The following is a 72,089-nucleotide window of genomic DNA, read 5'->3' on the forward strand; positions in this document are numbered from 1 at the left end:
CTCGTTTCTCATCATTTTGGACCATGGGCTATAGCCCATATCGTACGGCATTCTATAGCGCGCCGTTTTTCAGCATTTTTAAAGATCTGAAAAAAATTACGAAATGACAAAAACGAAAGGTTATAGCCCATGTTTTTTTAAATTTTGAAAAAAAAAGTTAGCCTCGTTTCTCATCATTTTGGACCATGGGCTATAGCCCATATCGTACGGCATACTATAGCGCGCCGTTTTTCATCATTTTTGAAGATTTGAAAAAAATGACGAAATGACAAAAACGAAAGGTTATAGCCCATGTTTTTTTAAATTTTGAAAAAAAAAGTTAGCCTCGTTTCTCATCATTTTGGACCATGGGCTATAGCCCATATCGTACGGCATACTATAGCGCGCCGTTTTTCATCATTTTTGAAGATTTGAAAAAAATGACGAAATGACAAAAACGAAAGGTTATAGCCCATGTTTTTTGAAATTTTGAAAAAAAAAGTTAGCCTCGTTTCTCATCATTTTGGACCATGGGCTATAGCCCATATCGTACGGCATTCTATAGCGCGCCGTTTTTCAGCATTTTTAAAGATTTGAAAAAAATGACGAAATGACAAAAACGAAAGGTTATAGCCCATGTTTTTTTTAATTTTGAAAAAAAAAGTTAGCCTCGTTTCTCATCATTTTGGACCATGGGCTATAGCCCATATCGTACGGCATACTATAGCGCGCCGTTTTTCATCATTTTTGAAGATTTGAAAAAAATGACGAAATGACAAAAACGAAAGGTTATAGCCCATGTTTTTTTAAATTTTGAAAAAAAAAGTTAGCCTCGTTTCTCATCATTTTGGACCATGGGCTATAGCCCATATCGTACGGCATTCTATAGCGCGCCGTTTTTCATCATTTTTAAAGATTTGAAAAAAATGACGAAATGACAAAAACGAAAGGTTATAGCCCATGTTTTTTGAAATTTTGAAAAAAAAAGTTAGCCTCGTTTCTCATCATTTTGGACCATGGGCTATAGCCCATATCGTACGTCATACTATAGCGCGCCGTTTTTCATCATTTTTGAAGATTTGAAAAAAATGACGAAATGACAAAAACGAAAGGTTATAGCCCATGTTTTTTTTAATATTGAAAAAAAAAGTTAGCCTCGTTTCTCATCATTTTGGACCATGGGCTATAGCCCATATCGTACGGCATACTATAGCGCGCCGTTTTTCATCATTTTTGAAGATTTGAAAAAAATGACGAAATGACAAAAACGAAAGGTTATAGCCCATGTTTTTTGAAATTTTGAAAAAAAAAGTTAGCCTCGTTTCTCATCATTTTGGACCATGGGCTATAGCCCATATCGTACGGCATTCTATAGCGCGCCGTTTTTCAGCATTTTTAAAGATTTGAAAAAAATGACGAAATGACAAAAACGAAAGGTTATAGCCCATGTTTTTTGAAATTTTGAAAAAAAAAGTTAGCCTCGTTTCTCATCATTTTGGACCATGGGCTATAGCCCATATCGTACGGCATACTATAGCGCGCCGTTTTTCATCATTTTTGAAGATTTGAAAAAAATGACGAAATGACAAAAACGAAAGGTTATAGCCCATGTTTTTTGAAATTTTGAAAAAAAAAGTTAGCCTCGTTTCTCATCATTTTGGACCATGGGCTATAGCCCATATCGTACGGCATACTATAGCGCGCCGTTTTTCATCATTTTTGAAGATTTGAAAAAAATGACGAAATGACAAAAACGAAAGGTTATAGCCCATGTTTTTTTAAATTTTGAAAAAAAAAGTTAGCCTCGTTTCTCATCATTTTGGACCATGGGCTATAGCCCATATCGTACGGCATACTATAGCGCGCCGTTTTTCATCATTTTTGAAGATTTGAAAAAAATGACGAAATGACAAAAACGAAAGGTTATAGCCCATGTTTTTTGAAATTTTGAAAAAAAAAGTTAGCCTCGTTTCTCATCATTTTGGACCATGGGCTATAGCCCATATCGTACGGCATTCTATAGCGCGCCGTTTTTCATCATTTTTAAAGATTTGAAAAAAATGACGAAATGACAAAAACGAAAGGTTATAGCCCATGTTTTTTGAAATTTTGAAAAAAAAAGTTAGCCTCGTTTCTCATCATTTTGGACCATGGGCTATAGCCCATATCGTACGGCATACTATAGCGCGCCGTTTTTCATCATTTTTGAAGATTTGAAAAAAAATGACGAAATGACAAAAACGAAAGGTTATAGCCCATGTTTTTTTAAATTTTGAAAAAAAAAGTTAGCCTCGTTTCTCATCATTTTGGACCATGGGCTATAGCCCATATCGTACGGCATACTATAGCGCGCCGTTTTTCATCATTTTTGAAGATTTGAAAAAAATGACGAAATGACAAAAACGAAAGGTTATAGCCCATGTTTTTTGAAATTTTGAAAAAAAAAGTTAGCCTCGTTTCTCATCATTTTGGACCATGGGCTATAGCCCATATCGTACGGCATTCTATAGCGCGCCGTTTTTCAGCATTTTTAAAGATTTGAAAAAAATGACGAAATGACAAAAACGAAAGGTTATAGCCCATGTTTTTTGAAATTTTGAAAAAAAAAGTTAGCCTCGTTTCTCATCATTTTGGACCATGGGCTATAGCCCATATCGTACGGCATACTATAGCGCGCCGTTTTTCATCATTTTTGAAGATTTGAAAAAAATGACGAAATGACAAAAACGAAAGGTTATAGCCCATGTTTTTTGAAATTTTGAAAAAAAAAGTTAGCCTCGTTTCTCATCATTTTGGACCATGGGCTATAGCCCATATCGTACGGCATACTATAGCGCGCCGTTTTTCATCATTTTTGAAGATTTGAAAAAAATGACGAAATGACAAAAACGAAAGGTTATAGCCCATGTTTTTTTAAATTTTGAAAAAAAAAGTTAGCCTCGTTTCTCATCATTTTGGACCATGGGCTATAGCCCATATCGTACGGCATACTATAGCGCGCCGTTTTTCATCATTTTTGAAGATTTGAAAAAAATGACGAAATGACAAAAACGAAAGGTTATAGCCCATGTTTTTTGAAATTTTGAAAAAAAAAGTTAGCCTCGTTTCTCATCATTTTGGACCATGGGCTATAGCCCATATCGTACGGCATACTATAGCGCGCCGTTTTTCATCATTTTTGAAGATTTGAAAAAAATGACGAAATGACAAAAACGAAAGGTTATAGCCCATGTTTTTTTAAATTTTGAAAAAAAAAGTTAGCCTCGTTTCTTATCATTTTGGACCATGGGCTATAGCCCATATCGTACGGCATACTATAGCGCGCCGTTTTTCATCATTTATGAAGATTTGAAAAAAAATGACGAAATGACAAAAACGAAAGGTTATAGCCCATGTTTTTTGAAATTTTGAAAAAAAAAAGTTAGCCTCGTTTCTCATCATTTTGGACCATGGGCTATAGCCCATATCGTACGGCATTCTATAGCGCGCCGTTTTTCATCATTTTTAAAGATTTGAAAAAAATGACGAAATGACAAAAACGAAAGGTTATAGCCCATGTTTTTTGAAATTTTGAAAAAAAAAAGTTAGCCTCGTTTCTCATCATTTTGGACCATGGGCTATAGCCCATATCGTACGGCATACTATAGCGCGCCGTTTTTCATCATTTTTGAAGATTTGAAAAAAATGACGAAATGACAAAAACGAAAGGTTATAGCCCATGTTTTTTGAAATTTTGAAAAAAAAAGTTAGCCTCGTTTCTCATCATTTTGGACCATGGGCTATAGCCCATATCGTACGGCATACTATAGCGCGCCGTTTTTCATCATTTTTGAAGATTTGAAAAAAATGACGAAATGACAAAAACGAAAGATTATAGCCCATGTTTTTTGAAATTTTGAAAAAAAAAGTTAGCCTCGTTTCTCATCATTTTGGACCATGGGCTATAGCCCATATCGTACGGCATACTATAGCGCGCCGTTTTTCATCATTTTTGAAGATTTGAAAAAAATGACAAAATGACAAAAACGAAAGGTTATAGCCCATGTTTTTTGAAATTTTGAAAAAAAAAGTTAGCCTCGTTTCTCATCATTTTGGACCATGGGCTATAGCCCATATCGTACGGCATACTATAGCGCGCCGTTTTTCATCATTTTTGAAGATTTGAAAAAAATGACGAAATGACAAAAACGATGGGTTATAGCCCATGTTTTTTGAAATTTTGAAAAAAAAAGTTAGCCTCGTTTCTCATCATTTTGGACCATGGGCTATAGCCCATATCGTACGGCATACTATAGCGCGCCGTTTTTCATCATTTTTGAAGATTTGAAAAAAATGACGAAATGACAAAAACGAAAGATTATAGCCCATGTTTTTTGAAATTTTGAAAAAAAAAGTTAGCCTCGTTTCTCATCATTTTGGACCATGGGCTATAGCCCATATCGTACGGCATACTATAGCGCGCCGTTTTTCATCATTTTTGAAGATTTGAAAAAAATGACAAAATGACAAAAACGAAAGGTTATAGCCCATGTTTTTTGAAATTTTGAAAAAAAAAAGTTAGCCTCGTTTCTCATCATTTTGGACCATGGGCTATAGCCCATATCGTACGGCATTCTATAGCGCGCCGTTTTTCATCATTTTTAAAGATTTGAAAAAAATTACGAAATGACAAAAACGAAAGGTTATAGCCCATGTTTTTTGAAATTTTGAAAAAAAAAGTTAGCCTCGTTTCTCATCATTTTGGACCATGGGCTATAGCCCATATCGTACGGCATACTATAGCGCGCCGTTTTTCATCATTTTTGAAGATTTGAAAAAAATGACGAAATGACAAAAACGAAAGGTTAAAGCCCATGTTTTTTGAAATTTTGAAAAAAAAAGTTAGCCTCGTTTCTCATCATTTTGGACCATGGGCTATAGCCCATATCGTACGGCATTCTATAGCGCGCCGTTTTTCAGCATTTTTAAAGATTTGAAAAAAATGACGAAATGACAAAAACGAAAGGTTATAGCCCATGTTTTTTGAAATTTTGAAAAAAAAAGTTAGCCTCGTTTCTCATCATTTTGGACCATGGGCTATAGCCCATATCGTACGGCATACTATAGCGCGCCGTTTTTCATCATTTTTGAAGATTTGAAAAAAATGACGAAATGACAAAGACGAAAGGTTATAGCCCATGTTTTTTGAAATTTTGAAAAAAAAAGTTAGCCTCGTTTCTCATCATTTTGGACCATGGGCTATAGCCCATATCGTACGGCATACTATAGCGCGCCGTTTTTCATCATTTTTGAAGATTTGAAAAAAATGACGAAATGACAAAAACGAAAGGTTATAGCCCATGTTTTTTTAAATTTTGAAAAAAAAAGTTAGCCTCGTTTCTCATCATTTTGGACCATGGGCTATAGCCCATATCGTACGGCATACTATAGCGCGCCGTTTTTCATCATTTTTGAAGATTTGAAAAAAATGACGAAATGACAAAAACGATGGGTTATAGCCCATGTTTTTTGAAATTTTGAAAAAAAAAGTTAGCCTCGTTTCTCATCATTTTGGACCATGGGCTATAGCCCATATCGTACGGCATACTATAGCGCGCCGTTTTTCATCATTTTTGAAGATTTGAAAAAAATGACGAAATGACAAAAACGAAAGATTATAGCCCATGTTTTTTGAAATTTTGAAAAAAAAAGTTAGCCTCTTTTCTCATCATTTTGGACCATGGGCTATAGCCCATATCGTACGGCATACTATAGCGCGCCGTTTTTCATCATTTTTGAAGATTTGAAAAAAATGACAAAATGACAAAAACGAAAGGTTATAGCCCATGTTTTTTGAAATTTTGAAAAAAAAAAGTTAGCCTCGTTTCTCATCATTTTGGACCATGGGCTATAGCCCATATCGTACGGCATTCTATAGCGCGCCGTTTTTCATCATTTTTAAAGATTTGAAAAAAATGACGAAATGACAAAAACGAAAGGTTATAGCCCATGTTTTTTGAAATTTTGAAAAAAAAAGTTAGCCTCGTTTCTCATCATTTTGGACCATGGGCTATAGCCCATATCGTACGGCATACTATAGCGCGCCGTTTTTCATCATTTTTGAAGATTTGAAAAAAATGACGAAATGACAAAAACGAAAGGTTATAGCCCATGTTTTTTGAAATTTTGAAAAAAAAAGTTAGCCTCGTTTCTCATCATTTTGGACCATGGGCTATAGCCCATATCGTACGGCATACTATAGCGCGCCGTTTTTCATCATTTTTGAAGATTTGAAAAAAATGACGAAATGACAAAAACGAAAGGTTATAGCCCATGTTTTTTGAAATTTTGAAAAAAAAAGTTAGCCTCGTTTCTCATCATTTTGGACCATGGGCTATAGCCCATATCGTACGGCATACTATAGCGCGCCGTTTTTCATCATTTTTGAAGATTTGAAAAAAATGACAAAATGACAAAAACGAAAGGTTATAGCCCATGTTTTTTGAAATTTTGAAAAAAAAAGTTAGCCTCGTTTCTCATCATTTTGGACCATGGGCTATAGCCCATATCGTACGGCATACTATAGCGCGCCGTTTTTCATCATTTTTGAAGATTTGAAAAAAATGACGAAATGACAAAAACGATGGGTTATAGCCCATGTTTTTTGAAATTTTGAAAAAAAAAGTTAGCCTCGTTTCTCATCATTTTGGACCATGGGCTATAGCCCATATCGTACGGCATACTATAGCGCGCCGTTTTTCATCATTTTTGAAGATTTGAAAAAAATGACGAAATGACAAAAACGAAAGATTATAGCCCATGTTTTTTGAAATTTTGAAAAAAAAAGTTAGCCTCGTTTCTCATCATTTTGGACCATGGGCTATAGCCCATATCGTACGGCATACTATAGCGCGCCGTTTTTCATCATTTTTGAAGATTTGAAAAAAATGACAAAATGACAAAAACGAAAGGTTATAGCCCATGTTTTTTGAAATTTTGAAAAAAAAAGTTAGCCTCGTTTCTCATCATTTTGGACCATGGGCTATAGCCCATATCGTACGGCATTCTATAGCGCGCCGTTTTTCATCATTTTTAAAGATTTGAAAAAAATTACGAAATGACAAAAACGAAAGGTTATAGCCCATGTTTTTTGAAATTTTGAAAAAAAAAGTTAGCCTCGTTTCTCATCATTTTGGACCATGGGCTATAGCCCATATCGTACGGCATTCTATAGCGCGCCGTTTTTCATCATTTTTGAAGATTTGAAAAAATGACGAAATGACAAAAACGAAAGGTTATAGCCCATGTTTTTTGAAATTTTGAAAAAAAAAGTTAGCCTCGTTTCTCATCATTTTGGACCATGGGCTATAGCCCATATCGTACGGCATTCTATAGCGCGCCGTTTTCATCATTTTTAAAGATTTGAAAAAATTACGAAATGACAAAAACGAAAGGTTATAGCCCATGTTTTTTGAAATTTTGAAAAAAAAAGTTAGCCTCGTTTCTCATCATTTTGGACCATGGGCTATAGCCCATATCGTACGGCATACTATAGCGCGCCGTTTTTCATCATTTTTGAAGATTTGAAAAAAATGACGAAATGACAAAAACGAAAGGTTATAGCCCATGTTTTTTGAAATTTTGAAAAAAAAAGTTAGCCTCGTTTCTCATCATTTTGGACCATGGGCTATAGCCCATATCGTACGGCATACTATAGCGCGCCGTTTTTCATCATTTTTGAGGATTTGAAAAAAATGACGAAATGACAAAAACGAAAGGTTATAGCCCATGTTTTTTGAATTTTTGGAAAAAAAAGTTAGCCTCGTTTCTCATCATTTTGGACCATGGGCTATAGCCCATATCGTACGGCATACTATAGCGCGCAGTTTTTCATCATTTTTGAGGATTGCCGGTGGGCAGAAGAAGCGGTTCAAAGACCAAATTAAGACCACACTGAAGAGAGGCCAGATCAACCCCTCTTCACTAGAGGAACTCGCATCCTGTCGCGACCTCTGGCGCTCTCGCTCCGCACAGGGAGTGCAGCATATAGAAAGCCAGCGCACACAACACCGTGCAGCAAAGCGTGCAAAGAGGCATGCCCGCAAAGCCACCCCTGTTCCCCCCAGTACCGCTTCCAGTACCGCTTTCATATGCCTGGTCTGCAACCGTGACTGCGGATCCAGGATCGGACTATACAGCCACCAGAGGACTCACAAATAGGAGAAGATGGTCATCATCGGACACGATGGACAACCACAAGGCAAGACAAGCATGCATGCGTGGCTGCGTGCGTAGGGGGGGTTTGGGGGGTAACATTACATTCAAAATTCAATCAACTGAAGGCCATCCCCAGCAGGATGGGAGGGAGGACGGGGCTTGTGGGTGATGAGGAGAACCTCAACTGAAGTTTCCACTGGGCCTGCTGCTCTCCTAATGCAGCCTTGGATGTAATTGGGTCCCAGAAGGCTGTTCATTATCTGGGGTGAGCGAGGCAACAAAACAGAAAAGGGAGGGAACGAGGAAGAAAATGCCTCGTTCTTCGCTCTGTGCCTCCCGTCCCAGCAACCATTATGGGACAGGAGTTAATTAAAAGAGCGGTTGATGCCACTGTTTCTCTCATCAATCTCACTTGTGCTCTTATTAAATTTGTAATGACAGTGGAGCTTGTCCCCAGTCCACCACCAGACACTTGCATTGTGTGTGTGTGTGTGGGGGGGGGGGGGGGATTAATGGCAGAGACAGTACAACATCTAACAGTGGTCATCACTGGTCAACAACTAATATAAAATAAAATCCTATCAATAACGGAGAGACATAGTTAATGTAAGCGCTGCCGCTGTCTTCTCTTTTTTGGGGGGCATATGCTCATCTGAGAGGTCTTTGCACCCTAATCCTATGTCTCCTGTCTCTGTCGCCTCGGAGGCCATTTTAATTCCGTCCATCATTACAGGGCCCTTACCCTGGAAAGCTTTGGTAAAGGTGACTGCTGACGCCGTCATTCACAAGGACTATTTCAAAATGTCAGCCCATAGCTAAGATTTGTCTCATTATAGTTGGTGGAGTCCATTAGGTCTGTCCCTTAATCCCTTCTTCCGTCTGCCTGCCATCCTCAATCACGATAGCTTGGTGACTTGAGGGGTTCAAGCCTTGAACTTCAAGGGCACTACTCACAATCTCTATTAGTATGTGTCTTACATTGAGCCTGAGAAATGAGAATAACACTAACCAACCAACAAGAAAGGGTTTTTTATAGATGGATTCTTCCTCCATATACTAGTCAAGACAGTTCCCTCTTGAACGAATCAGTCAAACTGGCTTTCCTTTTGTCTTTCCTTCCAAATGTTTGCTAGCTATAGAAAGCGAGGCTTCAACATAAGACATAAGTGTGATGAAGCCAGCTATAGCACTACCATTCAGCCCTTTTTCTTTCTTTAACCACAGTCAGTCCGTGACCTGAAGATTTACATACAGCTTCAATGCTCAAGATCCACCCACACGCTTGTCTCTTATAACTAAAGTACATCAACAACTCACAGCTGTGAGAGGATTCAAATTACCTGCCGGTTCCTTCATGGAACAGTGTTGCATCAACAATTTAAGCATTTTGTTTCAGTGTGTGTCTGTGTGTGTTGGGGGGGGGGGGGGGGCTAGTGTGCGCTTTTGTTTCTCTCATTATTTCCATGGGCCTCAGCTCAGGACTGACAATCAAACCACATTGTGTACATTTCATTATGGCCACTCGTTATAAATCCTACCAAACCTACACATTTCAGTTTATTGGCCATACCTATTTGGAAATGCTGTAGAATAACTTTTCACCAATTGGCCAATACGAAAGGGAGTAAAGGGCTCTTTAGACCAACTACATAATGTGTTCCAGTCAGCTGACAGGAGCATTTACAGAAGAATGAAGGGTGCTGCTTTGCTTACTGGGTCATTTATCATAATTATGATTAGAATGTGTCACCTGACGCTTCTGATTAAATATTATTTGGCTGTGGCAGGTAATTTAATTGTAGGTGTACCGTATGTGTGCAAGAACTAGCAAGCTGCCAGCAAACCACAATGCACTATTAATGCACTAGATACAATATACAGTACTTATTTGTTCAGATCAGATGCGGGTCCAAATTGTACAGAAAAATTGATTAATTCGTCTCCGTAGGTTGTTTCCTTCAAAGGTTATGTTTGTTTCTATTGTTTTCATCTTGAGGTTTAGGGTCAGGATATGTGTAAGAAAAGGTTATAATATAAATAAGGGGTTTATTTATTGGACTTGTTTTTGCCCGTTACCGGACAGAATCTTCAAGGATTAAGGTGTCGTTAAGAAATCCACCGTATGTGCGTGAACCCCCATTCCATCTACTATTCAGAAGCGGTTTCAGGAGGGTTCAGATGGGGTCATACCCGACCATTAGGGTATGGTCAGGAATGATTGGGTCTACATCTCAAATGAGAACATGTGAATCCAGCATAAGCATAAAAATGAGGATTTACACCCAAAAAAAAAAATGTAAACAGTTATGTTGGAATCTAAATCAGAATGTTTTCAATCACATATACTGTATGACCATGTAATGGAACCGAAATGGCCCAATTGGTTCCATTTGAGGAGAATTGTCCATAAATTAAAGTAAAATACAAACTTTGCTTATCACATGTGAATGTGCCACAGACTTTGGCAGATACACAACATAGTTACAACAATCATTAAAAAAAAAAAGAGATTAAAAAATAGTCCAATTTATTCATCAGTTTACATCAGAAGCTAATTAAAAAAAAAGACTTTAGTTGCAAGTGACTGTCCAATAACTATTCAGAGCCATGTATGACAGGTACAGAACCCCCCAGACAGGCAGGCCAGGCCTCTTCATATCCAACCACACGGGTTTAAAGATGGAGTGAGTTGCCATTTCTGACACAAGGACCATGAAAATGAAACAATTGTCATGACTTTTATCTAGCAAAGTGATTCATATGCACGGTGCAAAGCTGTGGTATATTATTAAGATGTTTGGTGCAGGGTTAACTGTCTGGGAAAGCTCAATTAACTAAAAGCTAAGTGTCTCTATTTCATTATATATATAGGAGTCCCACAATAGAAATCTATTGTCTTTAGACAGTCATGCCAGTTCATAAACCGTTTGTCTGTGCCGATGGTAACCGAGGCCGTTTAGTGCCCTAGCATCCTATTCTAAGAGGGGAACATTAGCAGAAAATAGGCCATCTACAAAGCTTCCAACACGTTGTGAAGCGATGCGAGCTCGAAGATTTGCTATTTTCGGCAAAGCAATTCGGTGTAGAGTAGAGGAAAATTGAGCAGGCCAAGTAAAGACAAGTCAACTTTGCCATTTAAGTGGTCAACCCAAAAACTCAATAAGAAGTCGACCAGCCAAACACAATATGAAACACAATTCCCATAGTTTGAAACAATACCCACAAAATAACTAATATCTGGAACAACCACAAAGCCTGCAGAATTACCATTAAAAATACACGCCTGCCACCTCTACCACCAGTTTTTAGAGATTAAGTGCAATATTAATATATTACAGCATTGTTCTTTTATTTCTTATTAAACTATCAAAAAAACAAACAAAAACATGCAGCAATCTATCAGAGATACAGCTGGGCCTACTGTATGGTGCTGTAGGAGGATGCATTGTGATAAAGCTGAAGGAAGGATTATCTTGGAAGTCCTGTGTGCCTTATACAAGTTCTCCCTCTAGTGGTCTCTAGATGAATCACAGAAGGCATGATCGTGTTGGCAGGGGGACGTGAGTGCCTGTGGGTTGGTTGGTGGCCCGCCGCTGTATAACAGAAGGTTCTAGAGTCCAAAGCGGGCGGGGGTGTGCCTGGGAGTCTGGGGGGCCTCCTCTTTTCTTCCTGGGGTGCAGATTTTCACTGCCCTGAATTAGAGAAGAAAAGTTGCATAAACATTTTGTTAAGAGAGAGCAAGAGAGAGCGCACCGTTGGTTGGTTTGCTCTGTGAACGGGTGACGTAGACGTAGGTGACGTAGAGGTACCACCAGAACAGCGCGAGGGCCTTTAAGGCTCATACATAGTCTGGATTTCCGGTGGTGAGGTGACCACCGAACTACAACATGACGTCACTGAGGTGACCACCGAACTACAACATGACGTCACTGAGCCGCGGTGAAGAGCAAACCACCGCCACCGCTCCAGCCCTTCTCTCTGTTTTTACTCACCACCGCTCAACGTTATTTCAGCTCCGGTGGTCAGCTCACCACCGGAGCGGTGGTCACCTCACCACCTAAAATCCAGACTATGAATAGGCCGAAAGGCTCATTCATAGTCTGGATTTCCGGTGGTGAGGTGACCACCGAACTACAACATGACGTCACGAGCCGCGGTGAAGAGCAAAGCACCACCACCGCTCCAGCCCTTCTCTGTTTTTACTCACCACCGCTCAACGTTATTTCAGCTCCGGTGGTCACCTCACCACCGGAGCGGTGGTCACCTCACCACCGAAAAAATGTAAATTGCTTATCATTGCTGTCCGGCAGAAACCACCTACTGGGTAACTAAATTTTTCAGGTTCCATAAATCGATGCTATTACATCTGTGTGTTGGTTATTAAAAAAAATTTGAACCAATGAAAAGTATTAAAATGTGCTTCGGACAAAACCACTCAACTCCATTGGACCCGCAAACTGTCTGCTAAAGCAGCTAACTCCACAACCTCTCCCCCCTCTCATGCAAGTCATTGACAAAATATATCAACAAAAATTCTCCCCAACAGCAGAGTATTACTAATTGTTTATACTCTTTTACATTTGTGGTGCCCCCTGTGGTTGGGGTCCGCCAAATCTTTGTATGATAGGATGTTTTTGGGTTTTTATTTATTTAAGTCATGTGACTTTCATTGTCACATGACCCCAGGGGGGCAGTCAGACAGACATTTTGTGAAGCTACTAAGGAAATCGGGATTTCCTGAAAGTTCATATAATGGCCTGTTGTGGCGCTGTCATTGGGCCCAAAAAAACCCATAGCCCCATAGAAGTCCATGTATTTGGGCCCAACTTCACCTAGATTGTATTACCTTAATAAACATAGTCATGAATACTTTCTTCTTCCAGTCACTAGTTTAAAGTCTCATTTCTAATGTCATAATATTCTTTTAGGAAAATTATGGTCCCATTTATTAAAAAAATTACCATAACGTCGCGTATGTTCTGAGGGGCGTGGCTACCGTTACAGTCTATGATCGGGATTCCCCACCCACTCGAGTCAAAATAAAAACCAACGAAGAAGAAGGGGGGAAGTCCCGCCTCGTTGTCTGGGCCAGCCAATGGGCCAGCTGGGCCCAAACGGATCTAGAAAGATGGCGACTTACAATACAAGGACTGACAGGCTTCATTTTACGTTCATGTTAGACCCGGAGAACGCTTTGTCCATATTTTTTACAGTCTATGCATGACCCCCAAGATCACGTGTAATTTGAAGGAGATTGGTCCAAAGATAATTGGTCAAAAAATTTATATAATTATTTATTTAGTTGCTGCAACAAACAGTTCAACCCATAGGGGGCCCCCACAAATGCAAAGGGTTTAAGTGAAAGCCTTTTTATCGATTTGACATATCTATGGAGTATGTGCCACGATCACTCTGGGGAGTATTGAGGCAAACATTTTGCGGATATAAATAAAAGCCATACAATGATAGGAGCAATACCTATACTGTGGTTGCCTTTGAAGCAACCGTACGAATACTGGTAGTTTACAGCATAGTAAGTACTGCCAGAGACACACCCACACCCACAACACCAGAGGGAGTGCAACAATCCATGTACAACCCAGATTCGGCACAAACAAAGGACTAAATTATTTTCGCTCCTATGCCACCAAAATGTGGAACGCCCTACCAACAGTCATTAAGACATGTGAATCCCTTGACTCCTTCAAAACCGCTCTCAAAGGGCACCTATACGGACTGGCCCCCGTAAAATCTGAATCCCCCCCCTTTTTCCCCTCACTGTATATGTTTATTTTCCCTTTTTACCTCCTTTATGATGAAATCCTGTTCTGTTCTTTGACTATATAGAAGTGTCTATTTGTACGTCTCTAAATGTTTTGATGAATTCAACATGGTGGACCCTCTTGTAAGCAAGTGTAATGCTTAATTGGGTCGTCCACTCACAGTTAACAGTCTTTGTATTGAGTTTGTGCTTGAAATGTACTGTAATTCTGCAAACTGTTAATAACTATCTAAATCAATCAATCAATCAATAACTATACTGTGGTTGCCTTTGAAGCAACCGTACTAATACTAATACCGGTAGTTTACAGCATAGTAAGTAATGCCAGAGACATGCTGTTGTCACTTGCTAGTGCGGTTTATAGTGAGGTAGACAGAGAATGGACATTTGGCTAGAGGAGGAGGGGGAGAACACGGTTTGGCCTCTCTGTAGAGACTCTCTGTAGAGACAGAGAATGGACATTTGGCTAGAGGAGGAGGGGGAGAACACGGTTTGGCCTCTCTGTAGAGACTGGAGGACCGTTGCAGAGCCTGACGCCACTGACAGCACAATCTATCATCTTTAATTACAGCAGCGTGACACCCTGACACTGCCTAGTGTCCCCTCATCTCTCTCCTCCATCCATCTCTACAACACAGGCAACAATTACAGCCATCAGGCCATAACCCCTCTCTGTCATTGTGTCCTCTTTCTGTCCCCTCCTGTCCCCCCCCCGTCCCCATTTTGTCCTGTCCCCACAGGCAGAGACAAGGACACCAGTATAGTCTGGCATGGATATGGATGGAGGGCTGGAGAAGGAGATTAGTGGTTAAAACGGGACTGGAGCACTGATTGTTGGAGATCACGATAAATGTTCTGTATATACGTATACAGTGGTCTCTCTCTCATAGAGAAAACACAGGAATATTAAGTCCCATAACAATGACTAGGCCCCACTTTGTGTTTTCAAAGTGCTGCTTCGTGCTGCCGCCGCTGGGCTGAAGGAGGTGTGAGAGAGGCAGCAGGTGCAGTCCTGCATCCCGGACAGTGTGTTCACCGTGTGGGGGTCTCGTTCCCCGGCAGGGACACAAAGGCAGCAGCGGAGAGCAGACCACCCTCATTATAACACTTTTAACTTCCTCTGCTTAATCTAATTCTTAATCCTACCGCTCTAATGTGATTATTTTCAACATATCTGTCACACAAGCTCGAATAGATAAACCGTCTGATTAATTAACAACAAAAGTGTGCCCCCCCCCCCTCTCTCTTCTCTTTCTTTATAACCTTATTTCTTTCCTGTGAAGCTCGAGGATGGGGTGTGAAATTAACTTTTTGGTCTAATTTGAAAAGGAACGTTCTTCTCTCCTCCTTTTTCTCTGCTCTGCTGTGGCACCATTTAAATTGCTGCAGTAATGGGGGTCAGCGCGGAGTCAATATTATTTCTTTTTGTCTCGTCTGGAGGGACCAGAGGTGAGAAAAGCTCATCATGAGGAGCGAGAGAGGTGCAGTAGAGAGGGAGGGAGAGAGAGAGAGGGGGGAGGGGGATGGGGGGGGAGAAAAAGGGGTTGGTGCTGAATTAAATGGTTTCTACTCTGACTGGATGGAGAATGAGGCGCACGAGGGAACCATTGCAATATGAGGGCGTTGCATCATGGCGGCCTCCTCCTCTGCCTCACCTGACGCTGTTGGCGTTGCTCTTCTTCTCCTGCTCCTCGCGACGCGACCGCAGCTGCTCCTCGGCCATGGACATCTCCTCCTCCATGTTGGTGATCTCCTCCTTGGCCCGCCGACGGTTTTCCTGGAGAAATCAACGACGATACTTTCAGTTTTTTTTGGTTTTCTGAACTAAAATAAGGATGGTGGCGAGTCCAATCCAGCAGTGTGTCGTCTGCTTCAAGTGACTTTGACATTGTACAACCAACTTTATTCAAATCGTCAACCAAGTAGGTGTCGAGTAGAGTAGGGAGACCAACATATGCACGGTGTGGCTCTAAAAGCCTAGTCTGGAGTACCTGCACGTATTTTTATATTTAGCATATCCTTATAAAATCAAGTATGGCCTTGTATCATGAGTAGAGTGTGGCACTAAATGCAAATTTATACTTCACCGTTAAGTGTTGCTGTTCACCACAATGGGCTCCATGCACACAGAATAATTCTTCTGGGCCCCTTCTCTACTTCCTGGTGTTACCGATGATACAAATTAAGGCTCTGTTCCATTTATAGGGTACAGTTCGGTTCTTACGTTTTAATTTCAAGGAGCCCCAGAACTCTGAGAGTGTACTGGTCCATTTGGTTCCGTTTGTAAACTGTACAGGGCCATTTAGAACCCACTCAAGGACACTTTGAGACCCACTGGTGAAGCAGAGTGTTTCCTAGTGAGGCAACATGCTCTGCTCTGTTTGACCAGAATGGAACAGTCTTCATTAGTATCATCAGTAATGGCGTGTACGCATAGAGCCCATTGCATTGTGTTTTTGAGGGCCGCTATACAGGTTTGTTTTTAGTTCAATGTTCGTTTAAAAAAACGCCATTGACAATGAAGGGAACATTTACGTCGTCTTGTCCCCAACACAAACATTAACCCATTTTGACCTGAGATCAGATTCTAAAAATGTCTTCTACATCCTGACAGTTTTCTGAAAAAGCTATGATTCTATGTCAGTCGTTCTTTCGATTAAAAAATAATAGCAGACCTACAAGCTCGTAGCTTGTAGATCTGCTATTTTTCAATAGCTAAAGCATAACATAATGCTAACACCAAAAGGGGTTTCCGCCCAAAATGGGTTAAAAAACGCCATTGACAATGAAGGGAATATTTACGTCCTCTTGTCCCCAACACAAACATTAAATGCCATTAACAATAAAGAGAAATTAATGTCTGTTTTGACACCGTTTGTTTTAGATCACCATTACATCCCTTAATCAACATGAGTTAGACTTTAATATATTAGCGCCCCTCACTTCACACGGGTGTGATTTTTTGCTTGTAGATCTGTTCTATTTGGTAACCGACACGGTCATACTATGCAGTATAAATTAGCTAAAGCCGCGCGTCAAAACAGCCGCCTCCGTTATTTTCAATTAACCTATCCCACACCGGCGGCATCAGACGCGTGCGTTCACGCCTCGCCTGAGCCTGACGCTCCGATGCGCCGCCGTTCTATTTTCCAGGCGTTGCCGCACGGCCTCCATCCGGGTAATCCGTGGGCGTGGCCTGCCTGGCCAGCCGCACGGTAGAGCGCCGCGTCCTGTGGGTGTTGCTGTGCGGCGGCTGTGCCGCGTGGCTTCACAGACGGTGTGTGTTGGGCTTAAGCAGGGGCAGCATACTGAACGTCACATTGTGAAAACAGAAAACGGTAGTAATGATGTTGTCCTACATTTCTGCTCTTCCCCGCGTGTTTAATGCTGTAGAACATCGGCCCCAGCTCCGCCAGCCACTCTCCGTCCACCGCTGTCACACACTGCATGTACTCCTACAGTAAGAAAACATACTGTAAACATACTGTACACAACACACTGCATGTACTCCTACAGTAAGAAACACTGGTGAAACACACTGTACACAACATGTACTCCTGCACACACAACACATTGCATTTATTGATTAAATATATACTGGATGTACTGATGAAACATAAATATAACACTGCATGTGGTGATTAAACATAATTCTACAACAGGTCGTTTCGAGGAAGCAATCTGATTGGTTGAAACGGCTTCTAGCCGTGAATCAAACCAGCACCATTCACCACCTAATCAAAACAAAGAATTCAGCTGCTCTGTTTTCCCAGAGCGCTAGCAAACTCGGTGGCTAGGGCTAGCTAGTTTCTTGGGACATTTGTGGTCGTAGTGACTACATCCGTCATTAAAAAAAAAAATCAGCGATTTTCTTAGTTTACTTCACTTCAGTGATACTTGCGGAACTCGACTTCGTCTCGTTCCTTACCGCATCACTGTCGTGGCAATAATCACGTTAAACCACACCCTCTCGTGTAATATTGCTTAAATACAACATACTGCATGTACTCCTACAAGAACAAACGGTAATGAAAAATGCAGTTACACACCGAAACACTGCCATGGTCTCATAAGAACAAGTACTGGCGAGAACATATTTATCACAACATGCACATAGCGGAAGGTTACCTTGGTGGTCATGACCAGCTCATGGTAGGTGATGTAGTCTGGCGTGTAGCCCATGCCAAACAGGGAGCTGGTGGGGTGGAGGTGGCACGGCATGCCTGTTCTGACGTTCACATACTCGCCAATGCCCTGCACGCACACGCACACACACACGCACACACACACACACACACACACACACACACGCGTAAATAAACTATGTCAATGTGAGCATGGGTTTCCCCAGTACTAGGCAAACGTTTCTCTGCACCTTTCCTAAGGCAGTTGCCTGAGGAAGGTTGAAAGACCGAAATGTTGCACTTTGACATTAAATAAAAAGCTCTTGAAGCAGCAAGTGGCAGCGTACGGGTCTCCCTCCTTCTAATAACAACCTAAAACATGAACCTTGGTTGAAAAAAACCCCCCAAAGTTGTCCTGTAAGCTCTCTGTTATTCGCTATGTCAAGTTAAGTCACCTTTATTTATATAGCACATTTAAAAACAACAGACGTTGACCCAAAGTGCTTTCCATTTAAAAATGACGTAAAAAGAAAAAGACCTAATAAAAACAGAAAAACTAAAAAGAGAGTTTGGGCTGCCCCACACAGAAGGTTGCGAATATTTTAATTGTCTCCTCCAGGCTGAAGGCCGGAAGGAGACTATGTTTTCTCCCCGGTCCGTCAGTAACTAATCTTTTTTTAAACCCTGATTTGGATGATAGTTCTGCAGCATCTAGACTGGGACAACTCCTTATGCAGTTTCCTGATCCAGTCTAGAAAAGAATGATGCGGACGTGAGGTTAATAATAATAATACATGTTATTTATAAGACGCCTTTCAGGGCACTCAAGGTCGCCATTACAACAGGTTAAAACTGTTTATGCAAACATAGTTAAAAGCAAAACATAAGGTACAGCTTGCAGCAGAGGTCAGCCATATGCCTGCCTAAACAGGTGGGTCTTGAGGTAAGTTTGGAAAATGGTGATAGAGTCTATGTTTCTAATATCAGGGGATATATCAGGTTAGCCACATCACAGACGTCAACCAATGCTTTCTAGTACCTTGAGCTTGGCCGCCTGGTGGAAGTAAGCGGCACAGATGCACTTCCTGATGATGTCCCAGTCGGAGCCACAGGAGATCAGATTCATCCTCTGTTGCACCATGATGTCCTTCAGCTGGGAGCGAACCTCACGCACCTGCACCAACACACCATATACAAGATATATATGAAATATATACACCTGCACCAACACACCATATACAAGACATATATGAAATATATACACCTGCACCAACACACCATAGACAAGCACAAAGAAAATGGAAAAAGTTGAATTTTATGTTATATATACGAGACCTTGCGCATGGCCTTGGTGTGGATGAAGTGCTCGTTGCACCAGACGCTAGAGTAGTTGTTGTTCTTCCACTGCATGTAGACGTTGAGGTAGGTGAGGTGGTCGCTCTCAGGGACCGCAAACTTCTCCCTGACCTGGTCGCTCTCCTCCTCACGACCCTGTAGGAGCAGGTGGTTATTTTCATACCATTTTCCTGGTAATTAACGTAATATATGTGTTTTTCTTTTTTCGTCCTTGCTGAACTGCATAATTCTTTCATGAGTCCAGTAACAAAAATTCAAGTGAAGTCACAAAATTTGAAACACTAAGCACATAAAAAAACATGCATAGAAACAGCAGCTCATATGTCTGCCAAGGACTTAATTAACTGATTTTTTAGCAACTCCCACAGTGCCAACGACGTCTTTTACGTCTTTTTCAAACGTGTATAACATTAGGCAAAAACATTTTTTTTTAAATAAAAATAAAATAAAAAAATGTATAGAAACTGGCGCTCAGGGACTTTTTGGCACCCCTTAGTAGCGATGAATGAACACTTTTTTTTTTTTAAACCCCAGGGTGCCCACTTTTTACATTCATATTTTGTTTTTCACAGACGTCTTGGGCACCACATAGCAGGAAATACCCACAGGACGCCCACAGACGTCTTGGGCACACAATCTGTTAGGTCAGGTCCAAATGGGTTAAGACAGAAGCCGCTGCGTCCATGAGCGCCCACCTTGGGCCTGTAGAAGATGGCCGGCACCGACAGCATGGAGACGATGATGAGGATGTCGGCGCTGCAGCCCATGTCACACGACACGATCAGCATCTTGGACAGAGCCGGGTCCAGGGGGAACTCCACCATCAGGCGACCCGTCGGTGTCAGAGCACCTAAACAGGAACACAAGGTGAGGTTACACACACACAGAGAGAGAGAGAGAACGAACAAGTCCCAAAGAAATAGAGCACCGAAGTCCTGACGTAACTCGCTCTCATCCCTTCGATTCGCCTGGTTCGCGGCAGTAATTTCTCTATGGAGAATAACATGGGGTGATCTTAAAATCGTTTCATATAAGTGTTGTGGTCCAAAAATAAACAAGCTGTCTCGGCGTTATTGTCAGGGAGGTGTCTCTGTATCGTTTGCAACAGTCAGTCACTCATATATGATACAGTCTGCTTCTAGTCAAAATGTAACTAATTCAGTAGCAGTAACATTAGCGTTTTCTCTCAGTCAGTTGATTCTTCATATCCATATGAGTGAAGCGGCCGGGGTGACATGTTTATTTTTCAAACACAGTTCTTATATGAGGCGATCTAAAATCCCCCTATGGGGATTATAATGCAAATAAAAAGTACATGAACCTGTGGATTTGCGCCCTCTACCGATATTGACGTCAGACTTCGACGCTCTATATAATATAAGGAAGAGCGTCCTTTGGGCGAGTAGCTAACTTCCTGACCACAGGGAGCCTCTGCTGGTATGGAGGGATAGGAGGAGATGGAATAAACGTTTGTCTGTCACTGTGACAGAGGTAGAGACAAACTGCTGACAGTTGGAGGATACTTTGATTATCTAAACCGAGGAGGGCGAGCGAACATGGCTGAAAAACTTCTGTTCTGATGTTAATGATTAGATGAAAAGAGTGTAAGAGGCTTATGAAGTGTGGGTGTGTGCGCGTTGTGTGTGGTGTGTGTGTGTGTGTGTGTGTGTGTGTGTGGGGGGTGAGAGGCAGAGAGGCAGAGCAGGGCCAGGTAAGCTTTAATCAGACATAATCTGCTGTTAACACACCATACAGGGTACCGTCAAAATGTCCCCCCCCCCTCTCCCATCCACCCACCCCCCCAAATCCCTAAATCCCAGCGAATGGGGCTAAGATGAGACAGGAGATGAGACCCCACCAGTCAAATCAAACACAGGATCAGGTTCTAGGCAATTACTCCAGCGACTAAGCCCCCCCGCTCCATCCCTGCTTGTGGTGCCTCTGTAGCATCAGTGCAGGAACCCCCCACAGAGGCTACCCCCCCCACACACACACACACACACACACACACACACGAACAGAGGCTACCGCCTGCCGTATGTGCGGCGTCAGCATCTCTACGCATCATCAAAAAAAATAACTAATCAAAAACATGAGCGTGTCACATCTTAATCCTAAAAGAAGCCAAGTTTATTCCTAGGTTTCCGTGTGTGTGCGTGTGTGTGTGTGTGTGTGTGTGTGTGTGTGTGTGTGTGTGTGTGTGTGTGTGTGTGTGTGTGTGTGTGTGTGTGTGTGTGTGTGTGTACACTATGTGTGTGTATATATCATATATATTCTGTAAGATAAGGACCTGGCCCGGCCTAGCGGTCCAGGCACACGGTGACAGCGTGTGGCGGGTTCGAGTCCCGCTCCCGACGACCTTTGCTGCGTATCTCCCCCCCCCGCCCCCCGCCCCGCCATGTCTCTCCCCGTTTCCTGTCAACTTACTGTGATCTATCAATAAATAGATCACTTGGAGCATCACCTGACCTGTGTTGTCAAGGGCTCCCAGGATCCACAGCTGGTACATGGAGTTGAGCATGTTGTCCTCGGGCGGCGGGTCCATGAAGTGGAACTGCAGAAGGTCCTGGACGCCCAGAGACTTCAGCAGCAGCACCACGTTGGACAGGTTGGTCCTCTGGATCTCTGGGATGGTGGTGGTCAACATCTCGTTCTTATAGGCACTCTGGGTGTACAGTCTGTCAGGGAGGAGGAGAACATAAACAGGATGGTGGTGGTCAACATCTCATTCTTATAGGCACTCTGGGTGTACAGTCTGCAGGGAGGAGGAGAACATAAACAGGATGGTGGTGGTCAACATCTCGTTCTTATAGGCACTCTGGGTGTACAGTCTGTCAGGGAGGAGGAGAACATAAACAGGATGGTGGTGGTCAACATCTCATTCTTATAGGCACTCTGAGTGTACAGTCTGTCAGGGAGGAGGAGAACATAAACAGGATGGTGGTGGTCAACATCTCGTTCTTATAGGCGCTCTGGGTGTACAGTCTGTCAGGGAGGAGGAGAACATAAACAGGATGGTGGTGGTCAACATCTCGTTCTTATAGGCGCTCTGGGTGTACAGTCTGTCAGGGACCCCAAAGAGAAGAACATAAACAGGGAGGGAGTTACTCTGAATCTCAATGACCTGCTGGAATTTTGTTCATTTACCATAAACTAACAAACTGCACATAGGCCCCTTTTCCACCAAAATTGGTGGGAAAACTATACCCTATATTAACCAATACAAGCAAATTAATACATGATGACCCTTCCACAGTAGTAGCTTTTTCATATTTTCGATTACTTTGCATATTTTCCTACATAATGCCTCATTTGCATATTTAAAAATGTAGAAATTGTAATACAATAAATCATTGTCTTCGTGTACGTACTCAATTGGGGAAGTTTCATGGTGATAACGTTCTAATATAGGTATGGTTTTGCCCACTCAATTCCCAATTAACCTTTCAATTTTGGAGCTCTGGCTCATGGACTAAGAACCAAAAATAACTGAACCGGTTCCCACTGGGAACCAACCGGTGGAAAAGGGGCCAGAGAGGGATGAGTTTACTTCATGCCACCCTGTTGGAATCCGTTCTAGTAGGTGGCACAAATGTGATTTATTACCATTATATTACAAAGTGACAAAGCTATTGCAATGAATGGAGAGGCACAGACAGGACGCTAGCTTTAATATCCTAGTACTGTCTGTGAGCAGCCATTGTGATATGCTACCTAAGAGTGAAATGCCAAAGTTACCGTTTTAATCATTAAAGTTTTAACCTGGGGTTAGCCCTCTCAAGTGTGCACTAAATATTTAAGTGTGTGGTTGTATAAGGTTGAAGCTAGCTATGCTGTGTATTGTGTGTGTGTGTGTGTGTGTGTGTGTGTGTGTGTGTGTGTGTGTGTGGTCACAGCTAGGGAGGCCTTTGAGTGGGTAAATTATGCACATTATACAGTGGAATATGGCTTACTCTTTCCCCTCTATGTACCGCATATACCCATCAAGCGCCAGTCAAAGCCCTCAGCTAGACTCATTGTCAGGCTCACAAACCCATTCTTCACAGATCCACAGTTAGTTGTGTGTGTGGGGGTGGTGTGTGGGGCGGATTTCATGGCATGCTAGCTTTCATAAGCATCCCAGCTCATTAGCGATGCAAAAGGTAGCGCGTATTTGTGTGCGAGTGTCACACACTGCATCTCCACTTAGCTAGCCAAATGTGGAAGACAGGGGGAGAAAAGGGCTGGTGAATACCAGTGACGGGGCCTTTTGTGGTACATTTTCCACACTGTAAACAAAGTTAAACGGCATGAAATCCTCCGGGGATTAGAAAAATCTGTCCGCTCTCTCTCTCTCTCTTCCTCCCGACAGTCTTGAAAGAATTGGACACGTCGCAGATCAGAGCCCTGCCAGGACACACCGTTTGAGAAGGAAGCTGATCTCCATCAGAGCCAGAGGACGAAAACATTCTGCTCAAAATGTCCTTATTTGGTTTTCTCTGCATTCGAGAGGACGCATAAAGACTTGGGCGAAATGCGAGGCTTAACAGAGATTAGCGTGTTTCAGGTGGTTTCATTCTCTATGTGGGCTGAAATAGTCATTAAATAAATAAAAGGAGGAATAAGACGCACACGATTCAGTGGGTGGTTCCACCCCTCAACAGGATGCTGCAAAAGAAATGGAATAGGATAAACTAGGGATGACTTCCTTTGTCAGGAGCACAACATATTCTATTCCACACCTTTTGCATTCCTTTCGCGGTTTAAAAACACTGGTGATGACCTTCAAGGCACACATCATGTCCTGAAGGTAACATGATGCATAGGCATTTTAATTAAGAAACGACTATAGCACTGTCTTATAAATCTGGAGGAACAACTGTAATTCTGTTCATTTCACAATACCAATATGTAATATTACTTAGGTGAATGGACTAACCATGTATTAATGATGTATTTGAAGTATTTGATCTTATGGTACATGGTAAATGGTGCATATATAAGGTCCTCGCGGTACTCCTGGTGAGAGCAGGAGTGGACCTGGTGAGACGTAGGAGGGGCCCGGACAGGACAGGAGGCAACCCACAGAGCCTAGTCCTGGTGAGACATAGGAGGGGCCCAGACAGGAGGCAACCCACAGAGCCTAGTCCCTCCACATGCCAGAATAGTACCTCTCAGTCCCGGCATAGTAGTTCCGGAGTGGTTCCAACGGATTGTCTGGCCCTGGTCTTTGCCTAGTGGGTCTGATCGAGGGTATAGCTACTGGGACGTAAGTCGGGACTTGATCACCCCCGGCTGGGTCACCCGAGTGAGGGGTATGATGTTCGCGAGACCCGAAACCCCGATGACCTTGGGATACATCACTGAGGATACGTCCCAGTTGCATCCATGCGATGTATTTTCGTTCAGACACATACACAGATATACTAGCCCATTTAGACCTATTGTAACCTATATCTCTTTGACTTTCAATCAGGTCTAAACAGGCTAGCTACTGGAGCATTTAATTAATTTCTTTGCACTCCATTTACCTGACCATATATTATACCCTGTGGTTTGGCATAATTTACTCTGATCTTGCACTTTGTAAGTCTCTCAGGAAAAAGGTGTGTCTGCAAAATGCCCACATTGGATATTGAATATGTCAGACGTCAGAGATGAGTGCAAGTCAGAATCAAAAAGATTATGTTTCATGCCCCATAGAACAGTGATTTAACAGGGGGAAAGTATTAAGTGTGTGTGTGTGTGTGTGTGTGTGTGTGTGTGTGTGTGTGTGTGTGTGTGTGTGTGTGTGTGTGGGTGTGTGTGTGTGTGTGTGTGTGTGTGTGTGTGTGGTGTGTATGCGTGTGCGTGTGCGTGTGTGTGTGTGTGTGTGTGTGTGTGTGTGTCTGAAGTGTTACCTGTAACACTGCCCTGGGCCTGTGTGTGTGTGTGTGTCTGAAGTGTTACCTGTAACACTGCCCTGGGCCTGTGCTGTGTGTGTGTGTCTGAAGTGTTACCTGTAACACTGCCCTGGGCCTGTGTGTGTGTCTGAAGTGTTACCTGTAACACTGCCCTGGGCCTGTGTGTGTGTCTGAAGTGTTACCTGTAACACTGCCCTGGGCCTGTGTGTGTGTGTCTGTAGTGTTACCTGTAACACTGCCCTGGGCCTGTGTGTGTGTGTCTGTAGTGTTACCTGTAACACTGCCCTGGGCCCGTGCGCCCGGCTCTGCCAGAGCGCTGGTTGGCGTTGGCCTGGCTGATGGGGTACACCTGCAGAGCGTCCATTCCAATGCGAGGGTTGAACACCTGGCCAAACAGACACCAACAAAAGTGAGTGAAAAATAAAGAGGGACTGTGTTAGCCTGGTCAAATTATTAAAGAACAACTTAAAAATAAGAGAGCGGTTCAAAGTGTCTCACCTTGAGTTTACAGTATCCGGCATCCACGACAAACATGATTCCGTCAACAGTCAACGACGTCTCAGCAATGTTGGTGGCTACGATGCATTTCCTCACTCCATCTGGTGCCTAACCATGTGTAGTAGAAGAAGAAGACATCAGAAACTAAGACCATTTCAATGAACTTCATTGCCTGGATATAGAAATGTAAACGCAGAACACAGCAATGGAATATGCCTTCTCTAAGACAACAAATCAGGATAAGGTGATAGAGACCTTTTGGAAGATTTTTGCCTGCAGGTCAGAGGGCAGCTGGGAGTAGATGGGAAGTACAGCCAGAGCAGGAGCACTTTCCAGGTCCTCTAACCGCTCAATGATCTGATCTGAGGTCACCTGCAAGGGCACAGGTCAAAGGAACAGTGTTGAACAAGGGCACAGGTCAAAGGAACAGTGTTGAACAAGGGCACAGGTCAAAGGAACAGTGTTGAACAAGGGCACAGGTCAAAGGAACAGTGTTGAACAAGGGCACAGGTCAAAGGAACAGTGTTGAACAAGGGCACAGGTCAAAGGAACCGTGTTGAACAAGGGCACAGGTCAAAGGAACAGTGTTGAACAAGGGCACAGGTCAAAGGAACCGTGTTGAACAAGGGCACAGGTCAAAGGAACAGTGTTGAACAAGGGCACAGGTCAAAGGAACAGTGTTGAACAAGGGCACAGGTCAAAGGAACCGTGTTGAACAAGGGCACAGGTCAAAGGAACCGTGTTGAACAAGGGCACAGGTCAAAGGAACAGTGTTGAACAAGGGCACAGGTCAAAGGAACAGTGTTGAACAAGGGCACAGGTCAAAGGAACCGTGTTGAACAAGGGCACAGGTCAAAGGAACCGTGTTGAACAAGGGCACAGGTCAAAGGAACAGTGTTGAACAAGTTTCCGTAAAGTTCAATTTATTCTCTGAAGTATCATGGTGTTGGCTTGCCAAAAATAAATCTACATTTTTGGCAACGCCTTCATGCCAGAGCATAATAAAAGTTGTAGTGGTTCTTCTGCCCCAAGGCTTTTAAATTTGCTATCAGCATAATTATTTACATTTTTCTCATATTTTCTCATTTTTATAGACCCAAAACTGGTCAGTGCAATTCAGAATTGTGATGAACAGGGGCATTACATTTTTTGCCCGGAATGCAAACACGCTAATCGTACATTTAATTGGAGAGTTTTAGAAAGCTTTGGCCATGGTTTCATCAAGTTGTTCCAGGAACGGGTTGTTTTAACACCGAGTTCTGTGGCTTTTGAGCTACATTTGTTGAGGTAAGATGAACCATACTTAAAAAAGAACATGTAAAATAAAAGTAAAATGTATTTTCTTGTCTTGGTATAAGTTATACGTAATCATAGGTTACGTTGACAACAAGAAAACAATAAACCTACAGTATATACAGGCCTTATCCTTTAACTATTTAAGACCTATGAACTACGTATGACAATTTGTTATTGTACAACCTCACAACGCATTGCTATGCAGTATGCACCATGTTGTGAGCTTGTAGATCTGATACTTTTCTATGTTTGTGTGACACTGTAGTATGACGAAGTATAAGGTTTCTGCCCGACAGCAACGATATGGTAGAAGCAGCATGGTGGCCACAAGGGCGGCGCCCCTCACCTCAATGTCCTCCTGACCGGGCATGAAGATGAGGATGTCTCCACACATCCCACTGAGGTGGATCTGAAGAGCCTGCTTCACGGACGCCTCCACGTAGTCCTCCTGAGGTGTCTGCACAGCACATAGATAGGAAACCATCAAAATAAGCAACCACACCACTGACAGCAATTATGGGAATCACGGGGCCCGGGGTCAAACTGTCTACTTTCCAATATAACATGGTAAAATATGTGACTCTACTGGCTCGCAGACTGATACTGTTGAATTGGAAACAAGCACAGGTTCCGACTCACACTTCACTTATGAGAGATGTTATGCACTACGGTACTTAAGATTACGGTAAGTTTGAATTGAGAGGGAGTGAAGATAGATTCTACCAGGCATGGCAACCCTTCATTGAATATTTCAATAGGTGCACGCTAACCCCTCCTACACAATAGATAGCACAATAGAAAATTGGAAAGAAAGAAAAGGAAAAAAAGGAACTGAGTGTTTTTTCTTTATTTTATTTTTTCTTATTTAAAAAAGAATGTCTGTAATTTCACTTAATTTACAACAACATGTTGGAAAAGTTTGAGAGTAAGAGTGTCTGTCCTGTTCTCTGTTTTGTTTGTCTGTTCACACTTGTCATTGTTTAACTGTTTTTAGTTTTTTCATGTTTATCACACTTATATGTCTTTTTTATTATGTATTGTATGTGGAACATTTACATTGCCTGTTATTTTTTTCATTTTATTTAACTGAATTACTTATTATCATTGTCGATAATATTCTGAAATTGTCATACAAAAAATGCCTAATAAAAACAGTATTAAAAATAAATAAATAAGCAACCACACGAAAAACACTTCAAAGACAGTGCGTTGTGTGTGCTTCAACACGGCAACAGTGTTCATTTAAGTATTTTAAGTGACAATCAACATATCATTCAGACTGTTCAGGAAATAATCATCTGATAATATAATATATCCTAGTGTCTTTTGCCGATATAAATGAGTGAATGATGGGGGGGTTAGGAATTGTCCCTCTCCGTTGCCGATCACACAGGAGGAGCTCAGGAGATACTAGGGTTTTAAATACCGCCCGCGCCGCCAACGTTTACGTGGGGTCCCGCTGGCTCCCGTTCCCGTTGATCCATATAAATATCATCAAACATGTTTGTGATGATGAGGGTTCAGATTGGATATTTGACCACTCACAGATGAGGGGAAAAAAACGCACCTTAGTGTAATTTCTAACAAGAAAAGAAAACTCCGGGACGACGGGTCCCGAAGCCATTTCCCGGGCGGGAAATGACGTGAGCTGTGTACACGGGAATCCCAGATCCCGGGATCCTGGGATTAACCATGCTATGCCTATTCAAAACAATAATTGAACTAAAAAAGATACCTTGCTGAACAAGATGTCCACTGGGAACGTTCTTCCTGGAATGTGGAATATGGGGACATTGCCAAAGAATGCCGCAAATTTATCCGAGTCCATCGTAGCGGAGGTGACTATGAGCTTCAGGTCAGAACGTCTGGACACAACCTGAAGGTCAAGGGTTAACAGAAAAGTGTACAAATTAAAACAAAACAACGTCACAAGTCAGCAGTATGATGAACTACAGTGATAACAAGACGCCACTACCACAAAGACATAAGTTGCATCATTATTCACACGGCTGACATTTTGCTCTCAATTAATACAGGTGTGTAATTAATACCCCCACGGTGTGACTTAACCCATTTAGGCCTGACGTCGAAATAAATTAAAAAAAAATCTTCTGAAAGAATATATATTCAAAGATTTGTGCCACATTTTAATGATTTTTCAAAAAATAGCAGATCTGCTATTTTTCCAATAGCTAAAGTATAACATAATGCTTAGTTAAAACACCAGAATGGGTTTAATGCTCAGTGATGGGGAACCCCACCCCCCACCAGAGTATTAAGCTAGAGCTAAATGTCTGGCGTGTGAATCATAGTCTGTAAAAAATTCTGGACAAAGCGTTCTCCGGGTCTAACATGAACGTAAAATGAAGCCTGTCAGTCCTTGCAATGGAAGTCGCCATCTTTCTAGATCCGTTTGGGCCCAGCTGGCCCATTGGCTGGCCCAGACAACGAGGCGGGACTTTCCCCCCTTCTTCTCCGTTGGTTTTTATTTTGACTCGAGTGGGAGGGGAATCCCTATCATAGACTGTAACTGTAGCCACGCCCCTCAGAACATACGCGACTTTATGGTCATTTTTTAAATTAATGGGAACATAATTTTCCAAAAAGAATATTATGACATTAGAAATGAGACTTTAAACTAGTGACTGGAAGAAGAAAGTATTCATGACCATGTTTATTAAGGTAATACAGTCTAGGTGAAGTTGGGCCCAAATACATGGACTTCTATGGGGCTATGGGTTTTTTTGAGCCCAATGACAGCGCCACAACAGGCCATTATATGAACTTTCATTTCCTTAGTGGCTTCACAAAATATCTCTCTGACTGCCCCCCCCCCCCTGGTGTGAATATACGGTGAATTAATTGGGTGGTGTTGTGCTATCGTGACCTCTGACCTCACGTAGTAGGCCGAACAGCACGTCCGTGTTCAAGGAGCGCTCGTGGGCCTCGTCCATGATGACGGCGCTGTAGTGGTCCAGGTCCGACTCCCTCAGAGACTCTCGGAGCAGGATGCCGTCCGTCATGTACTTGATGACGGTCTTCTCCGACGTGCAGTCCTCGAAGCGGATGGCATAGCCCACCTGCAGCACACAATGTCAGAACCAATCAACTAACTGGACCAACCTTGTCCAAGAATCAATCAATTTAACCCATTCTGACCTGAGATCAGATTCATACGAGGTTTCCACTGGACACACACTGGTCTGATTAACCCATTCTGACCTGAGATCAGATTCTAAAAAATGTCAGTCGTTCTTCGATTTTTCAAAAATAGCAGACCTACAAGCTCGTATCGCGCCACTCGGTGGCGCGATATGAGCTTGTAGATCTGCTATTTTTCAGTAGCTAAAGCACGACATGATGCTAACACCAAAATGGGTGCCCGGTCAGAATGGGTTAAAGCAATGTACAAAAACATGATATTTTCAAGATACAGGAAGGAAGAAAATTGATTTCACGAGTACTCAAAATATATTATATTTATGTATATTATATATTATATTATTTTTTATGTAGAATGTTATGTTATATTGGTCTTTAATTGTCTATATATTAAAATAGACAATCTTTGGATATGTATAATATGGATGTATGTATATAAGTATATATATATGGGTGTATATATGTTTATATGTTTATATGTATACTAGTATTGCTCTTGAAGAGCAGCTTAACTGGCACAGAATCCAGCGAGTAATTTCAGTTATAGAGGGGTGGGAGTTTATAAGTTTTTACTTCTTCTCACTCCTTTTCGGATATGCTTAGATTTATTTATTTATTTTCCTTTTATTTATTTTTCTTGCTATTTATTTATTTTTTGTTACAATTTTTTAGTTTTTCCTGGTGAAATGCAAGGAATTGTTTCTGTATATTGGCATATTCGAAATAAACATGACAAACAAAACCTTTGTTTAACCACTAGATGGCAGTGTTGAGCAGCACATGATTCCATAACGCAGTGGAGGGTTCCCAAACTTTTTCATGTCAAGGACCCCAAAATTGACACTAATTAGCCCCCGCAGACCCCCCATTTGAAAAGATATTCCAGGGACCCCCATAAGAGAATTTCAAGGACCCCCAGTTTGACATGCATATTAGTCTTGACTCTAGAGACCTCCATTTAATGGCATTTCTATCTCTGGGACCCCAATTTATATTGTAAAATCAATGTCAATTTAACTCTGAGTGTACAAATGGAACCAAATGGAACCCTAACACATCCATTTGGTTCCATTTGTACACTCTCAGAGTTACAGACCCATAAGGGTCCACTTGGTTCCAAACTATTATTTAGCTAGGTACTCCCTCAAGGACCCCTGGGGGTCCCCGGACCCCACTTTGGGAACCACTGCCATAACAGCAATAAGAAGATGCAAAGCGCATAATACGAGTAGATAAATGGATAAGCTTTCACCATAATGGCTGCTGCCTCTGATATAATAATAATATAATATAATAATAATAAACTTTATTTATAGAGCACCTTTCATGACACGAGTGCAGCGCAAAGTGCTTTACAAGACAACAAAGTATAAAAAAATATCAAACAACATAACAATCAATCAAGGCATAATCAATAACAAAATGCATATAAAGACAAAGAAATAGATAAAAAACAGTGAGATTAAAATCAAAGGATTCAGCCAAATGCTAAAATAAAAAAGTGTGTCTTAAGCTGAGTTTTAAAAACATCTAGGGAGGGTGCCAGTCTAAGGTGGATTGGAAGTTTATTCCAAACCGTCGGCCCGTGGAAGGAAAATGCTGCGTCGCCGTATTATTTTCAAAGCCATTTGTTTTGGCTTTTCAAGCAGGCCAGCAGTGGCAGACCTAAGGAGGCGATTTGGGACATACCTGGGCAGGCAGTACACAAGTAAAATAATTTTAAAATCTATTCTAAAAGCAATATCATTGCCTTACTGTCTTACCTCCTCTCCCAGGTTACTGCCCAGCTCTTCACTGACTCTCTTTGCCACGCTCATGGCCGCCACCCTGCGGGGCTGCGTACAGCCCACCATGCCGTAGCTGGTGTAACCGTCCTCGTGGAGGTACTGGGTCAGCTGGGTGGTCTTCCCACTGCCCGTCTCCCCCACCACAATTACTATGCTATTGTCCCTGCATGGAGAAAAGGAAAAAAGGACCACATGTAAGATGTAACACGATATATATGTTTGTACACATGTATATATATATATATATATATATATACTACCAGTAAGACGCCTTAAGCAAGTATTTCATAAGTACCTTATGATGTTCAGAAGTTGTTGTCTGACAGCAAATATAGGCAAGTATTGTCTTTGCTGCAAGAGGGTTTTCGTTTTAGCAAAGTGGCTGGTGGCCTCACTCTGGCCTTTCATGTGGTCTGCAAATTTCTGCTCTGTTCTGTTTGACAAACAAAAAGATACATGGTAAAATATGGGAAAACCAGCACTACAGTTTTTAACCAATGAACCAAATTAAACCTGGCGTCTTTATTTTGGACATGGTCATTGTATCCACATTTCTTTCCAAAAATGTCAAGATTTAATAAAAGAAAACAAAAGGTAACATAGCTAGTTAAAACACAACAAAACATAGAATAGGATGTTGTCGGCAACAATCATGACACTCATCATACTAAATTAAGCAAACTTCAGTGATGCTTGCGGAACTCGACTCCGTCTCGTTCCTGACCGCATCCCTGTCGTGGCAATAATCACGTTAACCCACACCCTCTCGTGTAATATTGCAATTCTACCACAGTTACCCTTAAAACAAAGAAAATCGCTGAAAGAATATATTTTTTTAATGACAGATTTAGTCACTACGACCACAAATGTCCCAATAAACTAGCTAGCCTAGCCACCGAGTTTGCTAGCGCTCTAGGAGAACAGAGCAGCTGAATTATTTGTTTTGATTAGGTGGTGGTGTGTAGTGGTTTAACCACCGGCTAGAAGGCTGTTTCAACCAATCAAATTGCTTCCTCGAAACGACCTGTGGTAGAATGTGTCTTTACCTGTAGTCTACTTTGCCATCCTCGCCCACTTTGGAGCCTGGATCGTCCTCTTTCTTCTTGACGCCCATAATGTCGCCCAACTTTGTACCTGCCAGTTCCCAGTGTTTGTGCTGTGCCTGAAAACGTAGCCATAATAAGCAGTTATTTCCACACAAATACTTCACCAAATGAAGAAAACAAAGAATTTATATTCTCCGCCACCTTAGGACTTTTGGTACGAGTACCGGCAGTTCCTTCTGTTGTTTTTTTACTGATTATGTCTGTCAAATGAACACTCGAGGGCCTTTAAGGGCCTGTGTGTTTTATGAAATTATGGTTATGTTAAATGTATGCATGTTTCATTCTTGTCTTCATTTTTGTTTAGATTATTATGTTGCAAATGGAGATGCTCTGATGTAAGAACATTTTCAAACATGATCTCACAATAAAACACCATCATGTTATGCGTTAGAAAAAAACATTAAGTGCAATAGACAGGTCTACTATTTAAAATGAATGTAATGTAAATCTGCTGTGATGATTGCAATGGAGTGTTTGTTGGCACTTTAAATCACTTTAAGCCAATTAAATCATCTTTTCAGAGCCACTCTTCATAGTTCCTGAAAACCTGCCAGATCTTACATTTTGACTGTGTCCTTTCACACCAAGTTTAATTGTATCTTCGGCAAACTCTACTTTAACCCATTCTGAACGGGAAACCATTTTGGTGTTGGCATCATGTTGTGCTTTAGCTATTGAAAAATAGCAGATCTACAAGCTCATAGCGCGACACCGAGTGGCGCGCTACGAGCTTGTAGGTCTGCTATTTTTGAAAAATCGAAGAACGACTGACATTTTTAGAATGATCTCAGGTCAGAATGGGTTAATCAGACCAGTGTGTGTCCAGTGGAAACCTCGTATGAATCTGATCTCAGGTCAGACTACACTGTCCTACCTTCTTGCGTTCTTTCTGCTCACGATGTTTGCGAACCAGCTGGCTGCCCTTCCGAGAGATGATGGCCATGTCAGATGTGGGATCTTTCACCGGAATGACAGGTTCCGGCTGAAACACACACACACACACACACACACACACACACACACACACACACACACACACACACACACACACACATCACTGTTGGATTGACAATGAATTTGAAATGAACCAATATAACCGGTGCTTACGGCTGCAAGTCTAATTTGCACTAACAGTGCAAGTAACAACACGTTAGCTTACAGTTACAACTTACCTGCTTGGTGAAAACTATTCTTCCATCCAGGAAAGGAGGCACTAGGTTGTGGACCAAGAGGTGAACCTTGGCAGCGTTGTCTTCCTCAAAGTCATCATCCACCTCCAGCCTCTGCACCACCCCGCTGGTAAGCATACGATTTGTCTCCCAACGCTCATTATCCTAAAACAAACAGACACGCGTAGCTGGCTTTACTAAAAAAAGACCAATCAACTCTTCTCAGACAAACACTTCTCCCTCAAACACTTAGAATAAATGTACGTGTGTGTATACTGTACCACAAACGTACAAATTAATCAATGAATCTGTAACAGGACAAATAAATGATCAAAACAAGCAGCCAGGGATGACGTGCTGTACCTCATTGATTTGTCGCCTGTGCGCAGATATACGTTTCTGTGTCTGCTTCTGAAGGATCTGCTCTCTCTTCTTCACATATTCTTCAGAGGTGGAAGCCAGAGCGTTGTGGAACTCATCGGAGCCTTCATCCATCATGTACCAGTCTCTGTCAGCTTGCTGTGAACCATGGTCACAGAAAGAAAGATTACAAAAAGACAAAAAAAAGGATCATTCAGCTAGATAAACAGAGGCAAAAATGACATCACATCATAATGTGTTTGAATTCACACATGACTATATTAAGGACCTAGCTGAGTTATTCAAATGTTTGACTGTCAGGAAAACATATGACTGACGAGTTTCATCCGAGAAAGTGATTCAGAGATTGACAGAGACACGCAGGAACGCAGTCATGCACGAAGGGGCATGAGTGTTGGAGCCAGGAGTGTAAATGACGGCAGGGTGGGTGCTCACAACCGCATATGCCTGTATTTAAAAAAGTTGAATGACATTCGTGGATACAACCGGAGTGCTAGTGTAGGAACAATTCACAGAGGGTCAGATTGGATATCGAACGTACAGGGTCGGAACTGTTGTGGGCCTGAGGCATAAGCATGGACAGAGTCAAATCAGAGGATTTATAAATTAACAACATATTAGGACCTAGGGTTGTGTTCTACTGTAACTATCCCCCCCCCCCCCCCCCCCCCCCCCCCACACACACACACACACACACACACAAATTATGTCAAGCACTCAAGCAGGACAATTACCTTCTGATCTTCCTCCCATTGCTCCTTCTCTTCCTCATTATCAAACATAATTCCCTCCTCGCCACCCTCCTTCCTGCCTGAGCCATGAAAGAGAATGAGAAAGATTCTGATTAAACATCCTGTTGCGTACTTTGGGTACATAAATATGGTTTGAAATTGTATCTTTGAAAAACAATGAACTGGTGTACAGTACACATCCACCAAAGCTGGGTTCAGAGATACAGGATGAAGAAATAAGGAAGTCATTATTATACAGGATGCCGGGGATGCCTAATAAAAGTCCATATTATGACCAGAACATTGTAAATAAGCAAATTAAATTGCGAGCAGTGTGGATATTTTATTCCTTCTGAAATTGTACCTTTCCCTTGTGATAGACGAGGCGTAGATCCTAAATGCTTCCGGTCATTGGCCCACTCGTTATACTTATAGGAGGGGGTGGGCAGAGGGGTGTCATCGGGGTAACGGCCTCTGACTGACCTGAGTACAGACCACAGAAACATGCATTATGTACAGTAGGCCATGAAGAAACCAACAACAACTGACCTGAGTACAGACCACAGAAACATTCATTATGTACAGTAGGCCATGAAGAAAACAACAACAACTGACCTAAGTACAGACCACAGAAACATTCATTATGTACAGTAGGCCATGAATAAACCACAGAAACATTCATTATGTACAGTAGGCCATGAAGAAACCAACAACAATCAAATAGTATAATCAATAGTTAAAGTCTAGATGCATGGTGACGGTGTACTGTTAGAACATGTCTGGAATATTTTCAAAAGCCTGTTAAATATCTGACAGATAACGATGCACATCATCTCAGAAGATTATTGTATGTCCGGGATCTAAACTCGTTTTGTCTTGCAGTCTCGAAATATGAATATGATTTTTGTGAAAATCTCCCTCTATTCTGAAAAGATCCATGGGCACGGCCCAAACTACAGTTTACCGAGAGGAGCCCCTCGCCCCCCATCTAACAAGCTTGACAAAATAGTTAAATTAGATTAATGATAAGACTAAAATAAAATTAATTTCACTATATATATATATATATATATATATATATATATATCTCAGAAAAGTGTATAAAGCAGTTGAATCAATAATTTGTCAAGAATCAAGAATTTGTAAAAGTACTGACCAAATGTATCTTTTCAGGAAATTATGTAGTTCATTTTGTTCACTTCCCCCCTTCAAATGAATTGTAACCGAGACGACTCTAAAACTCAGTCACTTACCGGTCCCTCCTCTCGCTGTCCCGGACAGAACCAGAACCAGGACTTCTGCGCTCTGAGCGATCAGCCTCTTTGTTTGAAGGTGCAGGTGACGGAGACTCCCACTGTGACCCACTGTGCCGTGAACTGGAATAACCACTGTCATCCTCTTCCCAGTTGGAACGTGACGGCGTTCCCTCTGTAATAAGGGAACTCTTTTTTCAGTGGTCTCTCCAGGCCAGACATGACATATTTTGTTGACTCCTTTCATTATGCATATTATTTAAGTGAATTTTGTCTTACCTCTTGGGCGCTGTTGTGGTGAAGATGGTTCATCTCTCTTACTCCCTCGGCTGAGGCGTTCAGACGTGGATCCATCTCTTGGTGATCCATCTCTTGGTGATCCATCTCTTGGTGATCCATCTCGTGGTGATGCATCTCGTGGTGAGCGTTCGCTGCGGTCCGACCGGCTGCTGCTGCTTCCGTGGCTGTGGCTGCGCTCTCGCTCATCTGCCAGACATAGAAGACGGACAGTTCTGTAAAAGTTGCTGCACCAAACACGCCAAACATTTAACGTGTTTAAACAAATCTTGAATAAGATGATCCTATAGTCTAGAAAACAAACAAAGGAAACCTTATCTTCCAAAGAATAATGGGAACCTCCTAAAATCTGGTGAGCCGTGTTAAACATCTAAACATTAGAAGAGTCATATCTACAGTACTGTGACCATACATTATTGTTGTTTTATTAAATTATTACACACAGAGAGTAGGCATGTGACATGCGGCCCGGACGGTTTGAAATCTAACCGGGACACACCCTGCCCACTCATCTATCGGGCCACCTGCAGGCAAGGTTTGTCGTAGGTGGCCAAATGGAGACATTATATTAACCGGTTACTGTTAGGCCATGACGGAAAAAAACGGTTATCGGTTGGACACCCCTAGTTTGGCACCGATTGATCTGGCAGCTTGCGAGATTAACTCAATACAGTCAGATACACAGAGAGATCATCTTTTAGGCAGATAGCCCCTTGCAGACCACCACCATAGAAATGTTATGACATGAAATCACCTCTTTCACTCCTCCTCTCTTTGCCCTTATCTCTGCTCCTCTCTCTCTCTTTCTCCCGTTCCATGTTCTTGTCCTCTTTGGAGGAGGCATAAACTCCATGTTCACGTTTGTCTTTCTCTCTCTGTTGGTGTCGGCGACGAAACTCTTCACTGACTCCTCCGGGGTTGGACGGTGTTTCAGAACCAGTCACACGGTACTTCCTGTCAAGGGAAAATAAGATGTGAAGAAGTTTATACCATACCATAAGAGTGTGTTACATAATTGACAATATACTCTAATGTACATGAAATAAATATGACTGTAAACAACATACCTCTCCTTCTTAGTACTTTTGTTCTCCTCATCACCACCACCACCACCACCACCAACATCTTCTTCATCATCAGAGTCAGAATCACTCTTCGGTTCCTCCCAGTCCTTGAAGGACGAGACCTTTGATTTCTTACTGGCTCTGTCGTTGATGTCCGCCTCTAACTGTTCCTTGCTCTCGCGTTCCTTTCTCTTCTGGGCTGCCAGGAGATCCAAGCCCAGTAAAGACGTGCGAGGAGTGGGTGCCCGAAAAACATGTGGTTCCTCAGCAGCGCTGCTCTTCTTCTTTACAGTCAACCCCCCGACCTGAGCAGTCGCATCACTGCCTTCCAGCCTGTGCATTGACACGTCATCATCCTCCATGATCTGGTAAAGACGAGACATAAGGGGGACAGTTAATCCATGACATGTTAACTCAAGTTAATGCTTTAGGAACTCATTTTGCCAAACTGTACAAACTGCTTATGCTTGTCGAAGTCAGAACTGAGATGCACTAAAAGCTCTCAAGTATAAGTAGCTAGCTACATTAAAGTATGCGTTGCGAGACTCAGATTGTGGTCTAGCAGCTGTGAGCTTGTAGATCTGCTATTTTCATTCTTGCCTCTCATACACTAGGATTAAAGCAATTGCAGCTGCTTACACATTTATTCAAGCTTCACATAACTTTACATTCTGGCTCTGTCAGCCCAGCGACTCACACTGAAATCTGTCTGTGTGGAAACTCATAACAATACTATTATTACAGACTCCACACGAATAGCTACATACATAATGTAGCTATGGAAATGTTATGATGACAAGACGAGTGAATAAAACATATCAGGTCCAATTAGGATTTGGAAACTAAATTGACCGTTGGCCTATAGGCTACCTTACCGGGGGTTTTGCAAAAGTCTGAGAACTGCAGATGTAAAAAGCTACAAATTAGTAATGCACGATATAATCGGTAGCATATATCGGAATCTGCCATATCGGTATCGGATCGGTCTCAAAATAATACATATTTTCACAGATATTGATGACACAATAATAGTGTGACCGTCAATGGCTCTGTCACTTTTGTTTTGTGTATTTCTATTGTTTGAAGGCAGCATAATCCATATAATATCGGAATCGGTATCGGCAGCAGATATGACCCTGCAAAATAATCGGAGATCGGATATCGGTCATAATTTTCTGTCTTAACCGTGCAGGTGATTATTTATTATTATTTTATTATTAATTATAAGTGTTCGAGTTTGGAAGCACTCGTTTTCAAAGAAGCAACAACGTCCTGCTGACTCCTGCATTACAGTATGTACTGTACAATTTCGAAACGGGCGGTACCATTCAGTCCTTTCCAACAAGCACTTCCTAACTCGAACACTTTGAAAAATAATCAAAATGCACGGAATGTATTGACAGAATGTAGGTCATGACTGTCTATTGTGGATTTTTATGAAACAGGAGTGACAGATAAAAAGAGCATAACCCCAGTTTTCCACACGGTGAGTTTAATACAACCGGGACTTTTCGGTTTCAATGAATGGGCTGTAAAGGGTAGCATTCGAGTTGCTGCGGCTATCGTTGATGAACTGAACAAACTGCTCTCCGTTGTGCCGTTTTATGTTGATGTACTGTAAATGATGTAGTGACACATCTATCTTTTGGCAGGTTAATATCCAGCTTTTTTTTGTTTATCTTAAACTAAGTGACGCTACATACGTTCATGTAATGTAGTAGTAGCAATAGCAACTACACACAACCTACTGGGAAATGTAGTTAAGCTAGCTTTAGCTGCTAAGCCTATTAGCGAAGCCATTGCCCAACACTACACTAGTTACAGAAATAGTTATGAGATACGGGTGACTGACAACAAAGGTTCGATTCATATTGACGAATATTTGGATCGGATACAACATTAAACATAAATAGATAATACACATTGGTTAATGTTAGCAAAGCTATAGCTAGCGGCAGTGCGCAACCTACAAGGCGGCTCAGGCGTGGGCCGTGGCGGCGGTCTGCTGTCCTGGCTTGGTCACATATACTTTTAATCCAAGTGTCTACTAGTTATTTACAGTAAATTGATTGTTTCGGTGATTTTGGTAGTCATTCACTACGGATTAGAAACTACAAACGGTTTAGTTGTCGTACAAAACGCGTATTTGTTTACAGACAAGAAGGCTGCCATTGCCGTCCCACAATGCCATACGTCACGTGACGTCATACGCAAGAGCAAAACCTTTATTGAACCTTCTTTGAGTAACAAGAAAACTAGAGAGTCTGAGTGGGGCATGAATCAAGATGTTAGAAATTAATCAATTTCCAAACCTTCGTCCCCAGGAGACAAAGTATATATCCAAGTAGATTTGATAGATCTATCAGCACTGCAGTAACCGTAAGCACTAAGCAGACATGGGTATGGAACACATAGCCTACATCATGTACAAACATAGTATCCCTAATGGAAATAAATCTGTCTTCCATCCTACAACAGGCCAGGGGGTCTATCAACATTCAACAATGAAACAAACAACAATTGTCCACTTAATTCAATCAATATTTATTTCAGACTACATGGTCCATACCATTTAAAAAAAATGGTATTGTGTGCCTCTATGATCCTACATGCTTGATCCATGTTTTTATATATTTTTTCTGTTAAGCACTTTGTGACTTGTTCTTAAAAGCATGTTACTTACTTACTTGATCCTCTTCGTGCTAGGCAGCACATAAGGTCTTCACCAACGAATGCCAATGCTGTCTGTCTTCTGCCCAATGTTGCCCCCAGTTGTCCCCAGGTCCACCCCAACTCCTTCATTTCTCTCTCCACTGATCTTCTCCTGGTCTCTTTGGTCCTGCCACTTTTTCTTTTCCCAGGTGGTGTCCATCTCATAGCTACCCTTGGGATGGCACTTGGGTCCATTCTGCAGACATGTCCAATCCACATCCAGTCGTCCACCTTCTGAACTTGATGACACCTGACAGTGGGGTCAGGCCTGTTCTCCTGTAGAGGTCTTCGTTGGAGATTGTCGTGGGCCAAAATATCCTCAGTATCCTCCTACGGCATCTCCTTTGGAATACATCCAGCTTGTGACAGGTGGCCTGTAAAAGCATGTGCTATACAAATAAAGCTTTATTATGTATTATTGTTAAAGGCACGAGAAGCATCCAGGAAGCACGTGACGTGAACATGGTGGAATTATGTTTACTGTACTTGCTGACAGATATAAATATATTATTATATAAATAAAATAACAAGCACGTAGCCAAATATTGGGGTGTGTGTGTGTGTGTGTGTGTGTGTGTGTGTGTGTGTGTGTGTGTGTGTGTGTGTGTGTGTGTGTGTGTGTGTGTGTGTGTGTGTGTGTGTGTGTGTGACATACAGTACTGACATGATCTTGACCTTGCTAACAACAATTTATATTTACTGGATGTAATAAAATGTAAAAGTAAAGTAAAAATAAAGGCATTAATGTAGGCAAAGGAAAGACAGCTATTAAGGGTAAAACTATGGTTAAAAACTATTTAGCAGAGGTTACAGCAATGATGACACCCCTTTTCCTATTTGCAGGGGAAGTGCTTTAAGTTGCCATCATGTTAGATTCATGCGTCACTGACCCTATCACTACGTCTACATACACACTGCTGCTGCTCCTTATCTGAAAAGATAAGGAGAAAGAAATCAAACGTAGCCACTAGCCACAGACATGTGTACTGCGTACAACTGTACAATGGACAGCACTGGAGTTGAAATACACCACCTCAAGTTGTAAATTGTTATAAATTGGTCATGGGTCATAACCTATAGACACACTAGCACTGGCAGCAGGCTAGAATTACATCAGAGATATACTGTGTAACTCTATAAAGGTTATAGCATAGTTATGTAACGTAATTAGCCTATATATATTATATAACATATATGCCACAGGGGTTTTCCAGGGTGATGGGAATACTTCCTGCAGAAGAACCACTATCAGATATAAAAGTTAAATATGAAAAACAACCAAACATTGAAGTCAACGGTTATTCTATTGATTATTATAGTCAAGTCATGGAAATGTTTCATTGGGTGGGGTCAGGTGCACGTGTACCGGCATCAATGGTATTGGTATACCGGTAACTGTTTTTAGCAAATCCGTGGCTGCGCAAATTAGGCGCAACGCTGACTGCCTGCGGGTCATCTGAGTCTCGTGATCATCAAGTGGGCGATTGCGATTGGTCAGCATTCCACAACGCCCCGTCTCATTGGCCACGCGATGTGTTTTCATAGGACAGGGAAATGTCAGGGATGTCTTTTGGCTTTCGCAACCAGGTAGAGACAGAATTGCTGCGCCACTAGAATTTGGGCTAACTTACTTGTTCCTTCCTGTTGTGTGTTGTTACTACGCGCTAATAATGAGCTAGTTTTACCAATTGCAATTGCACAAGTTAAAAACGTCTGTTTGGATATCGGGGTTTAGTTAGCCAAGTATATACACTATAGCGACCAACAAGCTAACGTTAGCCAGTTTGGTAGTGCAACTGTCTACAACGATGGGTGAGGAGGAAATACACGACAGCAGCAGCATCAACACAGAGGACGTCTGTGCCACTGCCTGTACTAATGATGACGTTATTAAAGAAAACGGCGAGACAACAGAAAATGGTGTAAAGTATTACACTCTGGAAGAAATAAGAACACACAATACGAGCAAGGACACATGGCTCATAATCCACGATAAAGTGTATGACATCACGACTTTCCTTGAAGAGGTACGGTATAGTGCGACTTTCAATGTAACTTGACTTAACTGATCTCTTCATTCTACTATAGCTCATTGTGGCTTGCCTTGCAGATCAGATTTAAGTCAATAAGCGACTCCCGTCCCAAAGCTATCTTTAGCTGCTGCTATCTTTAGCTGCTATAAGGGTTATATGAGGTTATAATGGGTTATACCTGTGCCGCACACTGTTGTCATTACGTTGTTATACCTGCCATCATACTTAATTACTTAATCACTGTTTAGGCTAGTTCTGTTTTTAATTGGTAGTGCCAAAATGTACTTTTATTTTATTATCTACCAGTCATGGCTTCAGTGTATGGATAAATTCTAGTAATCTTGTTAAAAGCAAATTGGACCATTAAAGCTAAGTCAATCATGCTTAAGCTTAAATTATCTTATAAGAGAATATAACTGAACCAAGGATTTGGAATCAAATCAATATTCTTTATTGTTACATCCCATTGTACAACTTAATTTAAAGAGAGAGAGATGTTTCAATCACAAGGATCTTCATCGGGAAGTATTCCTTATTAATATCAAGTACTGTTTGTCACTTGGATGTGCGTGCCATCCTTTTGATAGCGAGTCATTTTAAGTTAGTAAATATTATCCTTTTCTGCACTTGTCTTTCAGCATCCTGGAGGTGAAGAGGTTTTGTTGGAGCAGGCCGGCGCAGACGCCACAGAAAGTTTTGAAGATGTCGGTCACTCCACAGATGCTAGAGAGATGCTGGAGCAGTATTACCTTGGGGAGCTTCATATGGTACTTATAAATATAGATATAAAAATAAATATCACTCCATCTGTAGCCCTGAAAAACAAACTGCTAAAGATTTGATCCAGTTAGCTCATCCAGGTGTCATCACACTCACAGCCCACAGTAAGCAAGAAAAACAGAACCGGTAACATATCTCATCTACAGTATGGTTCATGGGGCGGCCATAGCTGAGAGGTCGAGAGGTCGTCAGAGTGGTAATCGCGAGGAGGGAATCTTCTTGGAAACGCCCCCAGCCACTGCGTTAGTTTAACTGAGGTTAGGTATAGCCTCTACGGCACTCTGTACTCAACCCGAGGACGGAACCATGCTCGCGTGGTAATCAGTTTGCACCCCTGGCCTGCCCAGTCTTTGTTGAAATGTCTAAGAGCAAGACTGAAGGCCCTGACACACTGAAAGCATCATTGACATGCTTGAAGTTGGTCTTGTCCACATAGAAGCTCATATAGCCTCTAATATATTTGGCTGCACAGCAACTAATTTTAACTGCATATTATCGACCCAAATTAAATGATGGATGTACCAAACTATGAGCGCACAAACACTGGAACTGTATACATATATCATGCAGCTGTGTGAGGAGTTAAATTGTTAGCATTACTAGTTAGTTGAGTGGCGAATGTGGTGATTGATGTTGCTTATGTGTCTACTGACTCAGTACTTGGTAGCCTATTAGTATTAATATGTGAGCATTCTTGTAAGTGGCACTTTTACCTCTCTTAGCAGCGTACTGAATGTGATGTATGTTCTGTCATTGTTTGCATGTGTGGGACTGAGCGGCATGTGCATTAGTTTTGGGCCTGGGATGGGCTCTTCTGTTCAGTTCTTCCACATGCACTCCGCCCACCATAAAGCAATCTTGGACTTGAATCGCATTATATTTTGGTGGTCTGTGCCAAGTGTCAACACTTTAAAATGAGAAGCATGCTGTGATGTTAGACATAGTTTTAATTTATTGTTAAAGAGAAATGGATGTCCGGTCAAGGTTATGGCCCTGCAGCAAAGGGAAAGCTATAGTTGAGCTTACGCCAAGTTTTTCTCAGGATGGGTTAAGGGCTAAAGTACCGGTAGCTGATAATGTAGACAAGACAAGAAACATTTTTCCTGGTGGATGGTTTTCTATTCAGGTTTGTGTTATTGGGATGCTTGAGGTTTGGACAAAATATGAGAAAATAACTTTTTTCCTACAGGATCTCATTAGGCCTTCCTCCGTGATTTTATACATTTTTCGAGACAGCTAAACCATACTACTAAATCATACTGCTTTTTGCACAAAACGAGAACTTGTTTTTTGTTTGTTTGCATGTGATTTGCTCTCTGAGATAACAAAGTAATTATTATTTGTCCCCATAGGATGACAGAAAGAAGGACAAGCCAAAGGTAAGCTTCATTTTATGTTCATGCTCTACTTAGCCATCACATTTAGCATGCAAGACAGTGAATTTATTATAATTGTATAAAGCTTTGAAACATTTCTTGACAGTGATTTGAAATTGTGTCCCGTCCATTATGTGAAATGACATTAATCAAAGCAGTTTGTTTTGTCAGATCGCCTCACCAGTTCAAAATCATACTTAAACTATTTTCGTTTAATCTTTTCGCCCCCAGGATATCACAATTTCAGGAGAGTCCAGGTAAGGCACCATAATAACAATCCCAAATGCACATCTTTATGAATGCCATGGCCTTAATATCAGTCATGTTCGTTTGGTGTTCCTGGCTCAAAGAAGCTTTCTTTTTCTCTTCCAGTAGCGCCTGGACTACATGGTTGATACCTGCTATTGCTGCAGTTGCTGTAGGTCTCATGTATCGCTACTATGCGTTAGACCACAGCAAGTCTCCTTGAGTCCAGGGATTCTATTCTCATCTCATTATTTCCATCTGGAGGCCTTGATATGTTTGACCAAAACCTCCTCACTGAACGCACACGACTAAGGAGTGTCTGCATCCTTTGCACCAAGGAGGGGAAGAGAGACGATAGAGGAAACACTCTTAACCCCTTCTTCTACTACGCAGAGCTCAGCTAACGGACAGTTGAGCAGAGACTTTTCTATATCGATCTGCCTACACAGATTATTTGTATTGCTTTCTCACTATGCCTTTTGTCATGGTTGTTCAATGGTGTCTTCAACTTGTTTATTCAACTGTGCTTGTTATGTCTAGGTTTATTCAACGTTTTCATGCAACTTTCCAAGTTTTTATTTTTGATGGTAGTGTACCATGAGGCATACTATGGTCCGAAGGAGCATTGGTTCGAAGGAGCATTGGTCTGAGGTGCGTTGGGGGTCGGGAGAGGGTTAGGGTTAGGTTTAGGTGTGCTGCCCTGGGGGAGGTGAGGGTTTGAGGTACGTTGTCGTTCGGACCAATGCTCCGCCGGACCAAACGCATGTTCAATGTGAGCAAAAGTTAAATATCGAAGGAAATACAAGTATATTGGTAGTAGATTCAGCAGCGGTATTGAAAAAATGCACCGTCGTTACAAGCTACTGAGTTATAAAATGTAATGTATGTTTTGAAAGTTTTAGTTGAGTGCAAATGGTTTTTTTCGTCTTCACTCTACAAAATAACTTAACATCCAATAAGAATTATCAGTTCCTACAATGCACATCACAAGTTTACAGGTGTAAAAGAGTGGGTAAGATTATTAGTTTTATGCTGTTTTGGTATCATCACCGTATACGTATGCATCACCCTGTAAGCAGTCTATGTATGTTCTTTTGACAATGACAATGTTGTGTAGGAAAGGTATGTTCTCGCCCCCTCCATTTTTCTACAGTTCTATATTTGGGAATCAAGTGATTAATTGTGCATGTTTGCCAGAACAGATGATAGTAAAAGTAATATAAGCAAGCAGTTATTTTCTTGACTACACTTTAAACAAAGTTCTCATACTATGCATTGCAATTAAAATAATTGATACTACGACATTTCACAAGTCTGATACCTTGTTACTTTACTTGATTTGTTTATTTAGACAGGACAATGCATATTAATGGACATTACATAAATGCAATGTACATACATCGGATTTAGCAAAATTGCGAATTCTCATCTGCAGTCATTACACTGAGGCAGCATGAGTCATCTTTCTGTTTGTACAGAGCCATTGATGACGCACTAGGATTTGTGGACAAAAGGTATCCTTCCTCCAAGTTGTACTGCTTGTCAAAGTGTAAATTGTGAAAATAAAATAATCCAAGGCACTCCGTCTTTGGTGAAAAAAGTTATTTTATGATGAGCAAGGCAAATAAATAACAGGACCTACGCGTTTCGACCAAAAGGTCTTCGTCAATCTGCGTTCCTTTGGCATTCGATTCGACATGCATGTTTGGTCTTGAGATTTTGAATTTATTGAAAACTATTGCAGGATAATTACCAACATAATTTTAAATTCATTACGTTACCCTCTGTAGAGTGTAGTTTTATAACCAGTCAGGCTCAAAATTAGATATTAAAAGTTCAGACAATCCTTCATAATCAGTTCTGTCACATACAATTTGAACATATTGTTAAAAAACAAGACAGTGGAAAAGTCTGTTAATTGGAAATCCAAGGATGGCAGGGAAATATCTTGTAAAAAATAAAAGTTCAGTCTAAATTTCAAGCTGTATTTATGTTTTTGTTGACAATTTCAATATAATTCAAATGTATAACTGATTCTACATAAATCATGATTGCAGAAAGTAATTCTGATTTAATATTACTTTTAATATTTGCATTATTCAATATCACAAGTATGCAAACACTCCTGGAATAAGGAGTAAATCGGTTTTGGACTTAAAATATGCTAGAATGCAAGTTAATTCCTGTCAACTGATCAGTTTACTAACATGAACACAAGATGGCACTATATTCAAGGAAATTGTATTACAGCAGGGTATTCATTTAGCTGAAAAAACGGAATAGTATTATGCACATGGCTTATCATGGCTTCATACATTGTGAGAACGAAATATGCAACATCAAACATGCTGATAAACTAAACAATATAGGCTATATGCTGATGCAAAATAACTAGGTGCAATTTAAATGTGGTTCAAGCTCTTACTATTCCAGGACTGGTTGAACTGTCTTCTTATCTCTACATATTCTGTCACTTCACTGGTAGCATATAGACTATGAGGAAGCATTGGACAGAAATGGATTATACATATAACTAACTAAATTTAAAAAGTAATTGGATATCACATCTCTCCTAGGTTAATTTGTATCTATCTGATGTACATGCTGGGAGATGCAAGAGAATAGAACAAATTAGCTCAATGTTTGACCTGATGTAAACCATTAGTACTTTTTCTCTGTATCCGTTGAAGTGTTAAGTTAAGCAATCTTTATGGCAATAAATTGAAGAAAACCGCTACCATGAAAGCCTTCATACTGTGTATAAGCACAAAGCCCTACTCTACTGTATGACAGCCTTCAGTCCCCATGACTCAGTTGTCACTTATATTATAAGTGCAATCCTCCTCAGGAAGATGTGGCTGCTAACGTCAGTCTAGTGCCCTCAAGGTCTTACAGAGACAGACGTCTCTGTAAGACCTCCACCATCTGGATTAACAACATTAATGGGATGACACGTGGATCACAAAGATCATGATAAGATCACCTTCCATATCTAGCCACATGCCCACTGCACTGACACAATAAAACGAACAAATTGATGTAATCCATGAATACATTAGGCATGTTAAAAAAGATGATCTACGGTATAAGCTCACAACGCATCACAATGACGTGTTGAGTTGTGCAGAAATAGCTCAAGCCAAGAGAATTGCACCAAATGGGGCTTACCAATTCTGACTGGAGAGACGTGTGTTAGGGTGTTGCCCGTCAATCCCCGGCTCTCTGCCATCTGCATTAAATAAAGCAAAAGGAGAGGTGTGGTGAACAGTTAATTCAATATAAATGAGTTAACACTTTTATTTTAAGAAATCTAGCTGTCTTCTAATGTTCCTTAGTTTTTATTGTCATTGCCGGGGTAGACAATACATTTTATACATAAGCATCATATAGCATCATTCAGTTCTCAGTACAGAATTGTCTCCCAAGGAGACAGCAGCAACATTGAAAGTAACACATTTGAAAAAAAATAATAATCATAAATAATACTAACAATATTAATAAAGTGAAGAAATGTAAACATACATGAGAGAAAAAATAATAATAATAAAGAAAGGGGGGGGGGGGGGGGGGGTCCATCAATTCAAGTCTTCTAATGTTCTTAACCACAAAACTACTATAGAGCCCTGGGGAACTCCTGTCAACAACTTGGAGCTATGAATTCATGATTAATCACTTATGTATCCTCTACACTTTGTTGACCAGGGTCCCCCAGGGGTATATTATATATACCCCTGGGGTATCTTTCTCTCTTTTGTTTTACACATCTACACCTGTGCTGAAAACAAATCTACAAGATCACAATGCGTTGCAAGGTGACTAATAGCGTCCCAGAATAGGGACTTTGGAAGAAATCACTGGTGAAACTGTACAAACACTGCAATGAATGGGGCGGCGGTGACTCAGGAGTAGAGTGGCTGGATGGATGGTAACCGCAAGGTTGCCAGTTCGAACCCTGTGGGCTCTCCCAGAGTTAGTGTCCAAGTGTCCTTGAGCAAGACACTGAACCCTAATTGCTCCCGATGTGCCGATTGGTACCTTGCATGGTTTCCGCCGCCATCGGTGTATGAATGCGTGTGTGAATGTAATGCACAATCTATGTAAAGCAGGCGCTATATAACTGCACGATTTACCATTTTACATCTTTATTTTGGTCAAAATAAGCGATTATATACTGCAAAACCACACTGTGCACTGCAGTGGACTCTGGGTGGAGTTATGACATTTTCTGACTGTCCTGTACCACGAGCTCGTTGTAGGATACTGTATATCAGATTACGGTAAGAAAACGTCTAGTCCGGAATTCTCCCTTATGGTCTACAAGCTCGTCTACAAGCTCAACACAACACATTGAGGTTGCACATCTGCTATTTTAACAAACAGAGAAAAAAACCTAAACATACAGGCAGCAGCTCATGCAGTGATGTGCTGTCAGGGAACAGCTTCATTAAGTCCTGGGGCTTATTAGCATGCCGTGTTGCTCTTAACAGACATTTTGACACACGAGGCAGCCCAGCCTGTGCCTGAGGTTTATCACATTAAAAAGGGCAGAGAACATGATATTTCTCTGTACAGTATAGCAAGGTTTCTCACTTGCAGACATGCACGTTAGTGGACATATAACAAGTAATGTGTCCGAGTATTAACACTAAGCTATATGCCTTTCCATGTTTTCAATAACAAATACATTTATACAAAAGTCTTATACTGTACAATGTAGTTTTTATCTACACAGTACATTTGAGATTTTAGGCACAATTCTTTATTTAACATGTGTTTCAGAAACAAATACATTATCAAACATTATTTTTAAATACAATAAAGTCAATAGAATAAAGTATAATTTATGTACAAGTCAATCATTTAGAAAAGCCACTCAATAGTTCACATTCGAGTAAAAATGTTGCGTCTTCATGTTTTTGGCACTATTTTACAATTACAGTCCAACTTGCAGTATGGTCTTAAACCAAACGGAAGCTTGAAGGTTAAAACAAGTTCAATAAAACCTTTTCTGTTCAAATAAGGGCAGAGCTATGGAAAACTTGTGTTTACGCCATCACATGCCAGTAAACACAAGTCTGCTCACTTTTTGGGGCAGTGCCAGACAGATGCCCTGACATATACAACACAGATTGAGGGAGATGACAGTCCCCAAACATCTCAAAATAAAGGACCTCTGGCTAAAAAGGTAACCATGATGTTACAAACATACACAGTAGGCAAAAATTATCTTTCTCAGACAGACACAAATGAGGTGACCTTTCTGCTCTGTAGTGGCTTAATGACATTTTTTCCTTGCATACATTGAAATGCTTTGACTCAAAGGTTAACCCCACCCAGCTGTTAATATGCCAAGGTTGTCGAATTGAACAGTTTAAATCAAGCAGTTGGTATATATGACCGCAGTCTTTTAAGTGCTTGTAACACCAGTAATGTTAATGTAACTCACAATTTTAAATTGTATTACAAGTCAAATCATACGAGTTCACACGATTTGACTAATTGTTTGATGTGGAATATGTTTATGTATCCAACAAAAGATCAATCTGCTAAATTTGACACCATTATAAGTAGTTCTATACAAGGAAAGGGAGACGTTGTGCTGCATAAGCTACCGTAATTTAGATGGAATAACTAAAAGAAAAAGACAAAATAAACTAAACTCAACTAAAATGTGTTTAAAGAGGCTTAGAATGCATAATATCAGAAAAAAATAACTTACACATTCTCTATGTATTCTACTCAGTAGAACACCATTGTACTGGTTGAGAAGTGTTATTTTAAAAGAAAAGTGAACAAAAACAATTCAAAATAATAAGGAAGAATGAATCGTGGAGGTTATTGTTTTGTGATCATAGCCTGATAGCACTTTCCATACCCGTCCTATCATCAGTTGCTCTATAGCGTGCTTGTGGCGTTCCTCAGACGCTGCTGTGGTCAGCCAGGGTCAAAAGGGTACAAGTAGACGAGACGCTGGTAGAGCGCGGACCGGGAAAGACGCTGGTTACAAACTGTGCCTGTGGGTCGGCAGAGCACCCGATGCTACTGGCCAGTCCGGGGCAAAGGAACAGACACCACTTCTGCACGGTGAAGCGCAACTTCGTGCGAAAGCTGTGGTTAGTCCAGAAGTAGAAGATGCAGTTGAGAAAACCATTGGAGGCCGGCAGCCAAACCACCACGAACTCCACCCACTCTGGTACTCTGCTACCTGTAATGGCTGGCAGGCAGACGTCATAATTAATGGACAGGGTCGTCACACACCAGAACCAGACGAGGGTCCAATACTCAGAACCGAGTTTCATAACAAATCACTGCCTGCAGCACGGCCTTCAGCGTGCTCTAACACAGCCCTAAAGTATGTTACAGTTCAGGCAGTGCACCATACATATAAGTACATCACGTACAAGTACCAAGTATCAGTAGACAGCATGTTGTATATCACAACATGTATGACCAATATGATGAATTCTTTAACTATATAGAAGTGTCTATTTGTACGTCTCTAAATGTTTTTGATGAATTGAACATGGTGGACCCTGTTGTAAACAAGTGTAATGCTTAATTGGGTCGTCCACTCAGTTAAGTCTTTGTATTGAGTTTTGTGCTTGAAATGTACTGGAATTCTGCAAAACTGTTGATTGAAATATTTCAATCAATAAAACCTTTGGCCGTGTCAGTTGCCAGAAATGATAGTGTGTGTGTGTGTGTGTGTGTGTGTGTGTGTGTGTGTGTGTGTGTGTGTGTGTGTGTGTGTGCGCAGAAACAGCTTTTTTGTAGTGATGGCACATGGTAGTCAAACTAGTCATCTTCAATGTAAAATGCCATAACAAAATAAAAAAGGTAAAAAGCTTTACCTTTCACTGGTTGGCCCACTGAACTGCAAAGCTCTTTGTAAATGTCTTTCAATTTAAAAGGATTAGCTGAGACTTTATACTTATACATTGTTTTTCTATCATCACAGAATAAACAAGATTTTTTTTATATTTAGAGTGCATACAAAACTTTTTTTTAGGGTGGTAGGTATTTTTGCTATTAAACATACAGACAATGTCAAAGTAGGCTATACGCCCAAATGGATTTAGAGTTTATAGTTTGAGTCCTGCTTACCATTGTAGATCATAGCTGCTATGCAGGGTGTCCAACAGGTGTAATAAACCGTCATCACAGGAACGACCACCCTGACTGCAATGTCAGGCCTGTTGCTACTGCTGTATTTGCGCAACTTCAGTCTCTGCTTCTTGGCAGCACACCACAGTCCAATGTTGGCATATGTCATGATGACCGAGCACGGGAAGAATATAAAACACACCAAAGTCAGGGAGTATGGGACATTTGTGGAATAAATTGGATTGCAAACCAACGACGCTCCGGAAAAGTGCACCTCGATGATCATGCCATCTGGAAACGAGATTGGCAGCAGTAGCAAGGGAGGAAAGCACCAGGCAAATGCGATCAAGAGCAGTGTCCTCCTTCGTGTCATCAGCGTCGAGTATTTCAGGGGATAAAACACTGCGATGTACCTTTCGAAGCTTGTTGACGCCAGTGTGTATATGCAAGTCGAATAGACCGTGGCGTTGCAAAAGGCCACGACATGGCACAGTATATCTGGACCTTGACTGTAATCCTTGAACAAACTCACCCACAGGTTCATGGGCATTACGACCAGTCCAAACGCGGAGTCTGCACCGGTGAGAGACAGGAGTAAGTATCGCGTGTTTCGTTTCCATCCAGACACAGCAGACGCAATGACCATAAGAACTGCAATATTTCCCAAAGTGATCATCACGCCCAATACTGATATGATGCATACTTTGATGTGCCGGTGGTGACTGAAATCGAGTTTCAGTGTGTGCGTTCTTGAAAGGTTTAAGTCCTCTGACGTTGAAACATTTAAAGTTGGATACATTTTACCGTTGGAATTTAGTCGGTTACATTGTTCGTGAGACAGGCAGCCATGGTTGAAAGGCAAAGTAATTAACAAAGACCGTGGATGTTGATGATGTATACTACTAGGCCTATAGGATATACACCATACCATACACACTGGCTATTTGGCTAAGTAACCAGTGCCTCGTCAATCAGTCACACACCTGCGAGATGCACTTTCATCATTGATCACGTGAGGCTGAAGAAAACCTCACCAAAACTGCACTTGACTGGACACCAGAGGGCAAACGCAAAAGAGTGGAGGGAGAGTTGAAGACCCTGCATCACACCTGGGGATCTCTAAAGACGCTGCAGGCCCAGGACAGACTGAAGTGGAGATTATATAAATGCACCATTTACATGCCAGCCGGCTTAAAGGGCAGTAAGTACGTGAGCCTGAATGAAAACTCATTGCCGATAGAAGTCTGCTTTCAGTCTTATGACAACTGGCGGAAATGCATCACTTTACATCTGCTAAGCTTAGCTATTTTCATAAAATGTGATAAAATATATATATATATATATATACCGGTATACCGGTGTGTGTGTATATATATATATATTTATTATTATTTATTAAAAAAAAAAAGAATTGTTCAGGTCTCTCGAACATCATACCCCTCACTCAGGTGACCCAGCCGGGGTGATCAAGTCCCGACTTACGTCCCAGTAGCTACCCTCAATCAGTCCCACTAGGGCAAAACCAGGAGCCTGGCAATAAGCCAGACTCAAATCACAGTATCACACTATCAAAACCAGGGCCACACAATCCGTTGGAACTACTCCAGAACAACTCTGCCAGGGCTGGGAGGTACGCTTCTGGCGCATGGAGGGACTATAGGCTCTGTGGGTTGACTGCTGTCCGGGCCCCTCCTCTCCCATTCAGGAGTGGTGGGCAATAAGGTTCCATGCAGACTCCACCCGAGCGAGAAGGTGGTGCTGCGGGCTCCGCTTGCTGCTTGAATGGCCCGCCTAAAGGCCTCACCGAGGGTTTGTTGGGCTTCCTCCTCACGGAGGACACAGGCTGGGGCGCTAACCCATACTGCTGTATTGTCACCTTAGAGCAGGGACGAATTGTTTTTATAATCGTCATGGGATGGGGGCCCGCGGGATGAACCGAGGCGAATATATATATATATATATATTCAGGTCCAATTCCTCATGGGGGCCGAGATCCCTGGTCCAATTCCTCATGGGGGCCGTGGCCCCCACAGACTCTACGTCACTGCCTTAGAGTATAGGTTGTTGTCGTGTAGTCTATTCCTATGAAGATAAATATATATATATATATATATATATATATATATATGCCAATAATGGCTTGGCCAATCTCATCTCTTTTTACCTCGTGGCTCAATCATTGAGGCAGATCGAGGCCGTGTCCATTCATAAATGTAAACTAGGCCTATAATTGGATAAACAGTGACATGCTTTATTTATTTTTATTTTACTATTAACATTATTTTCTACTTTTCAGAATAGCCAGCATCTGGGTGCACTTTGACTTCAGCCAAGGTCTTATATTGGATGATTTATAGCAGTATATGAGGTATAGGGCTGAGTGCATATCCTTTTACAAAGAGACAGAATCAGGTGAGAGCGAAACGCCCCGTTGGGCTGAGGAGGAAGAATCAGTGTGTTAGGGATGGAGGACACAGAGGCAGAGGGAGGGAGAATAACACAAGAGGAGTATGTCTGCCTTTCTGGAGCACTTGTATTGAACGTCACGAGAAGGATCTGCTCATTAAGATGGTGAGAAGCACATATATCAAAGCCAAATCTCTGTCAGTTGTCCTCTGGGGGATCTGCCACTGAGCAGCAATGCTCTGTCTTGTAAATGCATGCATGCACACCTTACAGTATGTTTGTTCTAGGCTATATGAAGTACAAAATGTAGTGGGAAGAAATATCCCTTCCCGGTCTCTAGAAGGAAGCTGCCAGCCCAAGTTAAACAATTAATCTTAAAATATTAGTAGTGGATTATTCAGAGAGAGAGAGAGAGAGAGTAAGTGAAAGATGGATGGCATTTCATATTACTTGATTAGACTCTTCGGGGAAAGTCTGACATTGAGCTGGAATAAATATTGTGTTTTGCTTGGATGATGTATGCTTTCTGCACTGATCCTTTCACAAACATGACATAAATTAATTGTCATTTGTTTGTTATGATTAACTGGAATGGTGTGCACAGGAAAATGTAATATTCATTCAGACTGGGCAAATTGACGAAACCTCCCACCAGTATACAGTAACCCTGACTACTGCATAGCAATCACAAATAGTCAGGAAAGTTAGTTTGTGCATTTCAACATGTAGATACATTCCATATTTATGACTGTACAATATGTCTGCAACTGGAGTTGGACATGTACTGCAAAATCCCAGGTGTCAATATAAAAATCACACCTGTGTGACGTGAGGGGCGCTAATATATCAAAGTCTAACTCATGTTGATTAGGTGATGTAATGGTGATGTAAAACAAACGGTGCAAACACAAACATTAAACGTCATTAACAATAAATAGACAATATGACGTAAATGGCACATTATGACGTAAATATTCCCTTCATTGTTACAAAACAAACATTGAACTAAAGACAAACATTAAACCTGTGTATAGGTTGTGATGCAATGCAAGCTTGTAGATTGTCTATTTTCACTATTTTCGAAAATGTTTGGCAATTTATTTTTCTTTTGACGCAGGGTTCAAGCCTGGAGGTGGCAGTGGTGTGATCCGGAGTTATTCCAGTCTAGGGAGGCTATTGCTCTGGAATTTTAGGGAGTGGTACTGGTTATATATATTATCCAGTTGGCAAACCTTTGTTTTTGTTTCCCCACAAGAATACCAAAGTTATTTCCGCTCTAGACTGCTCCAGAAGACTGCACAACGAGTTGATCCCAGTCTAAGTCTGCACTGCATGGAGCAGAAATAGAAGCAAGTTGATGGACCATGTTGAATATTGACCTCTAAAACAAATTTGGATTCGTTCGTTCAAGACACTGTCAGTGAATGACATAAAAAACAATCATCATTGCAACATTTTTAGGGCAGTCTCCTCCTGTACTCAGAGTCTAGGACGTGCGTACTGTACTGTACTGTACGTGCGTGTGCACAGCTTATCTCAGAGATCGCTGGACCAATCAGCACCTAACTTTCCGTGCACACTTAAAGCAGGCCAAGATGCATACTTTTCAAATCAGCCTCATGGTGGCACCACACCACGCTGCCTTATGTTTTGGCCTTTGACCATCTTAAATAATGCAACTCCCCAAATAGGACCTAACTAGATTTGCTGCCTAACTAGATTCTAACTATAACTAGATTGCAATTGTATATAGTATATTGATGATGAATTCGCACATGAATGAACTTTGAACTCTGTTCCATCTATTTAATCTTGCGATTGTGTGGTCCCCCTTATTTTATCTAGCCTACTTACCATTTTATTGGTGTATTTTACTATTTTTAATGGTGCATTATAGTGCTCTTATTAATGGATTGAGATGACTTGACTGGACTGGACTATGACGGACTGATGATGCCATGAAGTTTCCCCATCAGTGTGTCTTTCTTTCTTTGTACTTTTTTCCCCCTCTCTCTGTTGATACTGCTGTGTGTTATGGTTGCACTAAACGAAATGTCGTTGTATGTCTCATACAGTGACAATAAAGATCTGATCTGATCTTATCTTATCCACAATTTTGCATTGTCTTCAAAACACACTTTTTGCTACTCCAGGTTTTGTCCAAAAGCCCAACAAATCACCACACATTATCTCTGGAGTTATGTGATAAACATGTATCATTCAGATTCATCATATTCCGTTTGGATTTACCTATAATTGTTGTCAAATGTTCGAGAGAGGGGCCTATAAAAACTCACAATGTATGCAAGGCTTCTAAACAACAAATGTTAAAAATGTCAGGTTATTGCAGAAGATTTGGTACAAATCCTCTCAGGAATGAGTTTCAAAGAGAGGTTTGATATTCATGCAGGGCTTAAAGTACTCAGCCCTGGGGACGGATTTCAGTCCTGAGGATTTCATAGGGGTTATTTAATGAGATCAGTGCAGATTTGCAAAAAGTAATTTTCAGTCTTGGGATTCTTTTTGGCTTTAAGAAAAGAAACGTAAGATCCACTGAATTCCAAATTGAAATTGTATGTTGAGAGGCCTTATAGAGTGCGCCTCTGATAGTCACACTCACATCTGCCCATAAGGTGCCCCACAGACGTGAAAAGTTGCACCATATGTCATATAAGCGCTATGTCCCCCGCAGCGTCCTCGAGTCCTGACGGCTGCAACCCAGTCTAGTCGAGATATGCGCCCCTTTCTAGTTGTTGATGTGGTGTGCGCACAGCTGCCAATGAACGCTCACACATTGAGAGTGAGACTCTACAGTCTACAGTCTGCACACACTCACGCCACAACTCCTATTTCTCTAATATATATAATTTAATTATATTATATATATATATATATATATATATATATATATATATATATATATATATATATATATATAGCATTTTCTGAATTTGGAATGGCGCTATATGCTCATACGATCAAATCTCACTCCAAACTAAAGTAGCCCCAGGGTAATTGAGTTTGACAAGGCTGGATGAATTAGCAAAAGTCCACAGATGGCTGCACTCTCCAATATAATAAGTCACAATGTATATAATGCTGTGGCATTTAATTCTTTCAAATGGGACAGTGTTGATTGGAAAAATTCTAAAAACTATATGGCACTGAGCTATTTTGTCTATGCCACGTACCATTCTCTTTCACAAAATCCAATAGATATTGGATTTTGACCCTGCCAAAGACCTTTTGGTCGAAATGCCTAGGTCCTGTTATTTATTTTCCTTGCTCATCATCAAATAAACTATTTAATTTTTCACCAAAGACGGAGTGCCTTGGATTCTTTTCTTTTCAAGTCTGCAATTTACACTTTGACAAGCAGTACATTTTGGAGGAAGGATACCTTTTGTCCAATATACTGTATATCCATCGCTGTGGGGCTCAATTGTAGAGCATATCCTTTTCTTCCTGTATGTGCTCCTACTGTATCAACATTCGTCATAATAAGTCCTCTTTCGCAGTGTCAGATGAAAGCAATTATAGGCCACTTCATTCTACTTATATCATACTTTGGCCTCCAAACTTCACAAAATTGTCACAACAAAAATAATAATACTTGAACAAAGCCATTGCAAAGTCAAGGATTTGTGACAAAATGGCGTTTACTGTATAAGAGATGTGCTGTACAATTATCCAACAGAAATATTTCATAATTAAATCTATTCATCATCTGCCAATGTGTAGGATGCAATCCACATATTGTATTCATACAATTCATGCCTTTGCTCTGTGAGGATTTGCCTTGAATGAGTTGCGTGTGTGTGTCCGTGTGTGTGTGTGTGTGTGCGTGCGCGTGCATGCGCTTAAACCTGCATGGTGATTTTTATTTGATCCCAGTTGAGTGTGAGTGAGAGAGAGAGAGAGAATCAAGCACTTTTTCTAGCATGTTTGTGTGGGTGAGCTCTTGCACCGATGTGGAGGAATGTGGCCGCTGATCATTGTGTTTATGTGTGTGGGAAGGATTACTGTCTGTTTCTACAAGTGTGGGGCAACACATGATGTTTAGGATAGATAGTAGATAGATACTATCCTGGCCTGTGGGAGGTTGATGAAGCCAGGTTCTATTAAAACGGACTCTGTTTGTCTGAAAGAGAACAGGTGGGACTATACTGCCTGACATTTTGTCTAGTAGATAACATGGTGCTTCCAGCATGGACAAAACCAACCCGACAGGTTGGAGGGAGTCTGAATTATCTCTGAGAGACGTACTGTAACTTCACTTTCCATGCTATGTACAGTGACATGAGTGACAATCCAGAACCCCCAAACTGAAATGTAGATTCATTTTCTTCAGATATTACTTCATGATTCCAGGTCAATGAGTGATATTCAAATAATCTTCCTGACAACTGTATAGTAGCTGGCATGACGGTCTGACCAGACTACAGCAAATCAGATTTGTCTGGTTTCCAGGCATCCAAATATATGCCCCATTGTTGCCAAATATATATAACACAACAGAAACCCAGCTTGAGATATTGTTTCTGAGAATTATTTTGTAAGTCTGACTAATATATACAAATGTGGTAATTAATTAGGGAGATGTGAAATACACTCCTGTACTGTAGTTGTGGTGTGTGTGTGTGTGTGTGTGTGTGTGTGTGTGTGTGTGTGTGTGTGTGTGTGTGTGTGTGCATGTGCAATATAGTCTAGTGCTGCACAATCTAAAAACAAATAATATTGTATTTTTTTGCTGTTTAAACAGCTCATGTAGACCCTGCACGTAATCATTTTTTTCACTTCATCTCCCTTGCATCAAAATTCCAATACTGAAGCTAAAATGTCATACTTACATAAGCGCCATTTACCTTTCATTCAGAAAAACAGCACGACACAGTACAGTATATCGATCGCCTGTCTACCCACATGCACCGTTTGTCAGTATAGCATTAACCACTTAGTTGACCGCTGTCCCCCAGCACTCTATGTACTTGGTCTGCCCTTTCTTTCCCTCCACACCAAATCTCATCGCAGAAAATAGACACTGTAGAATAGGCTATTTTAGGTTTGCGTGGTTAAATCCCACGATTTTGCAACCCAGTTTTTCACCCAATGCCAATTATGTAATGTAATGCTGGGCGCTGCACTTCCTCTGGGGGGGCAGCGGACTGACCTATGCATGAGGAGTCCAAGCTGCTTCTTTTCACCTGACAGAGGGTAATTTCCCTGGCCGGACGTAGTGCGTGGAAGGAATACGTTATTCCGACCAGTTCCTTTCCCCTCCATCAGGCGTCCCGGCTGGCCAGGGAGAGGTAGTTTTAGAGACCAGGATTACTGCATGTTTTTGTGAGGGTACCTACCCTATAGGGGGACATGGGGAGATCATGCAAACTCGACACAGGGGGGCCCTTTCGCCAACCCCACCTCATGTACGCCCACAGCGTCCCCAGCGGGAATCGAACCCAGGACCTTCTAGCTGTGAGGCGACAGCACTACCGAGTGCCACCGCGCCCCCCATGTTTGCTCTTGTGAGACTTTGCATGCGTATTGTGCCCACCTGCCTAATTACTGGAAAGCAGGTTAAATAAGAAGAGAGAGCCAACCCTATCCTCCAACTCATCCACTTGTAGTTAGACAGTACAGTTGGAAGATTTGTAATGGGAAAACAAAGAAACAGCAATTATGCTCTGTTATCCAGCTTAAAAACAGCATTATATCTCAGTGGAAATGGGAAAGAAAGAGAAAAATAATGGATGAATGTCAAGTCAAATAAAAAGTGACAATTATTAGCAGCTAATTCATGCCTTTGCATGTTCCCTTCATTAAAATTGCATAACCTGTCATTAAGATGTGCAAGCACTGCAGGGAGAACCCCACTCAGATAAACACGATGTTTTTCAATACCACAGAAATAATCCTGAAGCATGAATAAGAAACGATGCATCAATTATTATTATTATCATAAGGGGAAACAGCATGTTTTAACCCATTTATAAAGCCGATTCTAAAAACGCCTCTAAATCCTGACCTAAGGTTTCTGAAAAACTTCAAATATTTATATAGCAGCATCAAAAAAATTACATTTTTGAATACTGTACATACTGTACAGAACCCAAATATGGGTTCCCGGCCTGAGGGGGTAAGATACCAATATGGGTTCCCGCCCAGAATGGTAGCCAATCTGACTTACATTTTATTTTAGTCAACAACTGCGAATCGCAAATATCTATCTGTGGGAACAAAGTCTTATTTCAGTCTGACCATATTGTATGATGGGACACCATATCTCTAAGGTAGCAACCTATATTCTCCATACAATAGTGTTTGAGGTGATATTCCTTGCTAACCTTAGGATGCTGTTATGTTATGATACGTGGATGTATAAAGATTCTGAAGTTGTTGTCCAACAATCTTTGAACAAATGTTCAGTTGCTGCAGCAGTTGTGGCTGCAGACAGACATCCATACCAGGTGGTACTACAGTACTGAAGAACATTTCGATACACCACCAAGACACCCATGTACCTGTCTAGATACTTCCTTAATGTTAACGGAGTCCACACCCACAACACCAGAGGGAGTGCAACGAACCATGTACAGCCCAGATTCGGCACAAACAAGGGACTAAATTATTTTCGCTCCTATGCCACCAAAATGTGGAACTCCCTACCAACAGTCATTAAGACATGCGAATCCCTTGACTCGCTCTCAAAGGGCACCTACGGACGGCTGCAATTCAAAACTGGCCCCCGTAAAATCTGAATACCTCCCACCGCCCCTTTTTCCCCCACTGTATATGTTTCTTTTCCCTTTTTACCTCCTTTATGATTAATTCCTGTTCTGTCCTTTGTCTATATATAGAAGTGTCTAATGGGCTTTGACCTTTTTAGATATCATCTATCTGGAAATGTCAACAGCAAGATTGCACGGAGCGAAAGAGGAAAACATTAATATTTGGTCTGGTATTGCAGATTTGGTTAAGAACATGATTTAGTCATTATTATTATTATTATTATTTTATTTTCCTGACATTTTGTGGCATCTTTGGTCCCGGGGGGAGGGGTGGGTGGGATTGTTTGTGGTTTGTGTTCCTTTCTTTTGCTGTTATATGTGCTACTTTTTATATGTGTTTTGTTTCCTTATTCATTCATGGTGTTAACGTGTTTTATTGTCTTAAATAGAAAAAAGAGACGTACAAATAGAAGTGTCTATTTGTACGTCTCTAAATGTTTCGATGAATTGAACATGGTGGACCCTCTTGTAAACCAGTGTAATGCTTAATTGGGTCGTCCACTCACAGTTAATCAATCATAATAACAGAAGTGAAGAACAAAATCCGTCTACTAGCACCGAAGGAAGTTAGACAGCAAAGGAAGTAGATTCTTTGCTTTGTTTATGTACATTTTTGCTTACACACTTTCCATGACAACAGATGGTCTAGTATATGGGCTCAGATCCATGCCAATATTATCTGTGTGTTCGTAAAAGAAAATGCGTAAAAAAACAATCCGTAAAAGAAAAATGCGTAAAAAAACAATCTGTAAAAGAAAAATGCGTAAAAAAACAATCTGTAAAAGAAAAATGCGTAAAAGTTACAGATGCTTTTTTTGGTTCCCCAGTGATATCACTGCCAAAATTCACATGACGGCTGAGAGCCAATCACTTACGAACAGAAAAAAAGCCAACCTAAATTACGAATGCTTTTTTTGGTTCCCCAGTGATATCACTGCCAAAAATCACATGACGGCTGAGAGCCAATCACGTGAGGCCTTTTCCTCTACCCAATCAAAAAGCTCCATAAGTCTGCCTGGCAACTGAGGTTGCCATGTTTGTCTGGGGCTACGTTATAAGTATAAGTATAAGTTTATGAGTTACAAGTTTAGCTATATTATATCCATATCTTGTCTTAAAACAACCACTCAATGGCATTATTGACTAATTCATTATTTTATAATGATATATGATATATATATATATATATATATATATATATGATAGCAGCTTCATCATACTATCATCATCATCACATCATCATATCATATCATCATATCATATACTATATATATATATATATATATATATATATATATATATATATATTATAATTAGTGAATCACTGCCTGCACCAATCGCTCCCACTTTTCACACGGGGGGGCAATATCGCACAACGGGCAAGGGCTAGTATAAAATAGTAATACATAACTTAAAAATATATATTTAATCTGGGACTGGGCTTTCCTGTCTATAGGTTTAGCTATATATCCATAATATCTTATTAAAACAACCAGTCAATTACACAAATTCGTTATTTTAGTAGCCTAAAATAAATAAAATAAATTCAGCTATATATCCAATATCCATATGATATTAAAACAATCGGCAAATAGGCTATATCCTAATTTCTGCACACAGGCATCATTATATTCGTTCTGACGATTAAGTAAGGCATTGTATAATTTCACCACAGGGAGACGCTGTACGTCTTGCTCACTGTCTCATGCACACACCACCCGCACCCCCCCCCCCCCCCCTGCCTGAAACAGGATGTGACGTTTATGGGCGTTCCAATCTAGTATGATAAAAATCGCCAAAGAAGAAGAAGTCTTCACCTATCTAGTCAGGAACCATGCTCGCTCGCGGCTAAAGGCTTCTCCCCATAGAGTGGCTTGGAACAAACAAATTAGGCTACACAAACCGACAGCAGCTGAGGGAGAACGTCACATCCTGTTTCAGGCAGGGGGGGGGGGGGGGTGCGGGTGGTGTGTGCATGAGACAGTGAGCAAGACGTACAGCGTCTCCCTGTGGTGAAATTATACAATGCCTTACTTAATCGTCAGAACGAATATAATGATGCCTGTGTGCAGAAATTAGGATATAGCCTATTTGCCGATTGTTTTAATATCATATGGATATTGGATATATAGCTGAATTTATTTTATTTATTTTAGGCTACTAAAATAACGAATTTGTGTAATTGACTGGTTGTTTTAATAAGATATTATGGATATATAGCTAAACCTATAGACGGGAAAGCCCAGTCCCAGATTAAATATATATTTTTAAGTTATGTATTACTATTTTATACTAGCCCTTGCCCGTTGTGCGATATTGCCCCCCCGTGTGAAAAGTGGGAGCGATTGGTGCAGGCAGTGATTCACTAATTATAATATATATATATATATATATATATATATATATATATATATATATATATATATATAGTATATGATATGATGATATGATATGATATGATATGATATGATATGATATGATATGATGATGTGATGATGATGATAGTATGATGAAGCTGCTATCATATATATATATATATATATATATATATCATATATCATTATAAAATAATGAATTAGTCAATAATGCCATTGAGTGGTTGTTTTAAGACAAGATATGGATATAATATAGCTAAACTTGTAACTCATAAACTTATACTTATACTTATAACGTAGCCCCAGACAAACATGGCAACCTCAGTTGCCAGGCAGACTTATGGAGCTTTTTGATTGGGTAGAGGAAAAGGCCTCACGTGATTGGCTCTCAGCCGTCATGTGATTTTTGGCAGTGATATCACTGGGGAACCAAAAAAAGCATTCGTAATTTAGGTTGGCTTTTTTTCTGTTCGTAAGTGATTGGCTCTCAGCCGTCATGTGAATTTTGGCAGTGATATCACTGGGGAACCAAAAAAAGCATCTGTAACTTTTACGCATTTTTCTTTTACAGATTGTTTTTTTACGCATTTTTCTTTTACAGATTGTTTTTTTACGCATTTTTCTTTTACGGATTTTTTTTTTACGCATTTTTCTTTTACGGATTGTTTTTTTACGCATTTTCTTTTACGAACACACAGATAATATTGGCATGGATCTGAGCCCATACTAGTATTACTCCTAGGTATTTGTACGAACATACCACCACATGACCAGCTCAGTGGCCTTGTGGTTAGAGTGTCCGCCCTGAAACTGGGAGGTCGGGGTTCGATCCCCGGCCGGGTCATACCAAAGACTGTAAAAATGGGACCCAATGCCTCCCTGCTTGACACTCAGCATCAAAGGGTTGGATCGGGGGGGTCAAATCAACTAATCAAATTATTCCCGAGCGCAGCACGGCTGCAGCTCACCGCTCCTTGGCTGCGGCTCAACCGCTCCAAGAGATGGGTCAACAGCGGAGAACAAATTTCACTGCGGTGACGTGTGTGACAAATCGTATGACGTTGATTCCATTGTTACGCTGATGACAGCCAAATTTATTTGCCTCTAAAGCCTAACAATCCTGACTCTTTAAAACCACTCCTTGCTTGCCTCGAGGATGTAAAAGCATGGCTGGCTTTAAACTTCCTAAACTTCAATGACAGCAAAACTGAAGTTATGGTGTTTGGGCCCACACAAGCACATGTGTCCCCTCCTGGTGTTTTAGGCCCCCTTGAGCCCTTCTTGAAGCCTACTGCCACCAATCTAGGTTTCAAAATCGACTCTGACCTAAAGATGGACAAACAGATAAATGAGGTAGTAAGAAAGAGCTTCTTCCAGCTTAGGAGGCTATCTAAGGTTAAGTCTTGTCTATCCCGCTCTGTGTTTGAAACTGTAATTCATGCTTTCATGACATCCCTCCTTGACTACTGTAATGCCCTGTATATTGGAGTAAACCAGGTTTCTATCTCTCGATTACAGCTAGTCCAGAACGCAGCTGCTAGGTTACTTACAGGCACACGTAAGCGAGACCACATCAGCCCTGTACTAGCCTCCCTCCACTGGCTTCCTGTGCGATACAGGATTGACTTTAAAGTATTGCTCTTTGTCTTTAAGTGTCTAAATGGTTTGGCACCCAGTTATTTATCTGAGCTGCTGAAACCCTATGCTCCGACACGGACACTCAGGTCCTCTGACCAGCTTCTCCTGGTGGTGCCTAAAACCAGGCTGAAGCTCAGAGGTTACCGAGCCTTTGCAGTGGCAGCTCCCAAGCTCTGGAATGAGCTGCCTCTGCACACAAGACAAGCCCCCACCCTCCAGGTCTTTAAGTCACGCCTCAAGACTTACCTTTATTCCTTGGCTTTTCCAAGCACAGTATGAGATGTTTCGATGTTTAATGTGACACTGTGCATGTTGTTCGTGGTTGTTTTTGTGGTTTTTAAATGAACTTGTGTTTTTTAATGTTTTACTGTAAAGCACTTTGGTACAACGTTGTTGTTTTAAAATGTGCTATATAAATAAAGATGGTATGGTATGGTATGGTATGATTGGTTCACCATGAATATTAATGGCGGATCTGTGCATCTCTGACGGTGTAGGCCTACCAAAAACAATCTCTTCTGTCTTTTTGTGTTAATGATGAGAGCGTTGTTATCACTCCATTCAACCACCTTATTTACTCTGTGTTGGTGCAGTCCAGGATCACTGGAACTAATTGACTTGATTATATTAGTGTAATCATATCACATTTGTGACATCATAAGACTCTTTAACTGAAGGGTTATTATGAAAACAGTACAAGATTATCTCTCCCTGTCGCCTGGAGTTATGGCATGATCTTAAACCCAACCCACACATATTACCCCGTATTACCTGCTTTTCTTACCACTTCAGAGGCTAAAAGGTTAATGATGCAAAACGCTAATGAGAGAAGGTCTGTAAATAACATAAGTGGGCTTAGTTATGCAGTGACTAGAACAAAAGATCAGAGCATGGATCAAGGACAGATGGATCGAAATAAGATCATTATAAATATCTGGACTCGTCCGCCTGCCCCGCGGGACCTGCGGGATACGGGTCGACCCACGGGACCTGCGAGATACGGGTCGACCCGTGCATCACTGGTACATACTGTAGGCTACGTGCACAGCAGTACACAAATGTAAAGCATAAACGAACACACACACACGCGTGTAATCAGGGCTAATCAGCTCTCTGTGATAAAGAAAATACCTCCACACACAAATACCACTACAAACAATCACTAACAGAAACTCTGATTTCAAAAGCCGCGGATGAAATCTGTCTGGAAAAGAAATTAACAAACAAACAGGAGAATGCTCACCTGCTCTCTTTGCCGTCAGCACTAGACTATGACAACTACATTATTTTGTGCCTTTCCTGTCTTTAGACAGCCATTTGATTCAATTTAATTACTTAATTTCCAATTCAATCTGTAGGAGTAATATTAAAAAAATGTGTTTTGCAAAAATAGGCCTCCTGGTGGCGCTATAACAGGCCGATCTGAAAAATTGGTTGGAGGTTCTGCTCTGGCATGGCATGCAGGGAGTGTGTGTGTGCACAGTTTTGCAGACCAACGGTGCCGGAGATCAGCTGGTCACAGACAGACACACGGACGGACGGACAGACAGACGATTAGGATGCATTTGGCCTGGCGGAGACAATAACCCCATTTTGACCCGAGATCAGATTCTAAAAATGTTCTTCTACATCCTGACAGTTTTCTGAAAAAGCTATGTTTCTATGTCAGTCGTTCTTCGATTTTTCAAAAATAGTAGACCTACAAGTTCGTAGCGCGCCACTCGGTGGCACGCTATGAGCTTGTAGATCTGCTATTTTTCAATAGCTAAAGCATAACATAATGCTAACACCAAAAGCGGTTCCCGCCCCAAAATGGGTTAAACGGAAGCAAAATCGAAATGTAAGAACATTGATGCCATATTTCTTGGTCACAGGGTGGCACTGGTTACTCAGTGGGCTGTCAGTGACGTGCAATATAGTCACTGTGAGATAGTTTCTTAATTATAATGCTAAATGTGTTCACAGTGAATTAAATATTGAAGAGAATTGTACTCGTGGGTAGAATAGCAATATCCTGTAAACCACTGCAACACTTATCATATCTAGTCCAGAGCAGACGTCATGCTGATGTTCACCGTGGTTGAGTCAGAGAGGATAATTATGGAACTCCCGAAAAGCGATCTGCTCTGCCAAATTCCAAGTGTTCGTTTAACTCTGAGGCACGTACAGTTAAAGGGGATGGAAGTGATACGTTTTTGTTCAAATAAGTGTGAAATAGAGTTTGGTTCAGAAACGGGGGTACGTCTCACCTCTCTCCTGCCTGAAAATTCATTTTCAGGCCAGGATAGTAATGTTATCCAGTGAGAGAGAACCTAGGTTGAAAGCAGTTAAATTAGCACTCAGGACTTTGTAGGTGGTCACTAATGTTCATGATAAAATAGCATGTTTTTCTACTCGGTCTGTGTCTCAGGAAATGGTAAATCATAAATGGTGCATTTATATAGCACCTTTATCCAAGGCACTTTACATAGATTGTGCATTACTTGCATTCACCCATTCACACACACATTCATACACCGATTGCGGCGGAAGCCATGCAAGGTACCAACCAGCACATCAGGAGCAATTTGGGGTTCAGTGTCTTGCTCAAGGGACACTTTGACATGTAGACAGGAGGAGCCGGGATTTGAACCGCCGACCCATGGATCATTGGACGACCTGCTCTACCTCTTGAGCCACAGTCGCCCCAGTGTGCTGTTCAGAACCCCGTCCACCAGTGACATCAGCAATCCAAGCTAATATAAACTGCAGGCTTTCTATTCCTGAAAAGTTGCAATGCAAAAATGGAAGCCATTGTTCTCACCATTATAAAAATCTAAATCTAAAATAAAAATCACACCCATGTGAAGTGAGGGGCATTCTTTAGCATCAAGACGTAAAATAGACACTATCCCTATTTGCTCCGACATTATGACGTAAAATTCTCCATTCATTGTCAGTGGGAGTTTGTTTAAGACGAAGTTTGTGGACGGTAACCAAAAGCTGGATGTAGGAGGTGCTAGCGCCCCTCAAAAATCTGCCTAACGATGATGTCACTGGTGGACAGGGCTCTATACAGACACAGTAGGAAAACAATGTGGTATTTTACCAATTATATCAATTGATAGCGTGAAAAGTGTTGAAGTGCAGGGTCCTTTAAATTCCTGAACCCAACACACCCCACAACATAAATAATTGAGTTAGAGTTAGAGCCAGGAGGAGAGAACAGAGGGATGAGCAGAGAGATGCCGAGAGAGATGAGCGTGGCATTCTGTTAGACTGACAATACACAGAGCGGACTATAGATTAGTCATGGGAGCAATTTGTGAAATGCATTATGCTCTCTCTCTCTCTCTGTGTGTGTGTGTGTGTGTGTGTGTGTGTGTGTGTGTGTGTGTGTGTGTGTGTGTGTGTGTGTGTGTGTGTGTGTGTGTGTGTGTGTGTGTGTGTGTGTGTGTGTGTGTGTGTGTGTGCGTGCATGCGTGCGTGCGTGCGTGCGTGAGTGCGTGCGTGCGTGCGTGCGTGCGTGCGTGAGTGCGTGCGTGCGTGCGTGCGTGCGAGTGAGAGAGAGCACTTAATTGCTAAAGTGAAATGAAATACTCTGTCTCAGTGACTGTCCCTAACAAATATTTTTTCCTTGTTTATACATTTTCGGCAGGCAACACTGTCTTACTAATTACTATAGTCTTTTTAAGATTTAGTACTGCAGTTGGTTGAGAAAATGTTGATTGTGATTGTTAGATCCCTGATTGGGCCCTCGTGGGTGATAATGCTATGGAGGTCGTTTTGTTCCTTTTGTGAATTAAAAACATTAATAAGACTTGATTAGTCTGCGCAATCAATACACAGGGTGTTCTATAACAGTTCTGAGGACGCTTCTAAAAACGCCTTCTAAATACTGACCTAAGAGTTTTCTGGAAAAACTAAAATTTCAAACTTTTATTCCAAATTTTCACAAATGCTATGTTGCTATCTATACTGTATACATTTTGATTTTGATTTTGATCTCTTTTAGCCTTTCGGCTAATCTTCCAAGAGTCCAGAGATCATAGCAACAAGAACCCCAAAAGGGGTTCCGTGCCCTGAGGTGAAATCAACTGTCAACGTCTTCTGACAGACATATGGGAGGGGATTGGGGGGAATTAAAAGACTTCAGTGCACTGTGCCTACACATGTTGCGACCGCAGGTCGCAACATGTGTAGGCACAATGCAAGGAATAAATGCATTCGCCATGTATCCGAAGGAAGTCTGATCCAATCACTTTTAGATTTCTCCAGTTTAATCCTGAGTTTAAGTTTTGTAGTGTTCAAGATCTGATTTTAGGCATGTTTAAGCCTCCAGGAAAATCCGTGTTGAGGTTCTTAATCCACTGTTTTTCATTAAAACGTCTTTGTCCTACTGTCCAGTTAGGATTGTGTTGAAGTCCAGCGCATTTTAGAGCTTCAATGCCGTGCGCCATGAAATGGCGCGCATGCATGTGCACTTGTCAAAAAAGTTTGGCTCCTAAATTTGATCAAATATGGTCTATATTAGTTATGTATTTATTTAAAGCAGTGGCTCTCAAATGTGTGATCCAGGGACCCTCATGGTTCCTTGAGGGGGCTGATCTACATCCACACGTGAGTTTGTAAATCGGCTAGTTGAACCATTCAAAAATGTTTTTGTTTCAAAATAGGGCCTTAAATATCTTCAGATGGGGTATCGTGGACGTCAGCAAGGGCATGCTGTCACAACGGGTTCCTAACGCCAAATAAAATGGCTTCAGATCTGACCCAAGTCTCCTGATGAGAAGTCTGAGGCATGTCCTGGACGCGTTATTACCACCAATGTTCAAGGATGTGTTTACAAAACATTGCAGGGTTTGTTTACAAACATCTCAGTGTTTGTTTACAAACATTTGAGATTTGTTTATAAACATTTGTTATTTGTTTACAAACATTTGGGATTTGTTTATAAACACTTTGGTATTTGTTTATAAACACTTTGGTATTTGTTTATAAACATTTTGGTTTATAAACCTGGGGTCGGTACTACCCCCCCGACTGGGGTGGTACTACCCCCCCCGACTGGGGTCGGTACTACCCCCCCGACTGGTCGCTACTACCCCCCCGACTGGTCGGTACTACCCCCCCGACTGGTCGGTACTACCCCCCCGACTGGGGTGGTACTACCCCCCCGACTGGTCGGTACTACCCCCCCGACTGGGGTGGTACTACCCCCCCGACTGGGGTCTGTACTACCCCCCCGACTGGTCGGTACTACCCCCCCGACTGGTCGGTACTACCCCCCCGACTGGTCGGTACTACCCCCCCGACTGGGGTCGGTACTACCCCCCCGACTGGGGTCTGTACTACCCCCCCGACTGGTCGGTACTACCCCCCCGACTGGTCGGTACTACCCCCCCGACTGGTCGGTACTACCCCCCCGACTGGGGTCGGTACTACCCCCCCGACTGGGGTCGGTACTACCCCCCCGACTGGGGTGGTACTACCCCCCCGACTGGGGTCGGTACTACCCCCCCGACTGGGGTGGTACTACCCCCCCCCCCCCGACTGGGGTCGGTACTACCCCCCCCGACTGGTCGGTACTACCCCCCCGACTGGTCGGTACTACCCCCCCCGACTGGGGTGGTACTACCCCCCCGACTGGGGTCGGTACTACCCCCCCGACTGGGGTGGTACTACCCCCCCCCCCCCGACTGGGGTCGGTACTACCCCCCCGACTGGGGTGGTACTACCCCCCCGACTGGGGTCGGTACTACCCCCCCGACTGGTCGGTACTACCCCCCCCGACTGGGGTGGTACTACCCCCCCGACTGGGGTGGTACTACCCCCCCGACTGGTCGGTACTACCCCCCCGACTGGGGTGGTACTACCCCCCCCGACTGGGGTCGGTACTACCCCCCCCGACTGGTCGGTACTACCCCCCCGACTGGGGTCGGTACTACCCCCCCGACTGGGGTGGTACTACCCCCCCGACTGGTCGGTACTACCCCCCCCGACTGGGGTGGTACTACCCCCCCGACTGGTCGGTACTACCCCCCCGACTGGGGTGGTACTACCCCCCCGACTGGTCGGTACTACCCCCCCGACTGGTCGGTACTACCCCCCCGACTGGGGGTGGTACTACCCCCCCGACTGGGGTCGGTACTACCCCCCCCGACTGGTCGGTACTACCCCCCCGACTGGGGTCGGTACTACCCCCCCGACTGGGGTGGTACTACCCCCCCGACTGGGGTGGTACTACCCCCCCGACTGGTCGGTACTACCCCCCCGACTGGGGTGGTACTACCCCCCCGACTGGTCGGTACTACCCCCCCGACTGGGGTCGGTACTACCCCCCCGACTGGGGTCGGTACTACCCCCCCGACTGGGGTGGTACTACCCCCCCGACTGGGGTGGTACTACCCCCCCGACTGGGGTGGTACTACCCCCCCGACTGGGGTGGTACTACCCCCCCGACTGGGGGTGGTACTACCCCCCCGACTGGGGTGGTACTACCCCCCCGACTGGGGTGGTACTACCCCCCCGACTGGGGGTGGTACTACCCCCCCGACTGGGGTGGTACTACCCCCCCGACTGGGGGTGG

At 41.8% G+C, this 72,089-nt stretch overlaps 3 protein-coding genes across 4 annotated transcripts; 1 reads left to right on the forward strand and 2 right to left on the reverse strand.

Moving 5' to 3' along the window:
• Window positions 1–10,731: 10,731 nt before the first annotated feature.
• Window positions 10,732–40,243, reverse strand: dhx38 (DEAH (Asp-Glu-Ala-His) box polypeptide 38). Its single transcript, XM_080760233.1, has 27 exons — window positions 40,034–40,243; window positions 38,067–38,428; window positions 37,754–37,953; window positions 36,982–37,188; window positions 36,703–36,877; window positions 35,814–35,932; window positions 35,453–35,529; window positions 34,701–34,856; window positions 34,341–34,502; window positions 34,043–34,150; window positions 33,109–33,224; window positions 32,358–32,495; window positions 32,039–32,225; window positions 30,008–30,193; window positions 28,849–28,989; window positions 27,460–27,570; window positions 26,073–26,189; window positions 25,818–25,925; window positions 25,592–25,704; window positions 21,907–22,115; window positions 20,133–20,287; window positions 19,417–19,572; window positions 19,121–19,255; window positions 18,086–18,211; window positions 17,317–17,412; window positions 15,613–15,734; window positions 10,732–11,867 (listed from the first exon to the last, which is right to left on the reverse strand). The coding sequence occupies exons 2-27, from the start codon at window positions 38,423–38,425 to the stop codon at window positions 11,786–11,788; spliced, it is 3,861 nt and encodes a 1,286-aa protein (XP_080616359.1). The 5' UTR covers window positions 38,426–38,428; window positions 40,034–40,243; the 3' UTR covers window positions 10,732–11,785.
• Window positions 40,244–42,339: 2,096 nt separating this feature from the next.
• cyb5b (cytochrome b5 type B) lies at window positions 42,340–46,509 on the forward strand. 2 transcript variants are annotated; one of them, XM_080763248.1, is made up of 5 exons: window positions 42,340–42,802; window positions 43,447–43,575; window positions 44,941–44,967; window positions 45,196–45,221; window positions 45,337–46,509. In XM_080763248.1, the coding sequence occupies exons 1-5, from the start codon at window positions 42,584–42,586 to the stop codon at window positions 45,431–45,433; spliced, it is 498 nt and encodes a 165-aa protein (XP_080619374.1). In that variant the 5' UTR covers window positions 42,340–42,583; the 3' UTR covers window positions 45,434–46,509. The 2 variants fall into 2 exon arrangements, with proteins under 2 accessions (XP_080619374.1, XP_080619375.1); XM_080763249.1 differs by having other exon boundaries at window positions 45,340–46,509.
• Window positions 46,510–48,099: 1,590 nt separating this feature from the next.
• LOC308314876 (G-protein coupled receptor 52) lies at window positions 48,100–53,113 on the reverse strand (the record flags this gene model as incomplete). Its single annotated transcript, XM_080762645.1, has 5 exons — window positions 48,100–48,135; window positions 48,365–48,439; window positions 49,611–49,730; window positions 51,135–51,424; window positions 52,315–53,113. 5 exons carry the CDS (start codon window positions 53,111–53,113, stop codon window positions 48,100–48,102), a joined length of 1,320 nt encoding a protein of 439 aa, XP_080618771.1.
• Window positions 53,114–72,089: the final 18,976 nt, after the last annotated feature.

This window comes from Protomyctophum bolini, assembly GCF_963924005.1.
Source record: "Protomyctophum bolini genome assembly, chromosome: 1".
Taxonomy (NCBI): Eukaryota; Metazoa; Chordata; class Actinopteri; order Myctophiformes; family Myctophidae; genus Protomyctophum; species Protomyctophum bolini.

What these genes read in the sequence shown, in the direction of transcription:
- dhx38 (XM_080760233.1), bottom strand. Translation starts at nt 38,425, where the DNA reads ATGGAGGATGATGACGTGTCAATGCACAGGCTGGAAGGCAGTGATGCG. An exon ending in CCGGATACTGTAAACTCAAG is followed by an intron (nt 25,705 to 25,817) that starts GTGAGACACTTT and finishes CTGTTTGGCCAG; the next exon opens with GTGTTCAACCCTCGCATTGG. An exon ending in ACACCAAGGCCATGCGCAAG is followed by an intron (nt 19,256 to 19,416) that starts GTCTCGTATATA and finishes GTGTTGGTGCAG; the next exon opens with GTGCGTGAGGTTCGCTCCCA.
- cyb5b (XM_080763248.1), top strand. Translation starts at nt 42,584, where the DNA reads ATGGGTGAGGAGGAAATACACGACAGCAGCAGCATCAACACAGAGGAC. An exon ending in TCACGACTTTCCTTGAAGAG is followed by an intron (nt 42,803 to 43,446) that starts GTACGGTATAGT and finishes CTTGTCTTTCAG; the next exon opens with CATCCTGGAGGTGAAGAGGT. An exon ending in ACCTTGGGGAGCTTCATATG is followed by an intron (nt 43,576 to 44,940) that starts GTACTTATAAAT and finishes TTGTCCCCATAG; the next exon opens with GATGACAGAAAGAAGGACAA.